Genomic DNA, 72,089 nt, shown 5'->3' on the forward strand with positions numbered 1-72,089 from the left:
TGAGATACAAAGTTTATACATACATATATATTTTTGCACAAACACACCATGTATACCCACATGAAAAGCACAGATACTCAAGTTTATTTTTCACATCACTCAATTCCTTGTGTTTTGCTTAGCGGAACTGTTCACAAGATGAGTATTAAATCTCCCACTATGTTTCTGTCATTTTTAAGTTTTCTTTGCGGTTCTAATAGATTTTCCATTATTTATTCAGCTAGTATTTTGTGTTGCCTATTCATATTTTTGGATATTATATTATCTTCATCGTTCCTTCTGTAATGACGACATCCATCTTTTTCCTCTTAATACCATTCACACGTTTCACATTGACTGATATTGTCACGGCCATTTTTATGTGCATTTACGTGGTATCTGTGTTTCAAGCACTTTATTTTCCACTTTTACTTAACATTCCTTCTTTATTTTATTTTTATTTTATTTTATTTTATTTTATTTTGTAAGTTCCGGGGTCCATGTGCAGGATGTGCAAGTTTGTTACGCAGGTAAACATGTGCCATGGTGGTTTGCTGCACCCATCAACCCATCACCCAAGTATTAAGCCCGGCATGCACTAGCTCTTTTCCTAGTTCTCGCCCCCACTGCGCTCCCCCAACAGGCTCCAGTGTGTGTTGTTCTCCTCCCTGTGTCCATGTGTTCTCATTGTTCAGCTCCCACTTACAAGTGAGAACATAGCTTTCCTTTTAGATGAGGTTTGTTTTTTTTTTTTTTTTTTTTGGTTTTTGTTTTTGTTTTGAGACAGTCTTGCTCTTCGCCCAGGCTAAAGTGCTGTGGCCCACTCTCGGCTCACTGCAACTTCTGCCTCCCAGGTTCAAGCAATTCTCTGCCTCAACCTCCCGAGTAGCTGGGATTACAGGCGCCCACCACCATGCCCGGCTAATTTTTGTATTTTTAGTAGAGACGGGGTTTCACCATCTTGGCCAGCGTGGTCTTGAACTCCTGAACTCATGATCCACCTGCCTCAGCCTCCCAAAGTGGTGGGATTACAGGCATGAGCCACCCACCGCGCCTGGCCAAGGTTTGTTTTTTAACCCAAATTGCTGTCCCTGCTTCTGCCAGAAGACTTCAGAGTGTCCCATGGAGTGTACTGACTATGGCACTTGTTTGACTGCCTCCCTGTTTAGATGTACTATTCATTTAATTTATTGTTGCCTCTTTTTCTGTTTTCTTACATGTGTTAATTTGATCAAATTACTTGTCCTTTTCTTTCTTTTTTTTTTTGAGATGGAGTCTTCCTCTGTCACCCAGACTGGAGTGCAGTGGTACAACATCGGCTCACTGCAACCTCTGCCTCCTGGGTTCAAGTGATTCTCCTGCCTCAGCCACCTGAGTAGCTGGGACTACAAGTGCCTACCACCATGTCTGGCTAATTTTTGTATTTTTAGTAGAGACGAGTTTTCACCATGTTGGCCAGGATGGTCCCAATCTCCTGACCTCGTGATCTACCTTCCATGGCCTCCCAAAGTGTTGGGATTACAGGTATGAGCCACTGCACCTGGCCATCCTTCTCATTTTTAACCTTAGCTTAATTTGGAAATTCTTCTGTAATTCTTAATTCTACTCATGGTTCCTTCTCTTTCTCAACATTTATTCTTCTACTATAAAGATCTCAATAGCTCCTCTTTGAAGATCCTCTGTTGCCCATGGTTTTCCCTTTCCTCAGTAAGAAGAGCATTTAAACGCCTTTATTACTTATCGTATCCCCTAAACATTTGGGTTTGGCTGATATAGTTTACTCTTTTTAATTCCAGACTATTATTAAGTTTTGCCATGCTGGTGACCACCATATTACACCCTGGCCTAACCACACACAACAATACAGCTCAGCCCATAGAAAGCTACTGAGGAAGCTACACATCCACAGATCTCACAGAGACTCCAATTGCACACCATGTGCGCATGCATATACACACATGTACATGCATCCATATACCACAGTCTGGTTCTCCACAACCTGATTTTGGATCTTGTTCAGGTGCATGATCCAAGTTCCCAAGGCAGGTTCTGTTGTAGTTTAATGTCCCCACACTGCAAAATCTACTTCAGAACTGCCAGCTGCCAGCTACCAGTGGTCCTCAGTTCAGATTCTTCTCTCTGCAGCCCCATAGAGTTTATTACCTGGGAACTTCCTATGAGCAACCTTATTACATCACCTAAAATCCAATTTTTTTAGGACACAAGTAATGATATCAAATCCCAAACATCCTGATGGGGCATGCCACCATATCTATTGTATCTTGGAAGGAACATGGCATTTATTTTAGATCTTAGGCACTATTATCCACGGTGATCTGAGATTGTTCACTAATTGTGTACATATATTAAAAAACACGTATACAAGCAGGAAAGATGTGAACATCAATGAACCAACCACAGAAGCAGCAGAATTCGGAACTCAGTGACAACTGGGGTGCAGAGCCCCTAACAAATAGGGGGTATCCCACCAGCATCTTTTCTCACCTGAAGTCACTATGCAAGGCATTGAATCATAATTTTTTACTTGCTTGGTAAAGTCAAATAAAAATTCAGCCAACAGCTGTGTGTGGATTCCTCTGAGTTTCCATCCAAGAGTGGAACTCTGTCTGTGGGTGGCTGAGCAGCTCTGCGATTCTGTTGTAAGTCTCTGGAGTCCTCTTGGCTCCATTGGCACATGGGGGCCTCGCTGGCTGATCCAAGGAGCAGCACGTGCTCAGAGAGGGGAAGGGACAGTGCAGCTCAAGCCTGAGGTGAGTATTGTCCTAGAGGGGAAAATGTGCTTACCAACTTTCTATGAGCATTCAGCAAAGTAGGCTATTTTGACAAATGTGCATTACATGCTTTGCACAGACACATGGCATAGTGACAATGTGACATACACTGATGTCTTAAGGAACAAAAAAATGTTAAAGCTGCTACCCAAGGAGAAATGAAACCAGTTACCAGATAACTTAAACAAAAACACCTGCAAGGGAGAGAGGGCAAATGAGGGAGGCCCAGGTGCCTGCCCCTGAGGAGCTCACGTGCTAGCAGAGAAAACGCTGCAGGAAGCCATCACACTACCATGAGGTGAGCACAAGGGGAGTCCCAGGAGAGAGCAGCAGAGCAATCCCCTCCCTCTGGAAGGGAGCCGGGTGGAGTCACGGGAGCTGATGGAGGCTGCGGATGGATGGGAGATGCCACACAGCTTGGAAGACAGTGTTTCAGGCCAGCCACAGGGCACAAACAGTGTTTACATTACGGAGTATAGCTTGGATGGGATAGACCAGCAGTCTTCAAACATTTGTGCTCAGGTCCCCACCAAAAGGATTTAGGAAACCTCCCTCCTCAATGAGTACACTTCCCAGGTGACTTCCAGCACTTTTCATTATAGGCTTAAGTAACTGCAAAGGATGTCATTCTCACCATACTGTAAATGTTTCTTTTAAGCTGTTACATCACTTATTACATTCAATGGAGTCTAAATACTATACAATTTGATATCTACACCATGATCCATTTTTAAAATACAATGTCTTCCAAAAGTCATAAATCTTAGATTATTTTTGTTTTGTCCTTGAACTTACTGGGAGTAACTTTCTTTTGTTTAGGAAAGCACTTTATTGGGCCTCTTGCTTAAGCAGAGATGCGCAGACCTAAAAGAGATGAAACATTGAGACAGGCAGTTTAATTGCTGTGCAACAGAGATTCTCAGACTCCCGGGCCTCGGAAGCCCCTGGAGGGCGGTCCCCGACCCACACCCCGGTTCTGACCGCCGGTCTGCTGCTGTCCTATGCATGTGCAGGCGATCCTCCAGCTGCTTGTCTGCTGACCACACTGTGAAAATCGCTGCTCCAGAAAATCGAGTAAAGAGGTATTTTTCTTGGACAGATTTCTTTGTTTAAAAGAATGTTCTGTTTTCCTCTGGCCCAATGAGAATAAAAGGGAGACACCAAGGATCCTAGCTGCAGAAGATATAACAGAAAAGACTCTGCTCTGGAGACCCAGGTTCCTCTCAAGGTGGGGTCAGGGAGGAGAAGGAAAGAGAAAGCACCTTGTGGATAAAAAGGACTGGTCCTAAAGTGGAAAGTCGTAGAGCAGTGACTGTTCTGTGAATTGTTAAATTGCCAGCACCCAAACTTTTAGCGGATGTTGAGTGAGCCTGCAGTGCAGTGTGGCCATGAGCCGGTCTCTGTGCCTGGAGACTGTCATTACCTCCCTGAGTCCTCTGTGCTAGGAGACTAAAGGGAAGGCTCACGTGCACGCCAGCAAAGAGGCATGGGAACAGCCTCCAGCCTCAGGGACCAGGCATGGTCCAAGGCAAAGACAAGATGCCAGGGGCAGCAGCTCCCACACTCCGAGGCTGGCAGCAGCCACCAGACACTGGTTATGAAATTGTAGCAGCACCTGGGGGAAGGAGCTAAACTCCCACAGCATCACAGAAAGCAAACTCGAGTTATTTCATTTCTATGTCAAAGGGAACACGAGGGAAATGCGGGACATGAACAAACCATGTCTGGTATGAGACAGCCTCCCAGGGTGACGCTGAGAGTGTCGTTTCACCTCTCGGGGGTCTCAGTTTCCTTCTCTGCACATCAAAGTGTTTAAACCCATGGACCTCAAGGTGCCTTCTAGTTCTAAGAGCCTGGGATTTGCTAGAGGTTTTTGATTAAAAGAAATCACAATCGGTCCTGTGCATATGGACGGAAACAAAGCTAAATGCTTTCCTTCTCCTTTTCCAGGGAGGCTCTAAAACCAAAAGGAATTGGCGGAATGGTCAGTCCCAAACTGGAGAATTTACTCTCAGTTCTTTTTGTTTCTAAAGGTTTTGGAAACTTATTCTTTTTCCATTTAAATGATCACAAATAGCTGTACTATCTCCCCGATGGAGACAGGCAGTGCAAGGGAAGCATCTTAGACGACTTGGCCAAGTGTGAAAGGAGCATTCTGGGGTTCTGGGCTGTTGAAGTTTGAAAACCCTACTCTACACATATCTTCCAAGAGCACAAAGCACCCTCTCCCCAGCTATAAACTACCGCAGCGCTGCCATGAGGTTAAGCCTGGTGGATTGCACGGGCATTCCTGTCGCAGAGTCATTCTGTTCCTGCGTAACCAGAGCCACTGCTCAGTGACACAGGGGCCCAGTCCCTGGGAAACCTGGGCCCTGCATAAGCACTAATCGGAGCCTGGGACCACAGCTGAGACCCCAAACACGGTGCTGGGGGGCCCAGGCTGATGGCACCTGCCAGGTGGCAAACACACTGCCATCTCTGCAAACTCCTCTCTGAGCCAGCTTTTATGGACTGTGTGCATCTGTGCTGTCAAAGAAAACATTTCAACAAATTGTGTTTAAAGACCTAATTGGCTTTTATTAATGATTCAAGAGTTGGGTGGCACCCCATCTATGAAAGGGGCATTGATAGCTGGGCAGAGGAGGTAGGCTTTATAGGCAGAAGAGGCTGAAGAAGCAGAAAGAGGGAACAAAAAGCAGATGGGTTGTTTCAGAATTACTTTCCTTATAGAGTCACTGACTTAGGTTGACTGGGCCCCTTAGGACTGGTTGCTCTGAATCTCCCAGTTTTTTGGGGGAAACAGGCCCATTTCTAGGCTCAGTTTGGTTTTATGGCACCTGGCACAAGTGACTCCATTCTGGTTTCGTCTGATCTGTTGTGGCCAGGTGCAGAAGCTCAGTCCAAACAATGGCCTCCACACATTGTATTTAATAGTGCAGAAATCTACCATTTGCCTCTCCAGATCCCCTGTCCAGCCTCTCCCTCCAGCTCTGTAGCCCAAGAGGCTGAGCACAAGGGATATATCAGTAACTTCCTTGCCCCGGCTTCTGGTTGGATTAAACCCAAGAGTCGAACAGGAGAGAGGGGAGACAGGGTATTCTCCCAGCTCTCCCCTGCAGGTCACCACAGGCTGGATACATGCCTCAGACCCAGGGCAGCTGAGAGGCATGGCTGTGCCCAGATTCTGTGCTCTGCGGTATGGCTTGCTCTACTCTGCTTACATCTTTGTAAATGACCCTTTTATTAAACTTGTCTCAAATAATCCAGTCTGAGTGGACCATCCATTGCAGGACATTGACTGTCTCTGTGTCTAACCAAAGCTCCAATCTGGGAGGGATGTGGGAATACTAGAAAAGTTCAGGAAGAGAAAACAATAAGTGATTATTGGGATGAAAATATAGAAGTCAGAAGAACTAAGGGTTACTTGAAGCAGAGAAGGCAGAGAGAAAGTGCTTGCTGTTGGGCAGACAGCAGGCACAGGCAAGCAGAGGCAGCCTCAGCCTTTTATCCCCTCAGAGCAGCTGCTGGGCAAGAAGGCAAGTCAGCCTTTCTGGGGACAGTTTCTTCATTGGTGAGGCAAGGAGGGCTATACAGAGATAGGAGATTTCCAGTGTGGCTTTCAGCTCTCCCCAGGCTCTGACATTGACTCCGTGACCTGGTCTCACCCACTCTTTGTTTTATAGCTTCTCCAGCCCCAGTGGTGGTGATCTGCACACAGTGGGGCTAAGGCACAAACCCTATTTCATAAATAGCCACCACCCACCTCCCTAAATTAATAAACTAATAAACACAATTCTTAAAACAGCCTTCAGGTTTAGGTTGTGGCTGGTGTCACCACCTCTCCTTCAATGAGTAACTTGCACTCTCAAAGTCGCCCCCTGCTCTGCCCCTACCCAGCAGTCAGGGAACTCCTGCGATTACAAGACAACGATCAAACAACTAAAGCAGTCATCACCAAGCATTTATATGTGCTAGGCACTGCCTTTACTCTCTCTGTCCACATTGACAAAGCACTTACCTACTTTTAACATACTCCTCTAGTTAAAAATTAAGTTCTCTTATCTGGTATACAAGATATTTTTATGATCCAAATTGTGCTGGCTTAACTCCTGCCATGTCCTCAGCACTCCCCACCCTCTATCCTTGTATTTAGTTTAACGGTCTCCTGTGTAGCACTCACTATATGCCAGGTGTTGTTCTAAATGCTTTATAAGTTAACTCATTTAAACAGCACTAACTAGTAATGTACTGGTTAGGATAGGGCAAACTAAGTTTGCAGTAACAAACTGATCCTAAAGTATCAATAGCTTACCACACAAAGGTTTATTTTTCATGATGTGTGCAATGTGGATCCAAGAGGGCTCTGCTCCACATTGTTACTCAGGGACCCAGCCTGAGAGAAGCCCCCGTAGTTTTATCACATGAAACACATGGCCTCCAAGGTACCCACACAAGGAAAAACAAAAGTGACAGGTGAGTCACACAGGCACTTCACCAGCTCAGCTTGGAGTTGACACTCCACACACAGTCCATTAAGGCCAGAACTAGTCACATGATCATTCGTAACCCAACTATAAGAAAAACTGAGAAATGTGGACCGGGCACGGTGGCTCACACCTGTAATCCCAGCACTTTGGGAGGCCGAGGAGGGCGGATCACGAGGTCAGGAGATTGAGACCATCCTGGCTAACACGGTGAAACCCCATCTCTACTAAAAACACAAAAAATTAGCCTGGCGTGGTGGTGGGCACCTGTAGTCCCAGCTACTCGGGAGGCTGAGGCACGAGAATGGCGTGAACCCGGGAGGCGGAGCTTGCAGTGAGCCAAGATCAAGGCACTGCACTCCAGCCTGGGCAACAGAGCAAGACTCCATCTCAAAGAAAAAAGAAAGAAAAACTGAGAAATTTGGAGGATCACATGTGATGTTTGGTGAGCACAGTGTCTCTGCCACAGCTAGGAGGTATTAATATTCTTTTAGTGAGAAGGAAACTAAAAAGCAAAGGCCTGGAAAGGTGAGGTAACTGGTTCAAAATCAGCTGCAGATCCGAAATCCACACCCGGGCAGTCTGGCTCCACAGTCCATATTGTGAACCACCATGACTGGCACGTCCTTTCCCTCACCCTTCCCCGTTCACTCTCCACTCCTCCTAGATCCTGCCGCACGCACTTTCATAATTGCTTTCCTGCACCTCCTGCGATCCTCTTCCCAACCATATCTGCTTAGCAAAATTCGATTTACCCCTCACAATGCAACTTAAACAACATAGGAAGACATCCTTAGGCTCACCTAAAGGAGGAATAGGTACTTTTACATCAGAGTTCCCCAAATATTTTAGATAGACTTTGGATCTAGCCCTTATCACTTGTGTGGCACACTTACACCTATGTGGTCCTTCTTCCCAACTAGATACTGAACTCTTCTAGGTCAGAGGCTGTGTCATACACACCTGCATCCCCAGCACCTGCATGGTGCCAGGTGCGTGGTACATACTCATCGAATGAGAGCTGAATAAGTGAGGAAATGAATGGATAAATCTTCATTATCCTTTATGCAATGCATGAGATTGGTGTGAGGATGAAGAGGCAAATGCATTTGGAAATTAACAGAGGGCTGACAGGAAGTCAGGAACAGGGGCCAAGTGCGGTGGCTCACACCTGTAATCTCAGCACTTTGAGAGGCCAAGGCGGCAGATCACTTGAGTTCAGGAGTTCAAGACCAGCCTGGGCAACATGGCAAAACCCTATCACTACAGAAAATACAGTAATTAGCTGGGCATGGTGGCACATCCATGTAGTCCCAGCTACTCGGGAGGCTGAGGCAGGAGGATTGCTGGAGCCTGAGAGGTCGACGCAGTAGTGAGCCAAGTTTGCACTGCTGCATTCCAGCCTGGGTGACACAGTGAGACTGTGTCTCAAAAAGCAAAAGAAGATACTTCTGTTTCCAGCACCTCTTCTTTCTTGCCGTGCCGATAGCGCTCATGCAAGCATGGTTAACGTCCCTAAAACCCACCGGACTTTCTGTAAGAAGTGTGGCAAGCACCAACCCCACAAAGTGACACAGTACAAGACGGGCAAGGATTCTCTGTATGCCCAGGGAAAGTGGGGTTATGACAGGAAGCAGAGTGGCTACGGTGGGCAGACTAAGCCGATTTTCCGGAAAAAGGCTAAAACTACAAAGAATACTGTGCTAAGGCTTGAGTGCGTTGAGCCCAACTGCAGATCCAAGAGAATGCTGGCTATCAAAAGATGCAAGCATTTTTAACTGGGAGGAGATAAGAAGAGAAAGGGTCAAGTGATCCTATTCTAAGTGTCATCTTTTATTATGAAGACAATAAAATCTCAAGGAGAGTCTTACTGAGCACCAGCTCTGTGCCAATCGTTACTGTGGGGCTTTTTGTGCAAGTGGAGGTGTTCTACAAATGGATTTCAAAATATTTCCTTGAAGACTGAAAAGTGGGCCCAAATGGGAAATGTAGACTGGAAATGTGCTTCCTTTGACTTTATGGGTGGGAGCTACATTTGAGTCCTTGGCTGGTCCTCTTTAGGCTGGGTGGCATGGCTTTAGTGAGCCCTGTCAGCCATGCTCATATGTCAAATACACCCTCCTAATTCACTGGGGTAGCTCAGATATTGGAACAGTTACACAACTGTTTATATATCAGACTAAAATAAGATTGCCTCGTACTTCCGTGAGAAAATATGCAATCAAGAGGCAGGCCCTCATCTCCCCTCCACCAGGCTACGGCCTCCCTACAGCTGTGCCTGCTGTCTCGCCATTCTGGCCAAGGTCACCCTCTCCTCTAGTGCTCAGGATCCGCCCCCTGCCTGCTCAGGAATGTGTGTCCATCTCTGCTGCACTGTGACCTGCTGACCAAGCCCACGCTTTCTGCTGGATACTCTCATCCACAAACAAGTTACCTACCCACGAGGTCTTTTCCAAAAAGACAGGCCCCACTTACTCCCTATCCACTCCCCCTCCACACCTTCTCACGTCAAAATACTCCCCCTCCGCACCTTCTCACATCAAAACTTCTGAAAGCCCTCGCCATGTCTTCATCTCACTTCTATGTAGAATAATTAAAAAGCCGAATCCTTAGGAAGAGAGGAGAAGGGTGGCTGCCAGGGCCTGGGGTGGGGTCCTGGGGCAATGTTGGTCAAAGGCCATGAAGTTTCAGGGGTACAGGAGGAGTAAGTTCTGCAGGCCCGAGGTACAGCATGGTGACTGTAGCTAATCATGTGTTGTATGCTTGAAATGTGCAAAGAGAAGGGCAGGGGATGGTGGCTCACGCCTGTAATCCCAGCACTTTGGGAGGCCGAGGCGGATGGATTGCCTAAGCTCAGGAGTTCGAGATCAGCCTGGGCAACACAGTGAAACCCCATCTCTACTAAAACACAAAAACTTAGCCGGGCATGGCGGCGTGCGCCTGTAGTCCCAGCTACTTGAGAGGCTGAGGCAGGAGAATTGCTTGTACCTGGGAGGCAGAGGTTGCAGTGAGCCAAGATGGCGCCACTGCACTCCAGCCTGGGCAACAGAGGGAGAGCCCATCTCAAAAACAAAACAAAACAAAACAAAAGAAAAAGAAAAAAAAAGGAAATGTGCAAAGAGAGCAGATCTGAAGTGTTCTCACCACACACACAGAAAGGCAACTGCAGGCAGATGGGTATGTTCAGCAGATTGGCTGCAGTCAGCAGTCCACTGTAAGTATACACACAAAACATCGTATACACCTTAAATATATACAATATTTATTTAAAATTTAAATATAAATGTTTCATAAGAGCTTGTCCATGCTTGCCGTCTCCTCTCCTCACTTCCCATTTCCTCCTCAAGCAGCTCCCACCAGGCACCCACCTCTACCACTGTCCCGTCTCCCCTCTGGCCCCTATAACCCGTGGAGAGGATCCTTTAAAGCCTGAATCAGGTCATGTCATCCTAGTCTTGACTCCTCATCGTTCTTACAGGAAAGTCTTAAGTGCTATCATGGCCTCTGTAGAGCCACTGAACTTCTCAGATCCCCATCTATAAATGGGGTCTGTAAGGTGACTTCACACATGTGCTGAGAAGATTAAATGTCGAGATATGTACAGCACTGAGAACATTCATCATGGCTGGCACATAGGAAACCCACTGTGGATTCTTACCATTGCTTCCACTGCAGATTTCAGCAAAGACATTTGTGAGTTACCTTCCAACCCCAGCATTTTCTATGTCAGAATGGGGCAGTCCTGCAAACACAAAAGACAGATCCCTGGCCCTGTCTCTTCTTCCTGTCCCCTTCTGTTTCCCCATTGCATCTCCTTTCCCCTTGCTCTGCCTCCCAAGCCTCCCCCACCCTCTCACTCTTTCTCTCTCTCTGCCTCTTTAGCTTTTCCATGAGAGGGACAAGCACTGGGGAGGAAGTTGTATTTGTGAAAGTGACCGAGTTGTATACGATTGTGTGAGAAGAGAAAAAAGGGTGCATACAGAAGCCCTTTGAATGCTCCCTAAAATTCCCCCTTTTCCATCGTATCTCTTGGGATGAGAGAGAGACTGGGCTGGTGACGGAATGGTGGCGCAGTTGTAACATGGTCATCAGAGTTCATCTACCAGCATCTCCACTTACAAGTTTGCTTTCCAATGATCACCAGCTGAATGGGTTTCCCTACAGCAAAGATATTTCTTTTAAAATACCACTATTTCAAGAGTGTTTGGACAGGGTTATAACAAAAACCATAGGTATTGGTATATGGTTTTAGATTTCCCTGAGCACTGTTACGAACCTGGTCTGAATTCTCACAACAGCCCGCTTTACACCAGGCAATGGAGTCCTAGAGGCCTGGCACTCAGAACTCTGACCCCATGTCTTCTGGTTCTAAACCCTTTGTCATTTCTACTCTGCTCCTTCCAAGAGATTTTTGCCCCCTTTTCTCTAAAAATTGGAGAGAGATGAGCCCCCAAAATGGAAGAACTAAAATAGCAATAGCTACTCTCTTTGCAGGGCTTAGCCAAACCCCTAGGCAACCTTCCCCCTGCTGGAAGTCTCTCTCTGTCCCTCCCAATCAGAGTGGCCCAGGTCCCACCCAGGGGACTGGCCCAGGCTCGCCTCCTCCAGACAGTGTTCCCATCGTCTGCAGCCTGCCTGATGTCCCACTCCCCGGGGCTGGCCACCGGTTTTCCCAATCAGCCTAATCAGATCCACAGATCTCTGACAAAGGGCCTCTGCTTCTGCAAGTACAAGGGCTAAGGACGAGTTGTCTCTACTTTTCCAGATAATACAGTAGCTTTCTGGAGGCAATGCCTTGCTTTTCTCTGTTATCTCAACTACATGACTCAGGAGGGGAAAGAGGCCTGTGGAACGCCGGATTTCAGCTGCAGGGCATGTTGCGGAGGCACACACCTACTCAGAAACAGTCAAAGTCTGGGATGATCCTGGGTCCATGACTTCCTGGGGACAACACGCTTTGCCTCAGTGACAGGCCAGGAAAAGCCACTTTATAAAATTGTGTTTACCCGCCTGGCAAATTCAACTCAGGCCTCTCTCTTTGGTCTTTTCCAGACCACCCACGTGTGAACACTTTTTAGCTTGGGGCGGAAGCTCACATTTCAGAAAAAGCCACTGGTTTGGCCCCAGCCCCCAAAACCCAGGACCATCTGGAAACTTGGCCCAATTCCACACTTCAGCATTCCTGTTGCTGTGACTGACACCAACAGTAGCCCTTCCCTGCAGGCCCTGGCAGGCAGAAAACACACAGCATTGCACCCTAAAACGGAAGAATTTTGCTTTGAATGATGGCTCTTATCTATGGCGGTTTCTGTGAAGTTTTTGGACAGAGAAGCATTGGCAGAACACAGGGTTTTTTTCTTGTCTGGACCCATGCGTCATATGTGCACTTGAGCACGCAGTTCCCTCATTCTCATTGTTTAGTCTTGTGAAATAGGGATAATGGGGCTATTCCCTTCTTCTTAATGAGACTAATGAGCCAAATGTTTGCAAGATATATCAAGAAGTTTGCTAGAAGTTTTAAAACAAATTCTTCCAAAACCATTTTCTCAAAAACCTGATTTATTTAATTCCTTAGTTCTTTTTGGAACTAAATGCAACTCTAAAGTGGCATTTAAAAAGAGCAAGATGACAATTCCATAATCTGCTAGAAGCATTGTCATAAACATTGGAAGTAACCTTGACTAGCTGAGCTCATGGAAATTATGTCTTCATCTGCCTGTGTCTTTCCATTTCTCTAACTTCACATTACCAGAAATGCACAGTTCATGTGGGATGACATTTATTCAAGGTAATGATAACAATCTAGCTGTCTCTCCGGTGATGCATGTGTTCCGGCCCTTGCCGGCCCAAGGTCCACTTGCTTGCTTTTCTCTCCGAGCTCATTCCTTCTCATTCATTTTGCCCAGAAAGTTCCTGCTTCAGAGCTGAAGGTAAGTACATTTTCCACTAATTCCTCAGCTTGTTAAGTGCTTTTGGACCATGAATAGAGCAGCTAGGAACAAATCTGAGAAGAGGTACTATTCAGAATTCCTCCAAATAGCTCATCTTTTTAATTATGGGCTTTCATCCTTCCTAAGGGAGTTTGTTATTTTTCTAATTAAACTACTACAATGAAGGCTATTACCTTTTTGTCTAGCTAAAACAGTCTTCCCTATTAATGAATTTATTGGCTTCTCTAGTACTCTTCAAATTGTCATTGAGCTCTATTCAAGGACTACAGCCAGTTTTTTCCTAATAGAATTAGGGGTGAAACAAATCATGCTTCTATTATCACTTCTGGAGTTAGCCCCTTCACCTGATCAGCTTTTCTAGGTGTAAGAGTGCGGGGGTTTTAGCGCCACAAAGACGTGGGCATGCGGCAGCTTCCTGAACCTCAGGCATTGGTGTCTAAGCAACTCCACCATCCACACGTGTGACGTTACAGTTCAGGGAGATGCACGCACACTTTCTGTGCCTTTCTCAACCACTAGCTCAGTCGTCCTCCACCTTCCTAGGCAGCAACATGGGGCGCAGGATAAACAATAACTAAAAGCATACTGATTATCACATACTCCTGCAAAGTGTTTGCACCCAGAAAGCATGCAGTCACTGCCATCATGAGGGGCTCACACCTTCCTTTGGCTGGCTCTGTCGGGGGGCACGTGTTACCTAGAAAAGAGGCCCAGGCTTTCGATTAAACAGCTCTTCTTCATATTTCAGTTTGTCTAAGCTGCCTTCAGATAACTGTCCTCATTCTTCACTTACACACACACACTCATACACACACACATACACACATACATGTGCACACTTGTAAACATACATACATACATGCATGCAAAAAGTCCGAAAGGGATAGGAATGGGAAAGGGGTACAAAGGGGTCCAGAGAGTACAGCCTTGAGCAGATCAGAAGGAGGAGTGCTCCTCACATGCCCTCCCCACCCCATCCCCGGAGTGGGAGTGAAGCGGTGGTCACAGGCTCTGCTCACACATTCATGCCTGGATCAAGCTGTACCGAACCCATATGTGCTGGGCCTTGTTGCAAGCCTAAGTCAGAGTGGAGCCTCCTGGAGCCCCGGCGCTGAGGACAGCGCACACTGAGACAACACTTCACACTAGCTCCCAGACAGGACACACACCCACAAAGAGCTGTGGGAGCAGGGAGATGGGAGCCCTCACCCTGCCTTTGGGACACCGCTTAGGCCGTGGCAGGGGCGGAGGAGGGCATGAACCAGGGTAATGGGGTAGATAGCTCCAAAGCCAACCTGACTTCTCAGTGGATCCTGAATCTCTGGCAGAGGAGGTTTTTGCTCAGCAGCAAATTGCCCTCTCACTGCCTCAGAGCAACTTAAGACATCTTAAAAAAAAAAAAAATCCTATTCTTTACCTTGTTAATGATCCCAGGTATGTTTCCTATGGAATCCTTAGTGTCTAATACATTTTAATGAGAGCTTTCTTGTCTGTGTAAGCCACATTCCTTGCCTTCATTACGCAAATATAATTGCTGTGGACCAGGTTGTCTGCAGGGCTCAGCCTCAGACATGGTCAGGGCAGGTCTTATCCTAAGGAACTCAGATCCATCTGCAGGGTTTTCATGTGAATAATGCCGTTGTAGAAATAAGAACAAACGGCTACAGGTGCATAGACGGGCAGCGACCCTGGGCTCCCTTGGGATGCGGGGGCAATGGAGGAGAGTCTGTACTTGGGCAAGGACACAGTGCTGAGTGTGAGAAGTGAGGAAGGACGTGTCCAGGCTCAGGGAGAGAGAACGTGTGAACAGACAGGCAAGTGCTGGTGCAGACCCACCCAGTGGGCCCTAAAGTGTGGTGGAGTCCTAAAGTCTTAATTTCTCTGTTCTCTGACTTTGAGCTGCCAGGGTACAAAATTTGGAAGATGGTTTTAAAGTAAGTTCTCAACTCAAAATATGTGTGTGCCAATCTCTGTGCTAGCAGCATGGGTAACACACAGAGCCTGACTTGGTGGGAAAACAACATGTGCAAACTATAGAGACTAAGTCAACCTAGTAGGTGTCCCAGCATCAAAACCTGGGGGCGGCAAGCATTTGTGTGAGCAGCACAGACATGGCAGGGAAAGGTCCGAGTGGGTCACACTGGCAGGAAGGCACCATGGAGGAAGCCTGCCATGAGCAGTGAAGCTCAGAGGACGGGAGATGTGAGCGGGTGGAAGGTGGTGGTCCAGGTGAGGCTGTGCAGGGAGGTGAGCATCACACTGATTTCCAACCAGAACACTCCAGCCTGGGCTTCATGCCTCCCTAGCTGTGAGCTCCTGCAAAAGCTTCCATTCTCGGGACTTTCCTTTGCTCATCCTAAGATGTGATCACATTGTCATTCATGCCTAATTTCCAGTCTTGTGTATATTAAAAAAGAAATTATACTGTAAGCAGCAGTGCTCTGTGAAGTGTCGGAAAAGCTGTAAACCTGCCCAGCGGCCTGCAAGATGATCACACCAAGAGACGCTTCTGCCTGTGCCTGGCATGGGGAAAAAGAATAAAGCCACCCCCAAAATAAGGCTCCCTTGAAGGCCTCTCATAATTGAGCCTATGCGGAATTCAAAACAAGATGTGCGCTGGATTCAGATGAGCCATTGCCTACCATAGCGAGCTCTGCTGGCTGCAGCCAGTCTTCACAGTGATAAGCGTAACTTATAACTCTGTAAGATCAACATCAGTAAGTTCAAGGAAAACTGACTTCAGCTGGAGACAGTGACTGGGCCCTAGCAAAGCAGTTGGGACAGTCCAGGAGCAGAAAACAAAGTAGAAATTCATCTGTCCTTGAATTTTTCCTATTTCAACAGAGTATTGATTAATTGATTAATAATAATCTACAAGTTTTATTATGGTGCTATGTTGTTATTTTGTTTTATTTAGCACCAAAACAGCCTCAGAGTCCTGAGCCCCTCAGTTCCCAGCTCCTCCCACAGCTCTTGGCCCAACCTGACCCGGTCCTCCTACCCATACCTGTTTCAGAGCTAGGCTTGTCCTGCTTCCAAACACTCAGCCTCTCGGGCTCTTTGGAATAACCAAGCGAGCACAGACCTTGGAATGAGGCAGATTCGCAGCTGGGTGACCTTAAGCAAGGAACCCAACCTCCCTGAGCCTCACTTTTCTTATCTATAATATAGGCAGGGGAGCAGGAAATAGGAACACCTACCCTTTATGTGTAACTGGAGCATTAAGAGAGAATACCTTTCACTCTGCCCTGTCTCCAACCTTTAACATTGCAAGAGAAACCATGGCAAAATCAAATTGCCCTTAAAGTGCAGAATTGTAAGGATGTACTGAGGTATCCTGGAATCTGCTGTTTTACCTGGTTGAGTATTAAGTAAAATTGCTGAACATGCATTGTGGGCCCAACACAGTACAGAATGAATTACCTAAAGCACTCCTAAGTGAAGCCAATTCTTTTCCATGCCCTCCAAACCATGGAGCAGTTCTGACCCCAATTTGCAAGTGACCAAAGGCTCACCTGTCCTCTTTCTCAGCTGTGCATGTCTTACCTCCTCAGCTAGATGTTCATAGGCAGTACGGTGTTTCCTGTAGCTTTTGGATTTCCAATGACATATAACCTAAAATTGGATCCTAGAGGTGCTAAAAACTGCCAATTCTTTAAGTGATTACTTGGATTAAAGCCCCCAAAAGATCTTAAATCTTTCTTCCTGCTGCCCTCCTCATATGCCCCAATCTCCTTTTTCCCAATTAACATCCCCCAGACCCTAGGATGGAGACCCTGCCATAGATGGCGCAAAGCCAGTGTCTCCAGAGCAAGGTCCAGAAGCCAAAGCTACCCGCTGCACTCATGGTGGCCCTGGGGTCTGATTGGGTTGGACTCGGCCACTTTTTAAAGGTGGGGCGAATAGGAGCTAGGTAAGGCAGAGAAGTCTTCCAGGCACTCGTCCAAAGATACCCAGCAAATTTTAAAGCCTTCATCTGGGAGAAAAAGCAGATCTTTACTGACATCCTTTTATTTCATGGCATTTGTTTGGCTAACTAAACCAGTTATAAACTAGTTTATGCTTTTTCAAAAGGGGAAATTTTGAGCCATTTCAGAGATGAGAATGAAAATGGGACTGTGCAGGGAAGAATTTAGTACTCATTTTTAAGGTTAAACAAGGACTTGATGGAGTTTCTTTATCTAATAAAAAGGGAGCTCCAGGAGAGGCTGCAGGCTGCCTGGGTTGCTCCCTGACACTCTGGCCCCTGCTCTCGGCTGCCCGGCCCTCAGTTCCTCTCCTGTCCCTGTGTCCTTTGGCCCCTAGTCCCTGCTACTGTCACTGGCCTCCTTGCTCTAGCAATCACCCCAGCTCTGGGGTTTTGCTGCTTCACACTCTCACCTAAGGCAACTGCACCTGCCTGTGTTCCCTGCTGAGCCACGCTGACTGCTTTTTATAAATCATAAATCATGGGATTAAGTGAGCCAATGTCAACCTGGTCTCAGGTGTAAAAGATAAGAATTCAAAAAGGAAGCATTTTCTGGGGATGATGGTTTCACCCATGATGGGGTGGTGACTGGTGTTGGTTTTGTAGGAGAGACACTGGGACACAGGGGCATCCGCCAGCTCCCCCACTGTGGCTGGCATGATTTGGGGCAAACACTGTTGTGATGAGAAGCAGATGGATTGAGAGATTCCAAGCTGCCTCTCCGTCCTCCAGATGCCTGGTGCCCTGAAGGGAGCCCTAGTGCTGAGCATAACTGGAGCAGCCTCAGCCCAGCCAGGACTAGACCAGGGACCAGCAGCCCCTGGTCAGGGAACCTTCTGGCAGCAGCTGTCTCTCCTCCAGGCAGGCTGCAGGAAGCTGTACAAGCTCCCCGTCAGGCACTTTGTAGTATATGTTTTAAATACCAAAATCAGAAAACTTGCAAAACAGCAAGAAACACACTTTTTTAATCTTCTCCACTTGATCAACAGAGTCAACACAATCCCTGTCAAAAGTCCAGAAAGCTATTTTGAAGATGTCAATAAACTTATTCCAGAATTTCTGTGGAAAAGCAGATGAGCTTGAAGAGCCAACAAAACAGTGAAAAAGAACAACAAAGTCAGAGGACTGTCACTCCTTACTTCACAGTAAGTCTGAGTAACTCTCAGACTTACTCTAAAGCCAGTAATCAAGACAGCGTGCTCTTAGCAAAAGAACAGACAAACAGATCAATGAAACAGTAAGGACCACACAAATACAGGCCCACACAAATATAGCCAGCTGATTTCAACAAAGGCACAAAAGCAATTCAATGGGAAAAGGGTAGACTTTTCAACAAACAGTGCTGGAACAATTGGACGTTCATATGAGGAAAAAATTATTTTAAACATAGATCTTATTCCTTACAGAAAAAACTTAACTCCAAATGATCAAAGACCTAAATGAAAATTACAAAACTTACAACTTCTAAAAGAAAACATAGAAGAAAATCTCCATGACACTGGATTTGGTGTTTTTAGATATAACATGAAAAGCATCATCCATGAAAGAAAAAATAAATAATAGACTTTATTAAAATTTAAGTGGCACCCCAGTAGCAACAAGTACATTGAGCACTCTGATCTTGGTTTCTAATACCATTCTACACTGGATGAAATCAGGGATCCCTGGGGGAAGTGGCTTATTCTATGACTATGTCAGGAAATAACAAGTTGAGCCTGGAACATCTTGCAGTGCCAGAGAGTAAATAAGTGTTCCAGAAAGCCACAGTGATGCAGGTCTGGCACAGGACACAGGTGCCAACTGAGAGAGCTCCCAGTGGCCAAAGTTGGAACAATTTAAGCAATGAAACAAATCAAATAGCATTGGATTATAATCTAAAGTATAAAATAGTTGTCCATGCATTCATACTGATAGAAACATAGGATTGAATAAATAAATAAATAGGGAAGGATAGACTAATCTCCCATGCAGAAGAACTCCAAATGGATTATGTAGACACTCCACCCTCAAAGAGGTGGGGCAGAACTCTCTGCTCTGTATGTGAGGGCTATGCATTCTGACTTCCTTCCAAAGAATCCATTATGGAAACAGTGTGCAGGAAACACTGACTGCAGTGGGGAAACCTGGCAAGCATGAACTCAGCCAGGTGACCATGGTTAGCACCAGTCATGAGTCACCTTGACAGCGTGTCCCTTGATGTGATGTAATGAGAATGATAGTTTACATCTTGTGGTCTTCCTCCCGCAAGGTCCATAACCCCAGTCTAATCATGAGAAAAATATCACACAATTGTGGCAATTCTACAAAATGTTTGAGCAGTACTCCTTAAAAATTTCAAGGTCATCAAAAGCAAGGGAAGTCTGAGAAACTGTCACAGCCAAGAGAAGCCTAAGGAGACATGATGTCTAAAGGTAATAATACCATGTCCTGGATGAGACCCAGAAACACAAAAGGACATTAGGTTAAAATTAAGGACATTTGAATAAAGTATGGACTTTAGTTAATAACAGTGTGTCAATATTGGTCCACTAGTTGCAATAAATGCACCATACTCAGGTAAGATGTTAACATGATGTAAGATGTTAAACTGGGTGTGAGGTTTGTGGGGACTCTGTACTATCTTTGCAACTTTTCCATAAATTTAAAACTGTTCTAAAATAAAATGTTTATTTAAAAAATAGCTCATAGCTCTACCACCCAGTGATAACCACCATTAAAATTTGATGTCATGGATTTTTCTATGCCTTTGCTTGAAATACACATACACACACACACACACACACACACACACACACACACACACACACACACAAAGAAGCTCCTGCACCGTTGAACTGCAATTTTATAAACTGGTATATGTATGTAGTTTTAATAGCTGTATGTAATTTCAGGGTACATGTGATAATTTGATACATTCATATAATTTGTAAAGATCAAATCAGTGTACTTAGGATATCTATCACCCTAAAGTCTCTTCTTTACGCTAGAATCATTGAAATTCTTCTCTTCTAGCCATTTTGGAATGTACAATAGATTATTGTAAACTATAGTCACCCTACTGATTTATTAAACACTAGCTCTTATTTCTTCTATCAAACCATGTATTTGTACCCATTAGTCAATTTCTCTTCATCTCCCTCTCCCCTCTACCCTTCCTGGGCTCTTGTAACCACCACTATCTGTCTTCATGAGATTTACTTTTTTAGCTCCCACATGTGAGTGAGAACATGGGACATTTGTCTTTCTGTGCTTGCTTTATTTCACTTAACATAATGGCCTCCAGTTCCACTCATGTTTCTGCAAATGACAAGATTTCATTCTTCTTTATGGTTGAATAATATTTCATTATGTTTATATACCACATTTTATTCATTCATTCACTGATGGACACTTAGGTCGAGTCCATATTTTGGCTTTCGTGAATAATGCTGCAATAAACATGGTAGTACAGATATCTCTTTGATGTACTGATATCTTTTCTTTTCAACGTATACCCCAGTAGTGGGATTGCTGGATCATATGGTAGCTCTATTTTTAGTTTTTTGAGTCACCTCCAAACTGTTCTCCACAGTGGCTATAGTAGTTGACCTTCCCACCAACAGTGTACGGGGGTTCCTCTTTCCACATCCTCACCAGCATCTGATATCGCCCGTTTTTGGATATAAGCCATTTTAACTGGGGTGAGATTATATCTCATTGTAGCTTTGATTTTCATTTCTCTGATGATTAGTGATGCTTTGAAATTTTTCATATACCTGTTTGGCCATTTGTATGTCTTATTTTGAGCAATGTCTGTGCAGATATTTTGCCCATTTTTAAATTGGATTATTTGTTGGTTTTCTTTTGCTGCTAAGTTGTTTGAGCTCCTTATGTAATCTGGTTATTAATCTCTTGCTGGATGGAGAGTTTGCAAATATTTTCTCCCATTCTGTGAGTTGTCTCTTCACTTTGTTGATTGTTTTCCTTGCTGTGCAGAAGCTTTCTATCTTGGTATAGTTCCACCTGCCTGTTTTTGCTTTTGTTGCTTATACTTTTGAGATCTTACTCCAAAAATCTTTGCAGAGACCAGTGTCTTGAAGCATTTCCACAATGTTTTCTTCAAGTAGTTTCATAGTTTCGGGTCTTAGATTTAAGTCTTTAATCCATCTTGATTTGATTTTTGTGTCTGGTGAGAGATAGAGGCCTAGTTTCATTCCTCTGCATATGGATATCCAGTTTTCCCAGCACCATTTACTGAAAAAACTGTCCTTTCCCCATTGTATGTTCTTGGCACCTTTGTCGAAGGTGAGTCGACTGTAAATGCATGGATTTATATCTGGGTTATTTATTCTCTTCCATTGATCTGTGTAACTGTTTTTATTCTGATGCCGTGCTGATGTTGTTACTATGTGTTTGTAGTAAATTTGGAAGTCAGGTACTGTGATTCCTCCAACTTTGCTCTTTTTGCTCCAGACTGCTTTGTCTATTCAGGGTCTTTTGCGAGTCCACATAAATTTTAGATTTTTTTCTATCTTTACAAAGAATGTCATTGGTATTTTGATTGGAATTGCATTGAATATGTAAATTGCTTTGGGTAGTATGGAAATTTTAACAATATTAATTATTCCAACCCATGAGCATAGCGTATTGTTCCGTTTTATGGTGTCCTCTTCAACTTCTTTCATCAGTGTTTTATAGTTTTCATAGAGATCTTTCACTTCTTTGGTTGATTTCTAAGTATTTAATTTTATCTGAGGCTATTGTAAATGGGATTACTTTTTCATTTCTTTTTTAGATTGTTCACTGTTGTTGTATATAAGTGTTACTAATTTTTGTATGTTGATTTTGTATTCTGCAACTTTACTGAATTTGTTTGTCAGCTCTCACAGTTTTCTGGTGGAGTCTAAGTTTTTCTAAGTATAGCATCATGTCATCTGCAAACAAGGCTAATTTGACTTCTTCTTTTCTTTTTTTTCTTTATTTCTTCTAAGAAAAAAAAATGGGATACATGTGCAGAACGTGCAGGTTTGTTACATAGGTATACATGTACCATGGTGGCTTGCTGCACCTATTGACCCGCCCTCTAAGTTCCCTCCCCTCACCTCCCACCCCCCAACAGGCCCTGGTGTGTGTTGTTCACCTCTCTGTGCCCATGTATTTTCATTGTTCAACTCCCACTTATGAGTGAGAACATGCAGTGTTTGGTTTTCTTTTCCTGTGTTAATTTGCTGAGGATGATGGCTTCCAGCTTTATCCATGTCCCTGCAAAGGACACGATCTCATTCCTTTTTATGGCTGCATAGTATTCCATGATGTATGTGTACCACATTTTCTTTATCCAGTCTATCACTGATGGACATTTGGATTGGTACCATGTCTTTGCTCTTGTAAATAGTGCTGCAATAAACATACGTGTGCATGTATCTTTATAGTAGAATGATTTATATATTTTTTTCTTTTTTCTTTTTTTTTTTTTTTTTGAGATGGGGTCTTACTCTGTCACCAGACTGGAGTGCAATGGCACAATCTCAGCTCACTGCAACCTCCACCTCTAAGATCTGGAACAAGACAAGGATTCAAGCAATTCTCCTGCCGCAGCTCTCTGAGTAGCTGGGACTACAGGTGTGAGTCATGATGCCCAGCTAATTTTTGTATTTTTAGTAGAGATGGGGTTTCACCATGTTGGCCAGGATGGTCTCGATCTCTTGGCATCGTGACCCACCCACCTCGGCCTTCCAAAGTGCTAGGATTACAGGCGTGAACCATCACACCTGTCCAGAATAATTTATATTTCTCTGGGTATATACCCAGTAATGGGATTGCTGGGTCAAATGGTATTTCCAGTTCTAGATCCTTGAGGAATCACCATACTGTCTTTCACAATGGTTGAACTAATTTACACTCCCACCAACAGTGTAAAAGTGTTCCTATTTCTCCACAGCCTTGCCAGCATCTATTGTTTCCTGACTTTTTAATAATCGCCATTCTGACTGGCATGAGATGGTATTTCTTTGTGGTTTTGATTTGCATTTCTCTGATGATCAGTGATCTTGAGCTTCTTTTTTTTAGAGGGAGTCTCGCTCTGTTGCCAGGCTGGAGTGTAGTGGTGCGATCACGGCTCAGTGCAACCTCTGCCTCCCGGATTCAAGCGATTCTTCTGCCTCAGCCACCTGAGTAGCTGGAACCACAGGCATATGCCACGAAGCCCAGCTAATTTTTGTATTTTTAGTAGAGACGGGGTTTCACCATGTTGGCCAGGATGGTAGCTTTTTTTCATTTGTTTGTTGGCCGCATAAATGTCTTCTTTTGAGAAGTGTCTGTTCATATACTTTGCCCACTTTTTGATGGGGTTGTTTTTTCTTGTAAATGTGTTTAAGTTCCTTGTAAATTCTGGATATTAGATCTTTGTCAGATAGATAGATTGCAAAAAATTTATCCTATTCTGTAGGTTGCCTGTTCACTCTGATGATAGTTTCTTTTGCTGTGCAGAACCTCTTTAGTGTAATTAGATCCCATTTGTCAACTGTGGCTTTTGTTGCAATTTCTTTTGGCATTTTTGTCATGAAGTCATTGCCCATGCCTATGTCCTGAATGGTATTGCCTAGGTTTTCTTCTAGTGTTTTTAAGGTTTTGGGTTTTACATTTAAGTATTTAATTCGTCTTGTGTAAGGTATAAGGAAGGCACCTGGTTTCAGTTTTTTTGCATATGGCTAGCCAGTTTTCTCCCAGCACCATTTAATGGATAGGAGATCCTTTCCCCTTGCTTGTTTTTGTCGGGTTTGTCAAAGATCAGATGGTTGTAGATGTGTGGTGTTATTTCTGAGGTCTCTGTTCTGCTCCATTGGTCTATAAGTCTGTTTTGGTACCAGTACCATGGTACCGTTTTGGTTACTGTTTTGGTTACTGTACCTGTTTTGGTTACTGTAGCCTTGTAGTATAGTTTGAAGTCAGGTAGCATGATACTTCCAGCTTTTTTCCTTTTTTTCTCCTGTCTAATTGCCCTTGCCAGGACTTCCAGGATTATATTGAACAAAAGTGGTAAAAGTAGGCATTGTTGTCTTGTTCTAGATCTTAGAGGAAAGGCTTTCCATTTCTCCCCATTCAGTATGATGCTAGCTGTGAATTTGCCACGTATGGCCTTTATTATGACTTTTTTTTTTTTTTTTTTTTGAGACGGAGTCTTGCTCTGTCACCCAGGCTGGAGTGCAGTGGCGCTATCTCAGCTCACTGCAAGCTCTGCTTCCTGGGTTCACGCCATTCTCCTGCCTCAGCCTCCGGAGTAGCTGGGACTAGAGGCACCCGCCACCTCGCCTGGCTAGTTTTTTTTTTTTTTTTTGTATTTTTAGTAGAGAAGGGATTTCACCATGTTAGCCAGGATGGTCTCGATCTCCTGACCTTGTGATCTGCCCATCTCTTCCTCCCAGACTGCTGGGATTACAGGCATGAGCCACCGTGCCTGGCCTATTATGATTTTTAAAACGTTTTGAGTGGGTTTATTTCATTGGAAGAAGAAACAGGGTGACTCAAAATACAAGCAGACATCTGTGGAAATGAAAAAAAAAATCTACAATTCTTAAAAACCTAAACTCTCTTTTACGGATGTTATCATATAGAGATCTAAGAAACAGCACAGCTTTAAACATACCTTTAATAGAGATATTAAAACTGCATTTTCATCCTCCTTTTTGTTGTTTTTTAAAATTTTCCTTTAAGGCTGCATTTTTTTTATTTTAAAAAATGTAGAATTAAGTTATTATTCACTATAGTCACCCTGTTGTACTATCAAATAGTAGGTATTATTAATTATTTCTAACTATTTGTGTACCATTAACCATCCCCACCTCCCTCCAGAACCACCCCACACATACACTAACTTTCCAGCCTCTGGCAACCATCTTTCTACTCTCTATGCCCATGAGTTCAATTGTTTTGATTTTTAGATCCCATAAATAAGTGAGAACATGTGATGTTTGTCTTTCTGTTCCTGGCTTATTTCACTTCCATCCATGTTGTTGCAAATGACAGGATCTCATTATTTTTATGGCTGTAAAGTACTCCATTTTGTATATGTACCATATTTTCTTTATCCATTCATCTGTTGATGAACACTTAGGTTGCTTCCAAATCTTAGCTATCATAAACAGTGCTGCAACAACATAGGAGTGGAGATATCTTTTCAATATGCTGATTTCCTTCCCTTTGGGTATATACCCAACAGTAGGATTTCTGGATCATATGGTAACTCTATTTTTAATTTTTTGAGGAACCTCCAAACTGTTCTCCATAATGGTCACACTGATTTTCATTCTCACCAACAGTGTATGAGGGTTCCCTTTTCTCCACATCCTTACCAGCATTTGTTATTGCCTGTCTTTTGGATATAAACCATTTTAACTGGGGTAAGATGGTATCTCATTGTAGTTTTGCATTGCCTTACTCTAATGATCAATGATGTTGAGCACCTTTTCATATGCCTGTTTGCCATGTGTATGTCCTCTTTAGAGATACATCTATTCAAATCTTCTGCCCATTTTAAAAATCAGATTATTAGACTTTATCTTGTAGAGTTGTTTGAGCTCCTTATATATTCTGGTTATTAATCCCTTGTCAGATAGGTAGTTTGCAAATATTTTCTCTCATTCTATGGGCTGTCTCTTCACTTTGTTGGTTGTTTCCTTTGCTGTGCAGAAGATTTTTAACTTGATGTGATCCCATTTGTCCATTTTTGTTTGGGTACCTGTGCTTGTCGGGTATTACTCAAGAAATTTTTGCCCAGACCAATGTCCTGGAGATTTCCCCCAATGTTTTATTGTATTAGTTTCATAGTTCGAGGTCTTATATTTAAGTCTTTAATCCATTTTTATTTGATTTTTGTGTATGGCATGAGATAGGGGTCTAGTTTTATTCTTCTGCATATGAATATCCAGTTTTATAAGCACCATTTATTAAAGAGATTGTCTATCCCCCATTGCATGTTCTTGGCACCTTTGTCAAAAATGAGTTCACCATAGGTGTCTGGATCTATTTCTGGGTTCTGTATTCTGTTTCATTGGTCTATGTGTCTGTTTTTATACCAGTACCATGCTGTTTTGGTTACTACAGCTCTCTAGTATAATGTGAAGTCAGGTAATGTGATTCCTCCAGTTCTGTTATTTTTGCTTAGGGTAGCTTTGACTATTCTGAGTCTCTTGTGGTTCCATATAAATTTTAGGATTTTATTTCTATTTTTGTGAAGATTGTCCTTAATATTTTGATAGGGATTGCATGGCTGTGGGTATGTTGTGTATAACTTTTATTATGTTGAGGTATGTTCCTTCTCTACCCAGTTTTTTTGATGGTTTTATTATAAAGAGATGTTGGATTTTACCAAACGCTTTTTCAGCATCATTGAAATTATCATATGGTTTTTGTCCTTCATTCATTGATATGATATATCACATTGTATTTTGCATTGGTTTGCATATGTTGAGCCATCCTTGCATCCTAGGGAAAAAATCCCACTTGGTCATGATGAATGATCTTTCCAATATATTGTTGAATTTGGTTTGCCAGTATTTGGCAGTGGGGCAGTCGGTGGGGGGGATGGATTTCTTCGTCAGAGATATTGGCCTATAGTTTTCTTTTTTTGATGTGTCTTTGTCTGTTTTTGGTGTCAGGGTAATACTGGTATTGTAGAATGAGTTTGGAAGTGTTCCTTCCTCCTCTATTTTTCAAAACAGTTTGAGTAGGATTGGTATTAGTTCTTCTTTAAATGTTCAGTAGAATTCAGCAGTGAAGCCATTGGGTCAGGGGCTTTTCTTTACTGGGAGATTTTTATTATGGCTTCAATCTTGCTATTTGTTATTGGTCTGTTCAGGTTTTGGATTTCTTCCTGGTTCAATCTTGTTAGGTTATATGTATCTGGGAATTTGTCAATTTCTTCTAGATGTTCCAATTTATAGGCATATAGTTACTCATAGTAGCCACTAATGATTTTCTGTGCATCAGTTGTAATGTCTCTTTTTTCATTACCTATTTTATTTATTTATATCTTCTCTCTTTTTTTCTTAGTCTGGCTAAAGATTTGTCGGTTTTGTTTAACTTTTCAAAAAATCGACTATTTGTTTCTTTGATCCTTTGTATTGTTTTCTTCATTTCAATTTCATTTATTTCTGCTCTAATCTTTATTATTTCTTTTCTCTTACTACTTTTTGGTTTGGTTTGCTCTTGCTTTTCTAGTTTTTTGAGGTGCATCATTAAATTGTTTATTTGGAACATTCCCTCTTTTTTGATGTGGGAACTTATAGCTATAAATTTCCCTCTTAGTAGTGCTTTTGCTGTAACCCATAGGTTTGGGTATGTTGTGTTTGCATTATCGTTTGTTTCAAAAAATTTTTCAATTTATTTAATTTCTTCATTCATTGGTCATTCAGGAGCATATTGTTTAATTTCAATGTATTTGTATAGTTTCCATAATTCCTCCTGTTATTAACTTCTAGTTTTATTCCATTGTGGTCAGAGAAGATACTTAACATTATTTCAATTTTTTTGAATGTTTTAAGACTTGTTTTGTGACCTAACATGTGGTCTGTCCTTGAGAATGATCCATGTGCTGAGAAAACGAATGTATATTCTGTAGCTATTGGATGAAATGTTTTGTAAATATCTATTAGGTTCATTTGGTATATACTGCAGATTAAATCTGATGTTTCTTTGTTGAGTTTCTGCCTTGAAGATCTGTCCAGTGCTGAAAGTGGTGTGTTGAAGTCTCCAGCTATTATTGTATTGGGGCCTGTCCCTCTCTTTAGTGCTAATAAATTTGCTTTATATAGCTAGGTGCTACAGTCTTAGGTGCATATATTTAAAATTGTTGTATCCTGTTGCTAAATTGACACCTTTGTCATTATGTAGTGACCTTCTTTGTCTCTTACAGTTTTGTCTTGAAATTTATTTTGTCTGATGTAAGTATAGCTATTCCCACTCTTTTTTGGTTTCCATTGGCATGGAATATCTTTTTCCCTCCCTTTATTTTCAGTCCATGTGTGTCTTTATAGGTGAAGTGTGTTTCTTGTAGGCAGCAGATCAGTGGGTCTTGTTTTTCATCCATTCAGCCATTCTGTGTCTTCTGATTGGAGAGTTTAGTCCATTTACATTCAATATTATTATTGATAAGTAAGGACTTACTCCTGCCATTTTGTTATTTGCTTTCTGGTGTTCTCTTCCTTCTTTTTTTCCTTCTTGTCTTCTTTTAGTAAAAGTGATGATTTTCTGCTGATATGATTTAGTTCCCTGCTTTTGGTTTTTTGTGTATCCATTGTATGTTTTTTGGTTTGAGGTTACCAAGAGGCTTGCAAATACTATCTTATAACCCATTATTTTAATCTGATAACAACTTAACATTGTTTGCATAAACAAACAAGCAAAACAAAAACTAACAAAAACTCTACACCTTAACTTCATCCCCCACTTTTTAACTTTCTGTTGTTTCTATTCATATTTTTGTACTGTCCATGTCTTGAAAATTTGTTGTAGTTATTATATTTTATTGATTGCTTAGTCTCTGTACTTAGGATAAGAGTAGTTCACACAGCACAGTTACAGTGTTATGATATTCTGTGCTTTTCTGTGTACTTAATGTTATTAGTGAGTTTTGTACCTTCAGATGATTACTTATTGCTCATTAACATCCTTTTCTTTCTGATTGAAGTACTCCCTTTAGCATTTCTTGTAGGACAGTTCTAGTGTTGATGAACTCTTAGCTTTTGTTTGTCTGGAAAGGTTGTTATTTCTCCTTCATGTTTGAAGGGTATATTCACTGAATATACTATTCTCAGGTAAAAGTTTTTCCCTTCAGCACTTTAAATATACCATGCCACTCTCTCCTGGCCTGTAAAATTTCTGCTGAAAAGTTTGGGCCAGGTGTATTGAAACTCCACTGTTGTTTCTTTTCTCTTGCTGCTTTTAGGATCCTCTCTTTATCCTTGATCTATGAGAGTATGATTATTAAATGCCTTGAGGTAGTCACATTTGGGTTAAATATGCTTGATGTTCTATTACCTTTTACTTCCATATTGGTATCTTTCTCTAGGTTTGGGGAGTTCTCTGTTATTATCCCTTCAAATAAATTGTCTACCCCTATCTCTTTCTCTATCTCCTCTTTAAGACCAATAACTCTTAGATTTGCTCTTTTGAGGCTATTTTCTACATCCTATAGGCAGGCTTCATTTTTTTTATTCTTTTTTCTTTTGTCTCTTCTGACTGTGTATTTTCAAATAGCCTGTCTTCATGCTCATTAATTCTTTCTTCTGCTTCATCAATTCTGCTATTAAAAGTCTCTGACGCCTTCATCAGTATGCCACTTGCATTTTTCAGCTCCAGAATTTCTGCGTGATTCTTTTTATTTCAATCTCTTTATTAAATTTATCTGATAGGATTCTGAATTCCTTCTCTGTTGTCTTGAATTTCTTTGAGTTTCTTCAATACAAGCATTTTGAATTCTCTGTCTGAAAGGTCATATATATCTCTTTTTCTCCAGAATTGGTGCCTTATTTAGTTATTTGGCAAGGTCATATTTTCCTGGATGTTGGTGATGCTAGTTGATGTTCATCAGTGTCTAGGTACTGAAGAGTCAGGTATTTACTGTAGTCTTCACTGGCTGGGCTTGTTTGTACCAGTCCTTGGGAAGGCTTTCCAGATATTTAAAAGAACTTGGGAGTTGTGATCTAAGCTGTATCTGCTTTAGGGGGCACTCCAAGCCCAGTAACACTGTGGTTCTTGCAGACTCATAGAGGTACCACCTTGATGGTCTTGGACAAGATCCAGGAGAATTATCTGGATTACCAAGTAGAGACTCTTGTTCTTGTCCCTTACTTTCTCCCAAACATACAGAGTCTCTCTCTCTCTTCTGAGCCACCTAAATCTGGGGGTGGAGTGACGCAAGCACCTCGTCACTACCACTGTGACTGGGCTGGGTCAGACCCAAAGCCAGCACGGCACTCAGTCTCACCCCAGGCCTGCTGTAACCACTCCCTGGCTACTGCCTGTGTTCACTCAAGGCCCTGGGGCTCTACAATCAGCAGGTGGAAAAGCCAGCCAGGCCTGTGTCTTTCCTTTCAGGGCAGGAAGTTCCCCCAGGTCCTGGTTAGGTCCAGAGGTGCTATCCAGGTGTCAGGGACCAGAGTGACAAACCTTAGAAGTCTACCTAGTGTTCTATTGTCTGTGGCTGAGCTGGCACTCAAACCACAAGACAGTCTTTCCCACTCACCCGTCTCTTTCCGAAAGGCAGAGGAGCCTTACCCTGTAGCCAACATCACCAAAGGCCACAGGGAACACTGCCAGCCTACCACCGATGTTTCCTTGTTTGCAAGCGCTCTTCAGTCAGGTTGTGGTGAATGCTGCCTGCTCTGGGAATCACCCTTCAGGGCAGTGGGCTCACCTCTGGCCCAGGGCTGGTCCAGAAATGCTGTCCATTTGTCAACCCCTAGAATCGGGGACCCCAAGAGCTGGCTTGGTACTCTATTCCACTGTGGCTATGCTGGTACCTAAGGTGCAAGACAAAGTCCCCTTTACTTTTCCCTCAGCTTTTCTCAAGCAGAAGGAATCTCACCCCATAGCTACCACAGCTGGGAATGTGCTGAGTCTCACCTGAAGCCAGCAAGTCTCAGGCTCACCCAAGGCCTTCAACGTAGTACCTGGGTATTGCTGCTTGTTGCTCAGGGCCTAAAGGCTCTTCAGGTAGCAGGTGATGAATGCTGCCAGAACTGGTTCCTTCCCTTCAAGGCAGCAAGTTCCCTTCTGGCCCAGGGTGTGTCTAGAAATGTTGTCCAGGATTTAGGGCCTGGAATGGAAGCCTCACAACTCTGACCAGTGCCCTATCTTGCTGTGGTTGAGCTGATATCCAAGATGCAAGACAAAGTCCTCCCTACTCTTCCTTCTCCTCTCCTCTCCTCAAGCAGAAGGAAGGGGTGTCTTTTGGAGCCATGAGCTGTGCAGCTTAGAGTTAGAGGAGAGGTGATGCCAGCACTCCCTTAGCCACCCCAGCTGGTATCTCAGTAGGTTGTGCGCCCCCCAAGTCCGCTGTCTATGGGCCTAGTTCAGCATTAGGACTCGCCTAAGAGTTACAGTCCTTGTGGTCTAGACTGCCTTTTCAAGTTTACTTAGAGACTGACAGCACTGTAGCTTTCTGTGGCAAGGTTTGCGGGAACTCAAGTTCCGACCATTGGGGTCAGCGATTCCCCCTGGCTAGGGCTGGTCTAAAGGCTTGCTCCGTGGCTGGATGTCAGCCGAGTGTAGTCTGGTTATCTTTTCTATTCTAATAAGACACCACTGAGTTCAATGTTTCACAATTGCTGTGCTCTCCCTCCCCCAGCATCCAGAGATGCTCTCCACACCACGCTACCACTGGGGGGTGTAGGGGGGGTGGTGTCTGCAATTTGAGACTGTTTTCTCTACCTCTTCAGTGCTTCTTTCAGCAATATGAAGTTAAAACCAGGTACCATGAGGGCTCGCCTGATTTCTGGCTCTTATGAAGGTGTTTTACCTATGTAGATAGTTGTTGAATTGGTGTCCTTGCAGGGGGACAATCAGTGGAGCCTTCTATTCTGGCATTCTGTTCTGCCTCTGCCTTTATTATTTCAAGGTATGTTGAGCTGTGATTTTAATTGTCATGTAGCATTCTATTGTATGGACTTGCCGAGTATATTTAACTAATCTTTAATCACCAGTTTATTATGTTGTTTTTAGTTTTTCACTGCTTGATATAACAAGTCAGTGAATACCATTGTATATGCATCTTTGTAAACATCATTGATTATTTGTTCAAGGCCACTGAGTCATAAATCAGTCATGTTTTTAGGTCTTAAAGGCAGAGAGTGTGTTCCTTGCTCCAGATATTAAGTGATAACACATTTCATAGCTACAAGGTCTAAAGTAATATTAGATACCTATATTTAATAAAAATTGCTACCTGGATTTTGAATAATTTATATTTATTTAAATTTAAATAAATCACAGATGCTTATTTTATTTCTAACTGTTTTTTATCTTCTTTTCTTCAATTTTCCTTTCTCTGAACTGTCATTGTTCACGTTAGGTTCCAATCTTAGAAGAAAACTATTTGCTTAGTCATTGTACTTCTATTTTCTTTCTACAACTTTTACCCAAAGCAGAGAATAGTTACCTCTCACACTTTTCAGCCAATTCTCATATATTTTTCCTGGTTGAGGAAGCTTTATGCCAGGGTCAGGGAGGGAATGGCTGCTTCCAGGTGACACATCACCTTTCTTAACTCCCTGTGCTACTTTTTTGATTTGCACCAAATGGAACCCCAGAAATCTGACATTAGTAAAAATTTTCATCCCTTTACATTGATAATCTTGGCCTTATACTTTTTAATCATGATATATACTAACTCTTATTTATTAGAACAACATCGTGCTTTTTATCCTGTGTGCCTCATAGATTTCACATTTTGACATAGACCTTATGTAACCAATATGAGTTGCTCCACAAAGTAGTGGTAAAATAGTCATATCTCTTAATATTCAAATTAAATATTCAAATACCAATCTAATATGTGAGAAAAAAAGAGCCAGTATCTTCCTCTGGGCTGCCTCTGTCCCGCTGAATGTTCTAAAACCTAGAGACTTATGGAGTCCAAATCTGAGCAAGACCAGTCTGGTATCTGATCTACTACTGTCCTTGCTTCTCGCTGCCTCATGGTGTTGCTGTTGGGGATGGCTCCTCCACCTTCTCACAGAATTTGCCAGTGCCAATGGTAGTTCAGCTCCTAGTCCCCTGCACTTTCAGTCCCACATGCAGCCTTCCCAGGGTGCTAACCACCCCTGGAGCTCCGGGCCAAAACCAGGTCTGACGTCACCTCCCCACCCTTCCTGGAGGTAGACTGTATCCACTCCCCTTCCGGAGAGTAAACATTCTCAAAAGTTGAGCTTTTTTTTCTTTTTCAACATTCAGAAACTAAGAGGTCTGATTTCAGCTGCTTTCTACAGGCAGAGGGTCCTCGCCTGCCCCTTCCTGCTGAATAAAAACCTCTCCTGACTCTCTTGCACAAAGGTCCCATCATTTCCTGCCCACACCACCTGGAGACTTCTGACCCTGCAAGTACTGCTCTTGTAAATAAAGCTGTTTTCAGGGACTCTGCAGAACCTGACACTTCCCCCTGTCTAGGAGGAGAGTGAAGGCTGTCCATTTTTCTGGTACTACTTTGAAAGAAGAGGAAGGCAACATTTTGATCTCTAGAAGAAACACTTATTTTCCCATAAAATTTTAACTCAAGTATTATCCACTGAAATGTAAGCTCTGACATATGATGAAATGAAACCACTAACTCTGTTTCTTGTGTGCTTTATATCTCCCCCAAACATATTTGTTTAGAAGCAGAGGCTGTGAATTATTCAGATTACCCTGGGTTATTCAAGTTGCTGATTGTCACATCCCAAGGCATCCATAAATTACTACCGTGCACCTCAGTTACCCGGGAAGATATAAAGAAGAGGGTGTCAAATTTGCCAACCTTGCAGGGCACTGCCCGGCTGCTCAGGAGACAAGACATCTACACTTAAAGTAGACTTTTCCCAAGAGCAGAGAGTGTCACCTGCCACACGCAAGCCAAGAACAAAACACGCTGTGGTGTTGTGATGGCACAGACAGGTCGCGTGGGTTGATATGGAGCCAGAGACCTTCAAGACATTTGATCTTGTTTGGGCTTAAACAAATATATGATTTAGACAGAGGAAAGATTCGAAAAGTTCAGAGGGAGAGCAGTACTAAAAAATGTGACAGGCAAAAATGAGCAAGGCATCTTAGAGACAATAAGAGGCCTGGGCCAGCTGGAATGCATGTTCTACACAGGAGAATGCTAGAAAATACAGTGAGAAAACAGCATGGAAACAGATTGTACAGAGCTGTAAGTGCCAAGTTTTATTTTAATGGAATTTTATACTTTAGGCAATGAAAACTAATTGAAGAATAATTTCCTTTATTGAACCCACACTGTGTTCCAGGATCTGGGCTGGTAATTTACATACGTTATCACATAGAATCCAGACCACAGCCTGTGAAATCTATGCACTGAGTGTTGTTATCTTCATTTATTTACATGTGTGTGAAGACAACCATCGTTAGGGAGGTCTACCTCTTTGATGCTGTTTCTGGATTTCAATGATTACTTCTCTTAGACCAAAGCAAAAATTAACTTCCACGAAAAGCTCTCATATGTTTGGGATAAATTGGATATGAGACTCTCTAGTAATACCCAAAAGATCGCCTGTCTCACAGCTATGTTGTGGGAAAAAATAGAAAAGAAAATTAAAGAACAAAAGGTCACCTGTCACTAATCAAACTTTAGTTTGATATTGATATATCCTCTCTCTCTCTCTCTCACACACACACACACACACACAAACACACATGCTTCTATTTCTCATTTCTCTTCCAAAACTATTGAAAAATTCCAGGAAATATCAGAATCTTTTTAAGGAGAAAGATGAGTGAGCAGAGGTGAGACACAGAGATTTATTATCACTCAAATATAAACTTCCAGAAGCCAGTGCCTCCTCATGAAGAGGTGTTGGGATCCAATGTAATATTGCTTAGGCCATCCCTCTGGTGAACACCCTCAAATCTATTCTTAGAACAGATTCAGCTCCTTTCCAGAACAGAGTATCACTCCTGTGCAATACAGTTAAATGCAATCACAGACCTGCATATCTGCAGACTCAGCCTCTCCACGTCAGTGATTCACCTTCACCCTCTGCATTGTACTATATAATTTGAGAAAAATCCATATCCATTGAGTGCTGTCTACAACATTCAAAATCTTCTCTTTTGTTATTGATTTCAATTGAGCTTCCCTCTAGCCAGCAAGCAACACAAACCCCAAAGTAACTAACAGTGACTGGGGAGGCACAGGCGACAGCTGGGCCGGCTGAGATCTCCATTACTTCAACAGAGAAGTGAAAGCTTGGTGATTAATATAAAGACTTTTTTTCATGTGGAGGGTAAGACAAGCAAAAAATAAATCCCTTAGTGAAAGAATTCTTAGCAGCACACCTGATGAGCTTGGGCACCTTCAAGACCCTTCTACTTCACAGCTTGTATGAATACTCATAAGCACTCAAAGCAAACACATCAACCAGCTTCAAAGCAGAAGATCTGCACTTCAGATGAGTCTAAAAAACCAAAAGGCACAGTGGTAAAAAATTACTCTCTGACTTTCACTATCAATACTCATACTCTTCCATATTAGCCATCTCGCCACCCCACGCCACAGTGGATAACAAGACAAATGCTTGATTCAGGACTACTTGTGAATCATGCAGACATATAAGCTTCCGGATGTCGTTCAGAATTCAACCAAATAAGAAATTGGGTGGAAGCCATCACAAAGAATTTCACAGCAATCAATTGTATGCATGTCTAAAAAGAGGATATTCAGTGGGGGCTCCTGAAGGAGAAAATAGTTCACTGCACATAAACTGAAGATTGAGATCTGTTATGAAAGGGCACCAAAACAAGCACAACAATCTTTGCAAATTGTTCATTTGGGGCAAGGCATGGTGACTCATGCCTGTAATCCCAGCACACTGGGAAGCTGAGGCGAGACAATCATTTGAGCCCGGGAGGTTGAGGCTGCAGTGAGCCATGACCACACCACTGTATTCCAGCCTGGGCAACAGATATGTGTGTGTGTGTGGTGTGTGTGTGTGTGTGTGTGTGTGTAACAGATTATGTCTATCTCCATCTCTATTTCTGTATCTCTCTTTCAAAATAAGGTTGATAGCTCTCTTTTTTTCTTTATTGTCATGGTTAATTTTATCTCAACTTGACTGAACCATGGGGTGTCAAGACATTTGGCCAAACATTATTCTGACCCTGTCTGAAGAAAAAAAAAAAAAGTTCATTTATTGTCACTTTTATTACAAGTCCTTCAAAGTGTTCTATGCTGTTCAAGCCAAGCATCTAGGAGTGAAGGGGTGCCCTGGCAGAAAAGGAAGGCACATGAGCCAAGGTGAGCTGGGCTCATTGGCCACCCATGCTCCAACCACCACCAGACCCTGCCCAGAGGCCTGTGCTGAGCAGGGATGGGTGCCGGTGGGGAGGGACTGGTAGGCCCTCAAGGGAAAGGGGCAGCCAGTCCTACAGGCTTATTGAGGGCCCACATCTTCCAACCCGCCCCCCACCATGCTTCATCCTCTGTTTTCTAAGTTTGAGTCAAAGCCAGTAATCTCTAGCAAAAGTCACAATAACTCTTCCCCTTTTAGAGGGTGGCTTTCAACATTCAGACCACCTTCATCCTGACCTGCCACCAGAGGAATATCCAACATCCTTAAAAGCTGCCACAGGGGCTCTGAACCATCAGCGAGAGGGAGTCATCCATTCCCTAGCCCCCAGCACGACCCTGCATGACGGTGAAGGGCCCCTGAACTGACCCCAGACTCCGGGCCTCTCAGGACACAGGCCACCACTGGCCCTTTTAAATTATGCAAAACCCGCCTGGCCCTGTGTGTTTGTTTATACTTGACTACTGCATCCTGTTTCCCATTTTTTATCTCTTCTTTATTAGATCATCTTTAGCTTATTTTGCTGCTTAGTTTTTCCAGTCTTTTTCTTCTCTGTTTGAATTCAGGACCAAGAAATAGAAGCACTAATCAGTAATAAAGACAGGTCATGCACAAAGAGAAAATGCCACTCCCTCCCTCTGTCAAATGTTGAGGTGGGACGGGTCAGATGTGTTCCTGGGCACTGAAACAGAAGTAGGAGGCCAAGACCCGAAGGGCCAAAATGCTGTGAGCCTGCAGGAATGGCAGTGTGCTTGCCCCAACTGGGATGTCAAAGCCACCAAAAGGAGAGCTCACAGACTCCACAGCAAGAATATAGACAAAAGTAAGATGCTGAAACACCCCCTAGATGTGTATTGGCAATAATCCAAAAGCTCGACAGCACTTTGCACTGAAGAGGCTAGGGAAGGGGCAGACACTCAGGCATTGCTGGTGAGGATGTCAACCGGGATAGCCCCTATGGAAGGCAGCCTGACAACATCTATCACAACCACCCATGCATACACATTTGCCCTCAACAATTCCATTTTTGTAAAATTATCCTCCTCATGTAGGTTCACACTAAACTATATAAGTAGATGATTATGCATTATAGCATTATTTACACAGCAAAATATTGGAAACCAAATAACTATCAATACAGAATAGATTAAATAACTTGGGATACATCCATACAATGGAATACCATGCAGTGGAAGAAGGAAAGAAAGAAGAGGGGGGAGGAAGTGATCCATCTACTTTTTGGAAAGCCTCCAAGATAAGAGTAAGGTACAGACATGATATACAGTATCTCTTTGAATACACAGGAAGCGGAGGCATGCTGGCCGTGGACGTGAACCAATCAGATCTCCTGCCATTAGAAAAGAGTTGACGGCCCAGTTTTCCAAATCCCTCCCCCACCAATATTCACGGGCAGCTTTGGCTTGAAGCCTCCCCATGGCCAGATGAAATGTTCTCAGAACTGTGCTGCAGTCTGAGACTCGCCCTACTCAATCCTCTTCCTCCTTGTGTGCCCAGGAGTCATGCCTGCCTCCAGTCTGCAGGCTCCTCTTCATCCTTGACAGGCATTGCTAATCCCATCTCAGCACCTGCTTCCCAGAAAACCTAACAACTGAGAGAAGACATGGATATTCATGTTTGCTGGTGTATGCATAAAGAAGTTCCAGGAGACCGGACTTCTGAAGGTGGCGATGGGGCCGTTGGATAAAGCATGGGGAGGGAGCCTTTGTACTATTCATACATATCCACACATACAGACACACAGACATAAGTGTATTGGGCCGTACAACTTATGCAAAGAGTGACATAAAAATCTTAAATGCATCTAGTGAAAACAAAGAAAAAAGGCAGCACAGAAGCTGGGACGCGGAGAGGAGCTCCTGATTCACTCAGAGCTGGTCCGAGAACCTCACCCCGACACAGATCAGCCTCAGCCGCGTGACAGCTCCCACCACCAGAACCCAGAGCTCAGGAGCACAGTCTAGAGGACTGCCCTCTAGAAAAGCCTGAAAGCCTCTGGTAAACAATACTCAGCCACTCAGTCCTCCTTCCCCAGCTCTTCTCCAGAAGAGCAATCCGAGAAAACACCCAGCAGCACAGAGGAAAGCGGCACAGTGTTGCTAACTTACCTTCGGCAAGATCCACGGAACCCCAAAAACACAGCCCATGGGCCCCAGGACGCCTGCAGCCCTGCTGCTCAAAGCCTTTCTGTAGCATAACGCCCTTCCTAATCCACAAGTGGGGTCTACAGGTCTTTCTGTTCTCTAAATTTCAGAGAGATTTTTCTCTAAATGAAATTTAGAGACCAGAAAGATTTAAAACCATCCTGATTTGGTCAGATACAGAGGTTTAAGATTGTTAAGTTATTTTATGTTCATTTTTTTACTAAAGCCATTAAAACTTCCTTATCAAATGAATATTCATGGAAGCGCTAAGATTAATCATTTTTGGAGCCAAACAGATCTTGATTTAAATCCCAGCTGTGCAACGCAAAGCCTGTGGGACTTTAGACCAGTCTCTTGGTCTCTGGGCCTCAACTCCTCAGGGGTGAGTCAGATCAGGGGTGAGTCAGAGAGAATAGGACTCCCTTGTATTGTCATCAAGAGGATTAAAATGAGACCCACCATGCACAGCACAGGACACAGGACCAGCTGGCACATAATGAGAATTTAACACATAATAGAGCCTAATCCTTACCCTTGGAGCCTTTAAAAAATATTAAAATTATATATTTTTTTTTGGTCAAAGATGATGATCAATATAAAAATCTCACTTTAGGCCCATGCTCCCTGGACTTTCCAAAGAGCATCTAACAGAGTGAGCCATATTTGGGGCCACATTTGAGTTATCTGGGGCCATGTTCTTGTGCCCTGTAATGCTGTTAACTCGATGATTTGTGTGCCCCTCCCAGCCAAAAAACAAAAGTCAGTTTTGCTTTTCCTTGCAGTCCCTTGAACAGTTATAACTACCCCAATTGTCTGCTCTGCCTGCCGAGACCTACGCCTTCAGGCAAACGAATCAACCAAGTTTCTTTCTGGGTACAGATTATAAAGCTATAAGAAACTTGTCTCTTTTCTCCTTTCTCATCCACCACCCCATCTCCGCCTCCTGGGGAGCACTGCAGAGTTAGAGCCTTCTAAGACCTCGTTTACTGCAAGCTCAAGGTGATGGAGCTTGGTCTTCGGGCCAGGAGTTAACTCCAGAGGTTCCAATAACATAAGAAAGAATGAGATTTAAAGATCACTCTGCCAGGTGGGATGGTTCATATCTGTAATCCCCAGTGCCTTGGTAAGCTAAAGTGGGAGGATGCCTTGAGCCCAGGAGCTTGAAACAGGTTTCAATAGGGTATGGACAGAGGAAAGCAGCATGGAATTGAAGGGTGGACATTTATTGCCCAGCAAACCACAAACCCTGGAAGGAGGTGAAAGGGCTCTAGACCTGTGTTGTTTGCAGTGAAGAAATCAAGACACAAAAAAGCAAATGGGAGAGGACAGCAGACGGCTTTGAATGGATGAGAGCCAGACATGTGGCAGGTGCAGACCCCTATCCAAGTTCTTTAAGCCAAAGACATTGTTGAAATATTTGGATCATTGACGCCACCTCACAGCAGGTCCTTGTGAAGTTTAAATGGAGTGAGTTTTGCTTCTTCTAATTGTCATTTAGTGTGTTCTACAGGCAATCTCTAAGCAGGAACAACAGGAGCATAGCAATGCAGCAGAATTTATAAATCCTACTTGGCACTGAGAAAGGCCAAGTCGAGAGGAAAATGACTGGTGTCAATTTTATTGCAGTTTGTGTTGGAGTAGGGGGTGCTCTGTCTGGTCTCTTGCATCTGTTATTACCCTTGCCACTTGTGAAAGGAGTGTGACATGGTGGTCACAAGACGGGCTCTGCTGTATCCTCTCCAGACTGTGGCTTTGGGCTGTTGCCCAACGTCTCTGGGGTAGCTTCTTCTGGGGGTTGAGTGAGTGAATGCATGTGGAGTATTAGGTGGTGCCCATGGCATGCTGAGCACTCATGAAGGCCACCAATTCGTGTCACTGTCCCTTCAACCAAGAATGGGGCCGCACACCACCTGCAGCCGCCACCACCAGCTTGGCAGCATCCACAAACGTGCAGTAGCAATGCTTGATTGGTGGCCTTTTGAAGGGACCCCATGGGCACACTGTGTATCTGTCCAAATTCAGGGCTCCCCATGGATTTATAGGATTGGCAGCTGCAGGTCAGCAATGCACAGCAACTGAAGCTGGGCTCCCAAACCACCTGTTTCTAAAAAAATATTACAACCACTTTCAACATGTCTTTTTTTTTATGAATTTTACCATCAAATGCATCTGAAATTGGAAATATATACTAATTCTGATTACATTTAATGGACTCATGAGATGGGAGTATCTGTGCCGGCAGAGTCTCCATACATGGCCCATGCTGGCCACAGGTGTTGGGCCCTGTATTAACCAGGATTCTGAAGAGGAAAAGAAACAGCAGGAGATGGGTAGAGACATAAAGAGATTTATTATAAGGAATTGGCACACACAGTTATGGGGCTGCGCAGTCCCAAGCTCTACACTCAGCAAGCTGGAGACCCAGGAGAATAGATGATGTGTTCTGGTCTGAAAGCCAGCAGACGTGAGACCTAAAAGGAGCTCACACTTCTGTGCTAGTCCAAAGGCAGGAAGAGGCCAGTGTCTCCATCAGGCAGTCAGGCAGGAGGAGCCCCCTAGTCCTCGAGGAGCTGGTCTGTTCTCCTCAGGCTTTCTGCTGATTGGACAAGGCCCACCCCCATCCCAGAGGGCCCCTGTTTTACTCAGTAACCTGTTCAAATGTGCATCTCACCCAGAAACACCCTCAGACACACCTGGAACACTGTCTCACCACATACATGGCACCCTGAAACTCAGTCAGGCTGATACATGTACACCAACCACCACAGGCCCCCTCCCATCACCCATGCTTCCCCAGCAGGTGGGACACAGCACACAGGCCCCCTCCCATCCCTGAGGCTTCCCCAGCAGGTGGGACACAGCACACAGGCCCCCTCCCATCCCTGAGGCTTCCCCAGCAGGTGGGACACAGCACACAGGCCCCCTCCCATCCCTGAGGCTTCCCCAGCAGGTGGGACACAGCACACAGGCTTCCCCTCCCATCCCCGAGGCTTCCCCAGCAGGTGGGACACAGCACACAGGCTTCCCCGGGCCTGGGCAGGAGGCACGAAGGTGACTCATCCCTGTCTGCCCGGGACTGAGGTGGTTCCTGGGATGCAGAACTTCCGGCTTTTAAACCCTGCCCATGTTTCAGGCAAACAGGGTAAATTGGCCATTCCAGGCAGAACCCTCGCAGCAGCTACGCCCTGTCAACCGCCTCCTTCCGCATCCACCGAACCCACAAACCTCCTTCTGAACACTTGACCTCTGACCCAATCCTTTCCAAGGTAATTAGTTCCTTTCCAGACAAGTCCCTAGAGTGAGGCCGTGATGGGCTCCCCGTGGACTTCAGATCATAGGCTGTGCTCCCAAATTTGTCCTCCCTAGGAAGTGTCTTCCTCGCCACGTGGTGCTGGCTTTCCCCACTGTTGCACTGCCGCAGTCCGCCTTCACCCCAGAGACACAGAAAATAAGAAGTCTCCAGAAATGCCAGTCCCAGGAGCTCCACCTTTGAAACAGAAGTGCTGACGCTCATTGCACAGTCATCTTTGGGAATGATACATCAGCACCTTTACCGTTATCCCACAGGCTGTGGGGTCAGGCAGTGACCCAGGGAGACGAGCAGTGAGAAGGAATGGACCTAAACATCTCCCGAGTCCACCGAGCCCAGCCACCGCCTCCCAGTCAGAGAAGGCAGCTGTGGGCTCTCCTGCTCCCACATGGACCTTTCCTTGCTTTACCTCTTTTTTCATCAAGGGCACCGCTGCTGTTCATCTGTTCATCCCACACTCACGTGTGTTCACGAGAAGGATGGGAGGGAAAGTGGGGCGGCAAAGAATAATCTTTGCTATCATCTCTCGGCTCAAAATTCCGCTAAAGCTGTTTATCACAAAGTGCTTAAGATGAGGGCCCAGTATATTATTTTACCTAAATTACAATACTTTATATATGTTTTTATAAATGCAAGGGGTACAAAAGTGCCATTTTGTTACATGGATATACTGTGTAGTGGTGAAGCCTGGGCTTTTAGTGTATCTGTCATCAGAATAACATACATGTTACCCATAGGGTAATTTCTCATCACCCACCCCCTCCCACCCTTCCGAGTCTCCAATGTCCATTCCACACTCTACATCCACGTGTATGCATTATTTAGCTCCCACATATAAGTGAGAACATGTAGTATTTGACTTCCTGTTTCTGAGTTATTTCACTTTGATAATGGCCTCCACTTCCATCCATGTTGCTGCAAAAGACATGACCTTATTTTTTTTATAGCTGGGGAGTACTCCATTGTGTATATGTACCACATTTTCTTTATCCATTCACCCATTGATGAACGCTTTAGTTGATTCCATATCTTTGCTATTGTCACTAGTGCTGCAATAAACATACGTGTGCAGGCTCTTTCTAATATACTGATTTCTTTATATTTTATGGAGGGAATAGAGTTTCTTTAAGTGAGTGTGGCTGGTTTTTATTTTCTAGTGTACTTTGCAACTAATATTTCTGTATACTCTCTTTTAGGTGATTGGGAGATTTTAACTTAGATCTCCAGCAAGTGCTACAAGGAAGAAAAGATCCTGAAGAATCAATCAAGTTTTCCGTGAAGTCAAGTCCAAGTAACATCCCTGCCTTAACCACAAGCAGGAGAAATGAAGCACATTATCAACTCGTATGAAAACATCAACAACACAGCAAGAAATAATTCCGACTGTCCTCATGTGGTTTTGCCGGAGGAGATATTTTTCACAATTTCCATCGTTGGAGTTTTGGAGAATCTGATCGTCCTGCTGGCTGTGTTCAAGAATAAGAATCTCCAGGCACCCATGTACTTTTTCATCTGTAGCTTGGCCATATCTGATATGCTGGGCAGCCTATATAAGATCTTGGAAAATATCCTGATCATATTGAGAAACATGGGCTATCTCAAGCCACGTGGCAGTTTCGAAACCACAGCCGATGACATCATCGACTCCCTGTTTGTCCTCTCCCTGCTTGGCTCCATCTTCAGCCTGTCTGTGATTGCTGCCGACCGCTACATCACCATCTTCCACGCACTGCGGTACCACAGCATCGTGACCATGCGCCGCACTGTGGTGGTGCTTACGGTCATCTGGACGTTCTGCACGGGGACTGGCATCACCATGGTGATCTTCTCCCATCATGTGCCCACAGTGATCACCTTCACGTCGCTGTTCCCGCTGATGCTGGTCTTCATCCTGTGCCTCTATGTGCACATGTTCCTGCTGGCTCGATCCCACACCAGGAAGATCTCCACCCTCCCCAGAGCCAACATGAAAGGGGCCATCACACTGACCATCCTGCTCGGGGTCTTCATCTTCTGCTGGGCCCCCTTTGTGCTTCATGTCCTCTTGATGACATTCTGCCCAAGTAACCCCTACTGCGCCTGCTACATGTCTCTCTTCCAGGTGAACGGCATGTTGATCATGTGCAATGCCGTCATTGACCCCTTCATATATGCCTTCCGGAGCCCAGAGCTCAGGGACGCATTCAAAAAGATGATCTTCTGCAGCAGGTACTGGTAGAATGGCTGATCCCTGGTTTTAGAATGCATGGGAATAACGTTGCCAAGTGCCAGAATAATGTAACATTCCAACAAATGCCAGTGCTCCTCACTGGCCTTCTTTCCCTAATGGATGCAAGGATGATCCCACCAGCTAGTGTTTCTAATAGCTAGGTTCTATGTGAACAGTCTTATTGTAGGGGCGACCTCTTAACTTTGTGACTGGACAGATAAAACGATGTAGTAAAAGAAGGATAGAATACAAAGTATTAGGTTGGTACAAAAGTAATTAAGGTTTTTGCCATTACTTTCAATGACCAAAAATTGCAATTACTTTTGCACCAATCTAGTAAAAACAGCAATAAAAACTCAAGGGCTTTGGGCTAAGGCAAAGACTTGCTTTCCTGTGGACATCTAAGAAGCCAGTTCTGAGGTGGCCTTTCCAGGTGGAGGCCATTGCAGCCGATTTCCAGAAGTTAAGTACCTGGGCATGCGACTCCAGGCAGAAGATGTAGGGTCTTTGTAAGCCAATAATAAATTGGAAGGAATGCATTGCTGCAGCTGAATTTGTCTGTCTCCCACAGCCATGTGGAATCTCCGCCCTCCTCTTTCTCCCTGTTAGTCTGATGTATTGATGCCACCTCAGTTTCAGAAAGTAGGCTGAGTATAAACTACAAAAGTCGAATAACGAGCTTCGAGTTTCCAATAATAAATGGACCTTCTCTGTTAGTCTTCTTTGCTCACTCAGTATCCCACTGGCCTTAAAACCCTTTCCTGTTACATTTCCTCATGCTTTATGAGCATACATTTCAAAGGAAGAAATGAAAATTTGATCCATTTAGTTCCCATGTGGGAATACATAAAGGCCAGATGAAAATTGTCACTATTTGAAGAAGCTGTAACCAAACTATGTGTGTTTGTTACAATGTAGAAGTACAAGAAAAGAGCCCCAATATGTATTTTAAGAAATAAAGAGAGAGAGAGACAGAGACAGAGAGAGAGAGAGAGAGAGAGAAAGAGTGTGTGTGTGTGTGTGTGTGTGTGTGTGTGTGTGTGTGTATTTTCCCCATGCTTTTGGACTGTGGGGAAAACCAAAACCAAAGCAAGACTTCAAGCAATGGTGCTGTTATTAGAGCCCCAAGTCAAAGACCTGAGGGAGGCAAACACCACTTCATTCTGCAGATGAATGTGAAAGCAGACCCAGTCACTGGGAAATGTCATCCTCCCATCAGCCAAGATGCCAGCAATGGGAGAGTGGCAACCCCAGTAGGAATAAAAGAAACATAATTTGCAAGTTCATTCATTTTTAATAGCTAAAAATCAGCTTAAAGGAGAAGCACATCCTGATTGTAAGTCCCCACTAAGTTGGAGGGTGACTTGAATGAGGTGAAAGGTGAAAGGGACGGAGGAGAGCAGTGGGGCTTGAGAGGCCACCAGGCTCGGGATCTGCAGGATGGATGGTATCTTCCAGAACAGGCAATGCTTTGCCCTCAGGAGAGTTTCCCAGAGCTGCTGAGGGGAGAAGACAGCCACACACAGGACAGACCATTTGGTGATGGGTTTGATATTAGAAGTGGCAGGGACAGGAACTTCAGAAGCAAAGGAGGCAAGGCAGCTGGAGTCAAGTGAGGACAGTGGCAGGCGTGCTTTCACATGGCCTGTCCCACAGATGGAGGTGAAAGGTGCACCTTCTTGTCCTCTGTTCTGTAGAAATCCTTCCCTGTTTGATCCTTCCTCTGCCAAATGAACTATGTTACTCTAATACTAACCTGTATTAATTAATATATGAGATATATATAAGTTAATTTTCCATGAAATCTAAAGCACAACCCTAGAACTAATTTTTAAAAGTGTTATTTCTACCATTGAAAAAGTAATGTATAACATATTTTATGTGATTAAAGTGCGTATTCTCAATAAGAGGTAACCTTTTTTTGATGCTGCAATGCTCTGTGATACCACAGAGGTAAGCAATGCCACTTAACCTGTATCATAAATAGTCCCAAACTGCTCTTCCTATAAAATTCTGCCTTTGTCAACAGCTTTGCTGTCTCCTAATCACTCTCAAGCTCTCTGCTGTGCACGTGACTGTTGTCAGAAGGAAAATCACCAAGAAACTTCACCTCTCACTGCTTTTGATTTGTTGCATTTAATCTAAGAAACAAAATGAAGATGGCTAGTCTAATGATGGATGAAACAAAAATGAAGTCTGAGTGCTAATTCAGAGAACTTGCAATTCCAGACATTTTCAATTCTAGGTCTTCTGCTATATTCCAATCATAACAGAAGCTTCAGGGCTCATATTTATTGAGAAAACTCAGGTTTTTCTACCTCTAACTTCATATAGAATTCCAAATGAAAGCACCACCAAACTGCACATATTTGTTTAAGGAAGATCAACAAGGTTCAGACTTTTCCCATGAGGCCTTAATTCTTTTATCAAATTACCCAATTTTTAAACTGCTGTGTGGATACTGTGAGTGTTCAGCTTTATCGATGACCTAGCCTTGGACCAGATAGCTGAAAATGTTCAGGATGTGTACTCAAGCTGATAGTAATTCTGAGCCCTGTCTAATAAAAAAGGAAGGATGTTTCCTCTTCCTCTCCTCATTTTCCCATCAGGTCATGGACAGACAAGAGAAGTTCAGCAAACACCGCAGCTGCCCCTGCAGCCACACGTGTGTTGAGCTATGGTGAGAAGAGCATGGGTTAGGAGTCCCTGAGAAGCACGAGCAAACCAGTCAGTGAATTCTGAAACGTGGTCAGAGTTGCTGATGTTTATGTGGCTATAGCAAGATATCTAGTAATAATAATACAAATAATAACAGCAATAATAATAGTACCTATTACGGAGCAGTTGCTACAAGCCAGGTATTGTTCAAAGAGCTCTACATGCATTAATCCTCACGACTACCCTAAGGGCAGGTGTATTATTGGCCTCATGTTTTTAGGTGAAAAAGCTGAAGTTCAGAGATAGTAACTTCTGCGGCAGGCAGACTCTAAGGTGGTGTTCAGAACCCCTCCCCCTGAAGTATGGATAGGACCGTGACTTGCTTCTAACCCATGGAATGTGGCAAATGTGGTGGGAGTTTGCTCTCATGATTACAGTCCATTATCTAAAACCCTGTCTTGGCCAGGCATGGGAGCTCACATTTGTAATCTCAGCGCTTTGGGAGGCCAAAGTGGGAGCATTGCTTGAGCCTAGGAGTTCAAGACCAGACTGGGCAACATAGGGAGACCTCATCTCTACAAAAAATAAAAAATAAGTTAGCTGGTTATGGTGGCATGTGCTCTAGACTACTCAGAGACCCTGTTACTAAAAGAAAAAAAAACATAATCTTGCTAGCAGACGTGTTAGAGAGCCTCTGCTTTCTGACTTGATGAAATAAGTGAATATGCTGGGAAACCCCACATGGCAAAGAACTGCTGGGGCCTCTAGGAACTGCTGGGGTCGTCTGGGAACTGCTGGGGCCTGTAGGAACTGCTGGGGCCTCTAGGAACTGCTGGGGGTCTCTGGGAACTGCTGGGGCCTCTAGGAACTGCTGGGGCCCCTAGGGACTGCAGGAGACCTCTAGGTACTACAGAAGTGATGCAGGATTTTTCTCAACCACTTTGTCGGATTTGCAATGGGGGTTCCACATTTACTCGGCCCACAGCGCTCAACCCCTTGTGGAAGGGAGCACGTGATTAAGTGAGTGCAGGATCCAGCCAGCTGCTTTGGGTGCCAGCAGGAGCAAGCTCTATGCAGACCCTGCGGTAGTGCCCAGGTGGGGGTGCCTGTGATCCCCAAAGCCCCTGAGGGCATGTTATAATGCTCTCACACCGTGGACAGCGGTGTGTTATCAGTTCAGTGGGCCCCTTGCCTCACTGTGTGGGGTGGCTGCCCTCTGCCAGTGAGGGCAAAGGACCAGTGTGACAGTCTTTCTTTGGGTACCCACACTTGGGGGGTCCCGATCTCTTGGCTGGCATCCAAGAAGAATGGGGTTGCCCAGACACTTGAAGGATGGTGAAGACAGAGAGTTTTATTAAGCGATGGAAATGGCTCTCAGTGGACAGGGAAGCTGGAGAAGGGATGGGACAGGCAGGTAATCTTCCCCTGAAGTCCAGCAGTCCCTCTGAAGTCAAGTCACCTCTCTCCAATCAAGCTTCTCTCTCTCTACCTACTGAGTCTGCGGTGGCAAAGGGTGAGGGGCAAGGCAGGTAGTTTTGGAAAAGGCAACATTCAATTGGTAAAAAGACATTATTCAGAAAGAACCAATCGGGAGAGAGCAGCCAAATGGGGATACAAGTTCTCACTTTGGGTCCTGGGTTTCAGGCTTTTTGGCTCAAAGGTGGGATTTTGCCAGAGACCCACCCCTGTCTGCCTAGAATTTCTCTGCCTCCTGCCTCTATCAGAAGTGCCTCTAGGAAGTGCAGGGGGACCTCTTGGAACTGCAGGGCAGTCGGGGGGCCTCTAGGAACTGCTGGGTCCTCCAGGAACTGCAGAGGGGCCCCTAGGGACTGCAGAGACCTCCAGGAACTGCAGAGGGGCCCCTAGGGACTGTAGGAGGCCTCTGGGGACTGCAGAGGGGTTCTAGAAATTGCAGAGGGGCCTCTAGGGACTGTAGGGGTCTCTACGAACTGCAGGGGCCTCTAGGACATGTGCAGGGCCCCTAAAAGCTGAGGGGGACATCTGGGAGCTGCAAGGGGATCTCTATTTCCTGTGCAAGAATGCGAAGTTCTCAATCCTGCAGATCCTGGGCCTCAAATGAGAATGGAGTCCAGTCCACACCTCGATTTTAATCCTGAGATCCAGCAGAGGATCCAGCGAAGCCATGTCCAGTTTTATGACCCACTAAACTCTGAGATAATAAATGTGTGTTGTTTTAAGCAGCTAAGCTTGTGGAACTGTGTTATGCAACAAGGAGACTAATAAATTTACCCAACTCAGGTTAGTGAGCGCCAGAGTCCGTAGTCCGCTCCAAGTCACTGTCTGGCCCAGAGCTCATGCCCTGGGATGCTGATGCCCTGGGATGCTGGGAAGCTCCACATGCAAACAAAGGGCCATGTCTGGGGTAGCGCCCATTTGCTCAGCTTTGTTCCAGGCCTGGGCAGGCAGCCCAAGAACACCTGAAGCCATTGTCCCTTCTCCGTCACTGCTTCTCCCTCCCTGCACACTCAGCTCCAAGATTGGATGGTAATCTAGAGAGAATTCACCATTGTCCCTACCCAACAATCAGAGCCCTGGCTGGGAGATTTTGCCTGGGGGGAGAAGAAACCCATTAAACAAATATCTCCTAATTTTTGTCCCAAAGAAACTGATTGCATCTTCAACAGAGTGCAGAGAAATCTAAGTACTCTCAAGAACAGCGAAGTTTCGAAGTCACTGAAAAATGTTTTAAAATAATAAATATATTAAGAAGAAGAACAATGGAAGTTGTAGCAAAAGGTAACTGGGAGAATGACAACTTCCTGCAGCCCTGTAGGCTGAGAGAGCCCAGGGGAGAGGCGGGGCCAGCCTTCCTGAAGTTTGGAATTACTCTCAGTCATTGACCTTGGGAAAAATCCTTCAAAGGAGGAGAATGTGAGTAGATTCCCCTCTGGAGCAATTTATGCCCCGGGGCATTGTTGAGAACAATAGAGAAATCAGTCAACAATTACTGGTGCTTAAGAGCTGAGTGTACTCAGGGACCGAGACAGTCAGACAGCCCTGTCAAAACCACTGTCATCCCAGAGTGACAGTGGGCAAACCCAAGTCTGCACCCCCTGAGAACATTAGAGACAGAACACTCCTGGGTGGGATGGAGGAAGAGACTGCTCTAAAATAATCCAGACACAGTGCAGTGGTTTACATCTGTAATCCCAGCACTTTAGGAGGCAGAGATGGGAGAATCCCTTGAGGCCAGCAGTTCGAGACCAACATAGGCAGCATAGTGAGACCCCCCCCCACCTCCCCCGATCTTTACAAAAAAACTAAATTAGCTGGGTGTGGTGGCACGTGCCTGTAGTCCTAGCTACTCAGGAGGCTGAGGCAGGAGGATCACTTGGGCCTATGAATTTAAGGCTACAATGAACTGTGGTCAAGCCACTACACTCCAGCCTGGGTGACAGAGTAAGACCTTGTCTCAAAAAAAAAAAAAAAAAAAAAATTCAGACAGACACTAAACAAATAAACAAATAGCAATAACAAGCCCCCGAAAGGGAGAGGCATAGGGCCAGTACTCAGAGTTGCTACAATTTATTATCTAAAATATCTAGTTCAAAAGCATGTATTATCTAAAACACCTAGTTCCCAGCAAAACATTATAAGACATGCTAAAAAAACAGGAATGACCCACAGCATGGGGGTCAGGGAGCTGCAACACAGACTGCCTGTGAGAGCAACCAGATGTCAGATTTAACAGACAAAGATGTTAAAACAGCTATTGTAATGTAAAGAAGTCAAGTATAAAAACAATATCGCATCAAATAGAGAGTATCAATAAAGAGATAGAAATCATAGAAAAGTACCAAGTGTAATTTCCAGAAATTAAAGTACAGTCACTGGACAATTAAAAGAGGATGCAGGAGCAGTACCACAGAAACGGTTGCATGAAAAAGACAAATAACCACATTAAAAAATGGACCGAGCATCTGAAATGGCATGCTCCAAAAAAGATACACAAATGAGCACTTGAAAAGATGCTCAGCATCATCAGACTCAGGGAAATGCAACCAAAACCACAATGAGAGTCTACTTTGCCCTGACGAGGTTGGCCAGAACCAGAACATCAGACAATAGCAAATGCTGGGGAGAAGGTGGGAAAATCAGAACCCTCATACACGGCTGGTGGAAATGGAAAATGTTGAAGTCTCTTTGGAAAACTGACTGGTGGTTCCTGAGATGGTTACAGAGCCACTGTGTGACCCAACAATGCCTCTCCAGAATTGAAACATACGTCTACATAAAAATGTGTACATAAATGTTTACAGCAACACTATTTATAATGGCCAAAAGGTGGAAACAATCCAAATGTTACCAGATAGATAGTCTTGAGGGTGAGTTGTCCAGGTTCTTGTCGTGTTGAACAAAAAATTGAACAAAATGCACAAAGCAATGAAAGAATGAAACAACAAAATCCCAGACTATTGAAGTGAAAGTGTTCTCCACAGGGTGGGAGCGGCTGGAGCAAGTGGCACAAGAGCCCCAATTGCGATGCTCTTTAGGGTTTTTATTAAGCTAAAAGAGTTTGGTAACAGAGGTCTCCAGTGGGTTACACCCTATGTAAATGAAGGATTTGCCCGAGGCCAGTTAGAAGCTGAAGCAAAGAGGCTGAAGTGAGTTGGCATCTTATGCAAATGAAGGATTAGCTCACACCCAATCAGAGGTACTTCCCAATTGTGGCAGTGGAGGGGAAGGGTCTGTAGGAGGAATGGCCTATGGTCCCTTGTCTCTTGGGTATGAAGAGGTGGGATTTCCTTTTGAGCCAGTTCCAGGAAGTCAGCGTGAATTGGCCTTAGGTTCCCTATCTCCAGACCCTGTTCTCCTGCCTCACAAATGCCCATCACCTCACAAATGGAAAAGCACAATGTAGTATATCCATACAATGAAATAATATTCAGCTGTGGAAAGAAGTGCTGACACACTCTGCAACGTGGGTGAACTTTTGAAAACATTTTGCTAAGTCAAAGAATCCAGGCACAAAAGACCGTGTATTATGCAATTCCATTTACTTGAAATATCCAGAATCGGCAAATCTATAGAGACAGAAAGTAGATTAGTAGTTGCATAGGGCTAGGGTTTGGGGAACGGAGAAATAGGCAATGATAGCTAAAGGACAGAGGATATCTTTTTCAGGGGGTAAAAATGTTCTAAAATTCACTGTGGTAATGGATGCACATATCTGTAAATATACTAAAAACCATTGAATGTACACCTTAAATGGGTGAATTGTATGGTGTGTGAAAAAATAAAGCTGTTTTTTAAAGACCTTACAAAGAGACTACTTATGTTCAATTTGTGATTCTTTTCTTTAAACAGGCCAGCATACAGTATGTGTGTGTGATCCCTAGTGGTGGAAGAAAGTTAATTTGCTCCTATGTTAAGACTCTTCTCCCAAACAAAGCTCGCATAGGTTTTTCTGTGAGGCCCAATTTCCAATGGTATCGGCTCCACTAAGCATGAGTTCTCTGCAGAGCATCTTGCCTTCCAAATACTAAAACATGGAAAAATGCCACTGAATCATTCTCTCTCTGGGATACAGAAGTAGCAAGAAAACTTTAATAAATGAAGAGCACTTTTTACAATTATCGTGGAAGAGTCCTGGGCAAGTTCCATTAGGGTCACAGGATGAAGATGCAATATGGGGGTTGCTGGGGGGATCTTCCAAGTAGAGAAGTGGCAGAACCTGCAACAGCTCTCAAACCCTCATTGCCCAACAGCTCAGGCCTGACAAAGACGGTCTGCCCACACGTGGCCAGCATTCTGCTGGGAGAAGGGCTGGTCCTCACCATGCTCTACATAGTTACAGGATTGCAGGCAGAAAAATCTCTGTAGCAACAGAAGTTCCCTGGCACAGAGGCATCCTTGTGAGCAGGGGGAGTATTCTGAGCTCAGCGCTGTTGTCTGTCGGCTCCTGGGCTAAAGCAACAAGGTTCCCCACAGGGTTACCACGAGCAGGGAAGAAATGGCTAGATCTGTCTCCCATCACAGAGGAAACTCTGGGAGCAAATATTCTTTCTTCAAGATTCAAGTTAACCATCTCTCTTAGGAGAAGACATGGATGTTGCCTGGGCCTTTCTTTTCAAATTGTTGAACAGTTACTCTCTCAGTGCAGGTTAAAAAGGCAGCTCAAGAGCACAGTGTGGACAAGTGTCCAAGTGTTGACAGTTGATTAGTGCAGGGCCCTGGCATCAGCTTCCGCAGCCCCACCCCTGGGGTCTTGCTGGACCACGTGTGGGCTGAGAAGGTCTCTCCCGTTGGGGCTGTGGGCCCCCTGGCCAGTCAGCATGGAGTCTCTTTCCTCCTGGACTCCGTCCTGGTGGCCACCTGACCTTCTAAGAAGGGGAGAGGGAGTTGGGCATGAGAAATGCAGCTCCTCTTGTTTGGAGACAGGCCCAGCACGTCTTGTACTGCACTGCTTCTTAGGAGAAGAAAGAAGTACAGAGTAGGCTGTCAGGGTTTGGCTGCCAGCCGCCTGAGACCCTTGGGCGAAGGCTCAGCACCTCGGTTTCCTCACACATGAAATGGAGATAACCATAGAACCTTCCTCTTTTGTTTACTTTGAGGATTAATCCTTTTAGAGCCCTTGGCAAACATCGCACACTCAGTAAGTGTTGACATCCTCAAATAAGGGCCCAAATTGAACACACTCTGTGGATGAAAACATTTTTCATCCTGTTGGCAAACAATCTCAAAGCTTCACCTCCATCTCCAAGACCCAAGTGTCACTACCCGCTCACCATCTGCAGACCCTCCTCCACAAGGAGGAGTACAGCCAGGGCTCCTGGCTATCTTGCTTTTGCCCTAGAGTTTAAGAGTGTGACTCTCAGCATTCAGACTACTTTCAAGACAAATGTCATGTGCAGTTTGTTTGTTTTAATTTTATTTTTTAATAGTAACATATCACATGATATTTTAAAAAGCACTGTGGAGTCTTTCTCACTGCTGTTCCCATGTTCCCATCAACAACTACCCAACCTTCCCACCTCCCACGGGTAATGATATTTATTTGTTGCTTGTGTGTCCTTCCAGACTCTGTGTATGCATATATAAGAAAATGTAGATTATATATATATATTCTTGTCGTACCCTTTTTTACACAAATAACATTTTTTCACCTTGTTTTTTTCACTTCTCAACATATCTTGGAGACCTTTCTGCATTAGTATATAGAGAACTTTCTCATTCTTTTGTACAGCGTCATACTAGCCTCTTGTGGAGATGTGCCATAAGTTATTTAACCTCAGAGAGGTGAACTGGGTGGGTAACACCAGAATTCCACCATAGTTATATCTATACATTGTTTCTAATCTATATATGTGCAAATATTTATTCTGCATTTATAATTAATTACTCCTGCCTCTTGCCGTATTCTGTAAAGAAAGACTGCCAGACCTAATAGGGTACTTCCTACATGGCTGGCACTAGTCTAAGCCCTGTCATACAGAAACTCATTTGATCATTCTAACAACCCTAGACATGGTACTGTCTCCATTTAGAGATGAGGATATGAAGGCAGAGAGAAGTTAAGTAACTTGTCTAAGTCATTTAACTGCCAAGTGGCAGACCTAGGATTTGGAGCTAGGCAGTCTAGCTGCAAGTCTATGTTCTTTTTTTAATTTGTATTTTAAAAATTTTTTGTAGAGATAGGGTCTCACTATATTGCCAAGGCTGGTCTTGAACTCCTGGCCTCAAGGGATCCTCCCACTTTGGTCTCCCAAAGTGCTGGGATTATGGGTGGAAGCTACTGTGCCAGACCAGAGTCCATGTTCTTAATTACTATGTATATATGTCACCTCTATATGTCAAAACTATTAACAGACTCTATTGAGTCCATCCTATTTTGATGGATTGTTTTCTTTTAACCTAATCTTCTTGATTTTACATAATCCTGAATCAGAAAAATCCATTAATTCTCTGGTCCAGGTGGACCCAAAAAACATTTGCAGTCACACTTGCAAAAAAAAATTAATTGGAAGACCATTAGACTGAGGCAGACCCAGAGTTTTAGGTTCCTCTGTAAGCAAACCGAAGCCCAACATAAGGAGTAAAATGAAACTAGAGACTTTGGCAACTGGAAACCACCAACTGACCTCTAACTAGGGGCTGTCACTACCTAGTCAAAGCTGTGTTCCTTGTATTGCTTCCACAAACACCTCTCACCGTCTCTCTCTCCACCCCGCAGTGGAGTGATACCCACTTACCACCCAGTGCTGTGTGATTCATGAATCGATGTCTGCTCAGATAAACTCTATAAAATCCAATATGCCTAAGTGTATCTTTTAACACCATCACGATATCTAGATTGGCAGACAAGGCAAGTGCAAGCCTGGAAGGCACCATGAGCAAGGTCTTTCCTACATAAGAGAGATGCTCTGCACACAGTCACTTATTACAATGTCTGCTTTCTTAAATGTTTAATGACAGAAAAATATTCATAATATCTTAAGTGACAAAAGAATCAATAATATAAATACATTTGTATGAAAAATATCTTCCTGTACTCAAACCTGTAAGCATCCATGCCCACACTGGCACCCACTTTCATTCCCATGCCTCTCCCCATGCTGATCTCCAGACCTATGTCTATATCTGTTTATATCACAGAAACCAGCTAGGTGCTTGCCTAACCAGCTCCCTTTCCTTCCTGGGCACACTGTATTTTCCAGGCTCCCTTGTGGTTGGATGCAGCCATGTGTCCAGTATGGCCAGGAAAAGGTGGTCAGAATACCTATATACTTAGCTCTCTAAACCTCTATTCCCTTCTCAGCTGCCAATGCTGAGGAACCAGAGTGAAATTCCACACCCGGGGTGCGATGGAGCCACCCGAAGGCAGGAGGCTGGGTCCTGAATGGCTGCATGGAGGAGAGGCCCCTCCTGCCCTTTCCAGCCCTCCACACTGGACTGCAGCAGGGGACAGAAATCACGCTTTGTTATGTGACGTCCCCAGGACCTAGGGGCTGTTTGTTAATTAATTGGGCTGTCTTAACTAATAGGCCTAGAATAGGAACACAACAAAATGCTAGTAGCATATATCTGCATTATGGGATTATGAAAGCTTTTATTTTATTTTGTATTTTAATGTTTCTTTCTAAATTTACCACAATAAATTAGTGTTCATTTTTGTAATAAAAGCACCTGTTAATGTTATTAAAACGGTTTTACTTTCTAATCAAAACTTACTTTCTTCATTTGATTGTGTTTGTTCTTAAAATTTCGTCTTAAAATTCAGAGGAAACTCAGTGTCTCATTCTTACATCTGTGTTCTCCCCAGTTGTCTGCCAGAGACTAACCCTTTACTGAAATGATGAGCGGGGCGGGAATGGGACCTGAGGAGGGCTGAGCAGGAAGTCCCCGCCCCACGGGCCATGCTGCGCTGTGCAGTGGCGGTGCAGGGGGGCAGCTTCGGTCTGGGCATCACCGAGCCCACATGCAGCAGGCCCGGCACAAGCTGCACCAGATGCATCCGGGGTGCAGATACGTGCTGCGCGCCTTCCCTCTGTCACCGTGGTCCTTTGTTCTTGGTTGGATTGCACATGGGTTCTGAAGTACACAGCTTGCTTCCTTAGTGAAAGATGAGCTTTGCAAGTTGGCGGATGTTCTTTCGGTTGTGACTCCCCACGGGAGGTAGGTTCCCGTCCCGTGTTCCCTGAGGATCCGGCACACCCACACCTCTCGCTGTCTGGAGCAGAGTGCTCCATGGAGCTCTGAGACGAAGTCCTGAGGATTCTCCTGGAAAGAAAAGTCACCCCAAGATGCTCCTTGGGCTTGAAGGATAGTGGAAGGAAGGAGAAGGGAGAGGTGAAGATGCTGTGACTATAGACAGGTGTCTGTCGCTTAGGTAGTCCCTGACACACCCTCTCCATAGCTGTGCCCTGGCCGCAAGGCGAGGAGTGAAACAAAAGGGCAAACAAAAACCTTTCTTCCCTCTAATTCCCTCCTCTTCCTTTTCCTCTCCCTTTTCCTCTCCATGGAACACCGACCGATTCCTTTAGAGGAAAGCAGCGGGACCCAGGTGGCGCCTCCCTCAGGATTCCGCTCTGGGGAGAGGAGGTGACTGCAGGCTGTGCCCAGATGGTCATCAGCCGGCGTGGTGCCCAGACTTCGGTGGGGACCGGCAGCAGAACCACTCCCAGCAGCGCGGGCATGTCCTGCAGAGGAGCCTGAGGGAAACACAGATGCCAGCACCAGGCCCTGAGAGTCCAGCAGGCCCTGGGGCCACTCTGAGCAGCTGAGGGTACGAGCTAACTGTACCCAAAGAGCCCACAGCCAGCCAGGGAAGTTCTATTCTCTGGTTATTATGGTGATTTAAAGACTTCTGGATTGGCTTGATCTGGAAAACACAGTTTAAGTGTTTGAACATTCTCAGCCGCCAGTGGCCCACAGATGTTTAACCAGCTGTGAATTTCCTATTTTGGGGGCTGAATTAAGTTGCTAGTGGCAAGCTATTTCTGCAAGCTCTCTGCTTTTCTTCTGACTCCTTTTACATTTTCTTATAATATAAGGCAAAAAGAGTTGAGAATAGAGAGACAGAAGTTCCATAATGCTGATTTATGTTAGGCAATTTACTGGCTCAATCCTAGGCTTTGAAAATAAAAGAAATAGAAAACACTGATTAAAATGAAGGTTTCAAATCACCTGTGCCTTTCTTTCATTCATACTATCCCTTACATTTTTTAAGTGGTAGAAATGTTTCTTATATGTGGAAATTCAATAAATAAGTCAGATAAAGGAGGAGACTTCTGGCTGAAATGGCACAGGTCCTGGCTCCCGGGGCTGACCTGGCTCTGGGAGCCCCCTTCCCTCACATTCCCAGGGCTGACTGGACACAGTTTTAAAACATAACATAGAAGGTTGGCGATTGAACATGCTCCCTTGAGTATACAGGAGGAAAAATAAAACAATAACGAAAACGTGATCAGGGGAAACCTGGTCTCCTTGGGGCCCAAAGGCTGCAATGAAGAAAGCATGGCTAGAAGGACAGTCCTGAGTTCAAAACCCCATTCATTGCCTGCTGGGCCAGAGACCTCACACTTGCAGCAAAACACCTCGAGCTTCAGTTTGTCACCTGTAAAATAAATGCCATTTTCTTATGCTGTAAAACAGTTTCTCATCTATGATTGTAGGGGTTAAATAAAATAAAATAAAATATGAAAGAACCCAACACATAGAAAATTCTCAACTAATAGAAATTTTGACAAGGATTTCAGATACAACTATTCATCAGCAAACCATTTGTTCAAATCCAGTCATTTCAGGCTTTGTATTTAGGATGCTGCTGGCATTAACAGATAAAAAGCCTGTGTTCCAGTGAAAGGCTGTAGGTAAACCCCTGGGATTCCATCTCGAGGATATGTGTCCCCATCAATCTGGTGTGCGGAGTAGGTGGGATGAGCCATCTCCCTTGGGAAGCAGAGCAGCCCAGGGCAGGGAATGGAGGGGCATGTTCTGGAGACATCTGCTGTGGGCCTCACACAGAGTCTAGGCATAAATGCAACATCTGTCCAGGAGAGTCACCGGAGTGGCAAAGCCTTCTAAACAAAAAAGTACTGAAAACAGCATGCCTCCCTGATAACCTCTGCTGAAAATGTCAACCAGAAACTTGTTTCAAATCAGCGATGGTGGTAATAACAACTTTTGGAAGGAATGCCAAGAGATTGCATCACCAGATGTGGCTTGCCATTGTCTGGTAGCAACACTTATAGGTTTGAAAGGGAGGCCTTGAGACCCAGACAGAGGCTGACAGGAAGGGGGCTGCCACTTTCCAGCAGGCGAGGGGAGGCTTAGCCTGCATGTCCAGCTGCCCTGTGCCCACTGAGTGCAGGCAAGGGGAAGCTTAGCACACCCAGCCTCCTTGTGCCCACTGAGTGCAGGGAAACCTCGAGGGAAGCACATGTCCCTCTGCAGTCACTCTGTAGGGCCATGCCAGGAGACCACAGCTGATTCCCAGTGACAGGAGAATGAGCACTGCCAGTAACTGAGTAGGGGACAGACTCAGACACCAGCCTCCTCTGTGGCCCTGACCATCAAAGTCACAGGGACAAGGAGTGGCAGGGACAGAGGCAGCGACTACGACCATGACCAGGACACCCGTTGGTGCCAATTGACAGGTGTAGGCAGACACTCCTCTTCCCTGATCCCTTGATATCCCCTGGCATCTAGGTGCCACCTGGGAAGAAGTGGTGGTGAGGGGCAGGGCTCAGCCACTGGACCAAGTTTATAGCTGACATGACAGAGACATCGACAAATTGACAAAATCTTTCTGCAAAGAACCAGATTAAAATTTTACCTCGGACATAACAAGCATGCAATCCGAAATTAAGTTGTAGTTTTCAAAAAATTACAATTCTATACATCTGCGTAGCATGAAAGCCTGTAACTGAAATATTAGATCCGTGTAGCAGCCTACAAATTATTGGGCTCAACACAGTGAACTGCCTAGAAAAGTCCAAAACAGAGTAATCGGGTGAGATAACTTGGAAGAGGATTTCTACATTAACTCTCCGCCCTCGGGAGACTGCACCGCAAAGAAGAAAAAGGCGGCGGGTGACAGGGGTGCTTGGTTGAGCAGTGACCACGATCAAACTCAGGGGCGTGGATTCCAGCGAGCTCCGTGTCATTGAACAAAATCGCCGCCGCCTCAGTCCTGTGTGGAGCTCCATGGTCTTACAGGTTTTGGCTTCTTCCTTGAACAACGCTCAATGCCAATCCTGGGCCAGCAACATAACATTTCTCTCCCCAACCCTGTTTCTATGCAAGAGGAAGAGGCAGGCGCTAGAGCAGCCCTGCGTGGCGGGCGGGCGGGCGGATGGGCGGGAGGGGGGCGACTGGCCTCGGGGCTCTGGTCCTCTCATCCCCATCGTGGGACTTCGCAGCGTTCAGTTGCTGTCTGCTCTCCAGCTGAAAACTGACGCTAGTCATCCCGAACTCATGGGAGTGTTTGGAGGAAGTTCCCAGGGCCTGGCTGCCAGCACAGAGGTGCAGGGCGGTTTTAAAATCCGCGTCTCAGCGAGGCCGGGGCAGTTCAGGTGAAGGAAGAGCTGATGGGCCGGGTGCCCTGCGCTCGCTCTCTCCGTTATGCGTCCTGCGGCGATGCCTGGTCAGAGCGCCGCATGGAGCAGTCCCTTTGGGAATATGAGAGTGTCCCAGTGTTCCGGGGTGGCGCGGGGCTGCCTGGCATGGCATGCCGCCGGCCCTGGCCGCCCTTCTGGTTCCCCCTCACACTCCACCGCTGCGCTCCTTACCCTGATGGGTTCGGTTGTCTTTTGGATGCATCTCCTTGCGCTTGTTTTCAAAGCTGCCCCTTTCTCCGCCCATCGGGCGGGTGACTGTGTCTCAGCTGCAGAGCGCAGAGCCCACACGGTCTCCGAGGTCCACGCTGAGCATCCTGGACTCCGGCAGATCGCACACAGACTCCGAGGCCCACGCTGAGCATCCTGGACTCCGCTCCGTGCTGCATTCCTGCTTGTGCGGTTGCCCGGGCCTCTGAGAGGGCCCATTGATTCACTGTGGTTTGATGGAAATAAAGAGTCTCCTTTCCTTAGGAAAGCAGGCAGGAGGAACGTGGCCAGCTCAGTCCTTCATCGCTGTCTGCGTCTCTGCTATGGCACCTGTCACTCCCCAGCGGGAGGTAGTAATTCTCAAATAGAATAAAAATGTTGCCCGAGAAAATATTGCATTGCTTTGTACTTACGGTCTTGGTTTACAATCACCTTTGCATTTTGACCTAAACATCCCATTATTTACATGAACCAATAATCTATTTGCTCTACCAAGATTCTCATAGCTTCGAAAATTATAATTTACTATTTCGCTACTACAAGAGGTAATCCAGCACAAACTTACTTGAAAGTACATTTTTAAAACGAAGTTTTTTGCTGGGTGCATAAAATTTGTTTAGTTCACAGCCACACTTAAGATTGGTAGTGAAAATAAGCTGACAGGAAATTAATTTCTGTCTCTACTGATCATGCTGCTTGACATTCAGTAATTAAATCCCACTGTTAACATAATCTCAAAGGACTGCCCCTTCCTCTCTTACCTAAACAGTCATGTTATTTCTGGTCCATCTGTTGCAGCAAAAAGTAAACAAAAAAACAGGTAGTGGGGAAGATGGAAATGCCAGAATACAATATAGAAGATATAATTGCTTCTCTTTGTAAGAAGAACGCATTTTCTAAATTAAGCTGAAATGAATCATAGTCACGGGATCTCTGAATACAAAGTTTGAAGGGCTCTTCACTGGCCCCCTCCTCACTCTCATTGGATGTCTGATTCTTCAGCCTATTCCTGAATGTTTCTTAAAACATGCATGAGGAACTATCAGACTTAACATACGAAAGTGAGACAATGTCCTCAGTGTTTCATGACTGAAAATTCTGGTTTTCTTTATCAAATATCTGCTCAAAATTGGTCTCTGTCTCTCCCTCTTTTTTTTTTTTTTTAAGACAGAGTCTCACTCTGTCACCCAGGCTGGAGTGCAGTGGTGCAATCATAGCTCCCTGCAGCCTCAGACTCCAGGGCTCAATCAATCCTCCCACATCGGCCTCCCAAAGCTCTGGTATTACAGGCTTGAGCCACTGTGCCCAGCTTAAATTTGGTCCTTTTGACCTTCAGTGACCATGACACTCTTGGTTTTCAACTAAAACACTTAGGTTTATAGAATCACAGGGTTATTAGGGACCTTAGAGATTATTTACGAAAAATTCTTAATTTCCAAATAAGCAAGTCTGTTACGTAAACCACCAAAGATTCCATAATGTGTAACTTAAAGGCGGATAACTTCCTTGCCTCTATCCTGAGGCCTGGCTTTTCACGGAACATATTAATGAAAATGCCAAGCCTGTAGGGAGACCCTTAGTATGTGAGTCTAGGAGCTGCCATATTTGTCCTTTGAGAGGTGCTGGGATTTCTCAGAATTTCTCAGAATTGAGGCAGATAAGTAACAACATATGGCTGTCAGTGAGCATCAGGATTATGGCTTAACATTATTTAATAATTTCATTTAACTATTTTCATTTTTGGCTTTGGTATTTTCAACACTTTTAAATTGTATTATAGTTGTATAAAAAAGGATTTTGAAGATGTATTTTAATATGCCATGTATTCTGATTCTAGATAGAACTGTTTGGGGTTTTTTAAATCATTTATTAATTAAATTATATTGAGGTTATGATGCTTTCAGGAAGATTCACGTATTTCAGTGGTTTAAAGTCAAGAAGTCAGATAGATTTGCATTCATGTCCAGTCTCTGCTACCTACTAGTTCCAGTAACCTTTGACGTGTAATTTAACTTCTGTTAGCCTCAAATTCCTTTTCTGTAAATGAGTTAATACACCCAATGTGCTACGTCTGAATAAAATAATGGTGTAAGCACTTAGCACAATACTCAGCACATGGTCCCAATCAATAGACCATCGGTATTTGTGATACCTTCAAGTAAACATAACAAGTACTGCTTAGAGATCAATATTCTACAAAAGCATGTTATATGTTTTGTTATTAATAGCACTCTGGCATATACTACAAAAATGTTTTCTAATTACAAATAAGTAAAATGAAATGATTTTGGCTATTCATATTAGAAAATCATTGTATGAGTTACATTTAGAAATACTATGACTCACTCTTAATTGTGACTACTGAGAGTTTTATAGACCATAAAATATCTATATTAAGTGCCAGTGGTAGAAAACTATAATTTGATTCTTCTTATAGATTACATGATGTTTCATTATTCCCCCAAATACACTTTTCTTATCATTTATTTAGTCATCAAACATTCACCTAGCATCTGCCACTTATCAAGCACCAATGAAAGAGATAAGTACTTGTCCTTGAGGAACTCCAAGTCTAATGAGAGGGATAGAGCTATTCATAGGGATGATGGGAGCAACAAAGAGATGGATCATAACCTTAATTGGAGGGCACTGAGGATTAGGAAAAGCTTCCTGGATAGGAAGGTGCCTGAACTAAATCTTCCAGAAAAGGTAGGTGACAGAGAGTGGAGGGAAGTGCATTTCAGGCAGAAGTGATATAGGAGCAAACACATAGAAATGCGCCATGCAGAAGATAAGCAGTCTGGTGATGGAGATGTAGGCTGCAAGGCAGGAGTGCCAAAAGCTGAAGCTGGAGAGGAGACCGGTCTCCCTAGCCATGTGTCATGTTAAGAGTCTTGTATCTTAATTCTATAAGCACGGGGGATTTTCAAGGGTTTAAAAATATAAATGATATGATTAGATGTGCATTTCCTGAGGATGTCTCTCGCTAATTCAGGGAGGAAGAAACTCAAGTGAAGCAGGGGATGCCAAGTAGAGGGCTCTTGGTGTGTTCTGGTTGAGAGTTAGTAATGTCTTGGACCAGATGGTGGTGGCGGAGCACAGAGAAGTGGACATATTCAAAAGAAAGGGCAGAGTCAGTAGCAATCGGTGCCTGGTGGGTTATGTGGGGGTGGAGGGGAGTGGTGAGGAAGAGAGAAGAGTCCTGGATAATTAGAAAGATGGTGGGGCAGGGATTTTTTCACAGACAGAGGAACAGAGGAGGAAGAGCAAGCCTGGGAAGTCTGTGGATTCATTGAAGCCGACTATATTTGTGGGACTTCAGGGAGAATGCCCATTCCACACCCGTATATTCAAGAATGAATCCAGTGGAAAAGCTTGGGTTGGAGATAAGTAGTTTGATATCTTCAGATATAGGTAGAAATGAAATCAAAGACTTGATGAGATCATGCAAGGGGACTATATAGAGTGAAAAGACAGTCTGAGAACTTAGCCTCAGAAGGGACACAGCATTGCTTCTGCCATATTCTACAGGTTGGAATAGATACAAGCCCAGATGCAAAGGGAGGAACCATTCTTCAGTAAAAACATTAGGTGCAAAGTTTTAATTTCTTTCTCCAAATTAAAGAGAATTTTGCTAATTTCTCTATGCACAATTATTTAATGGTATATGATTTTGAGTACCCTTAAAAATATAAAATATGAATCCACCAGTCAGCTAGTGTTTCCCTGAATATGTACACAAACATGTCTAAATTGAACACAGTTATGATTATAAATTCTGCAACTTACAACTTTTCTATAAGGCAACTTCAGAAAATATTCCTATATTTATTGTCAATTTTCGAGATTAGTTTATTTCTGCTCTTGAGTCACTAGATACTTGTTAGAAAATTGATTTTCCTTTTACCACTCCCCCACAGGAAATGAGTTCTCAAAAGGCATTTTTTTTTCGTTTTTGAGACGGAGTCTCGCTCTGTCGCCCAGGCTGGAGTGCAGTGGCACGATCTCAGCTCACTGCAAGCTCCACCTCCCGGGTTCACGCCATTCTCCTGCCTCAGCCTCCTGAGTAGCTGGGACTACAGGAGCCCACCACCACACCTATCTAATTTTTTTTTTTTGTATTTTTAGTAGAGACGGGGTTTCACCTTGTCAGCCAGGATGGTCCTGATCTCCTGACCTCGTGATCCACCCTCCTCGGCCTCCCAATCAAAAGGCATTTTTTAAAATTATTCAGATTTGTTGGCCGGGCACGGTGGCTCACGCCTGTAATCCCAGCACTTTGGGAGGCCGAGGCGGGCGGATCACGCGGTCAGGAGATCGAGACCATCCTGGCTGACACGGTGAAACCCCGTCTCTACTAAAAATACAAAAAATTAGCCAGGCAAGGTGGCGGGCGCCTGTAGTCCCAGCTACGCGGGAGGCTGAGGCAGGAGAATGGCGTGAACCCCGGGGGGGCGGAGCTTGCAGTGAGCCGAGATAGTGCCACTGCACTCCAGCCTGGGCGACAGAGCGCGACTCCGTCTCAAAAAAAAAAAAAAAAAAAAAAAAATTATTCTGATTTGTTGATGATAAGTGGCTGGAGCTCCACTTTAGGGAAATTACCAAATCTCTGAGCCTTTAAGTCCTGTTTCTTTGCTGGATGAAAGTGACTCTGGTGATGAAAATAAATAAAATGTATACCAAAGTTGAGCAAGAGCAAGTCCCCAGCCTTCTCCAAGAACCATATACTGCCATGACTGCCAAAAGTGCTGGGATGGAAATTCATCCTGATGGCCCTCCATACTTGATCATCTCCCCGGGGCTCAGTAGCCTGGAGGCAGGCGTGTGAACAGCATGAAAGCTTGAAGTCAGAAAGAAGAATGGAAAGGCAGAAAAGAGGGCACATAGACTGTCAAGGCTTTAGTGGTAAAGCCAAGAAGCAGAAGGTCAGGCACGATGAGGTTGCCTGCATTTAGGAACAACTGTGCCATCTGTAGAGAAAGTGTGTGTTCTTGGCACCCAGTGCCCACACAGTAAAAGCTTCAGTGTGTTTTTGCAGATGAGCACCATCATTCTCATGAGAGATCTTGGGAAAAAATGCTGTATTTGTATAAAGTTGGCAAATCTACATAAGAGTCCCAGGCCCTCTTAGAAGTGTTGACCTCCCTAGGAAATAGGTGACTGTGTTCACAGCTTGATCTCAGATGCATCATTCAAACCATACAGCATGAACATTTCTTCAGAAAATTCTTAAGTGAGATTGCTTTCCTTATATATTCTTTCTTTTATTTTACCATGAGGAATTTAACCTTTTTAAAAAGTTAGCAACTATGGTTAAATGTTTCCAAGAGATTTAATTCTTTCCTAAGTCTTGCTAAGATGTAAATATGATCAGTAGGGATATGGCTAGGTTAGAAGTTGGGATTGGTGACTGGTTTGAGAACCACTGGGAAATTCTGAGCAATAGCCATTCAGATTCTAGTGGTCAGGGTTGAGAAAGTAAGTGTTACTTTGATTATAAAAATTCAGTAGAAGTAAACTTTTGCTTTCACAGTATCTTTTCACACAGGTTACTTGAAATGGAAAATTGGGAGGAGTCTATGCTTAAAAATGGTATTTATATTTTTAAAGCCAAGAAACTAAATAAACATTTTGGTTTTGCCATTACAATATTACATTAAGTTTCAACGAACTCTTTAGAAAATTATTTTCCAATAAGATTTATGTTCTTATAAATTCCGGTCTTAATTTCTCCAGCTTTGGGACATCATCTTTCTTTGGGTATTTAATAAGACAGCACTAATCTCCCACCCCACATCCTGTGGGAAATCCAACACATTACAAACTTTCTAAGGGTTTTTGGAGAATTCCCGTTCTTGCGGCCACTGCCGCCCTGAACCCTGGCTTTCCTGGATGCCCCACCTTCCTCCCCAGTACCCTTCCTGGACTTGCTTTTGTACCTGTGGTCACTGCCTCTTACTTCATTCACCAAAGCTGTGAGTGCAAGTCTGTTCCAGATTACTTGGGCCAAATGAGAAGTTTGACACCACAGTATAGAACAAGAAACTATTTAAAATTGAGTATTTGGGATCTCTATTTTCCTTGTCTATCTTTGTCATAAAAGGATATTTCTCATTGTTCCACTTTCTTCTATGAATATAGTTTGCTACAATTTCCTAAATTCCACTCTCACCCTCCCAAGTCTGAAACTTTCCCTTAACTGCCTTTACCCTGGTCTAACCCCCACACCGCTCCACCCACCCCATGCCCCAGGTTGCCACTTGAAGCGTCAAAACAGTTGTGAATTTTATTGCGCAGATCATATCAGCAATCTTTTGCTCAACCTCTTTTTTTGACTAGCTCAAGTTCTCTTTTATTTTAAATGAAATCAAAAACAAAAAGAATAATATGGACAATGTAATGATCTTCTAAATAAAGTTGCTTTATATCCTGTATGGAAAAACTATTTCCCACACAAAGAACCAGCAGAGAGTATTTGAGGATTGCTGGCTAGATGGCCAAACAGCGCTGGTCTGCAGCTCCCAGCGAGATTGATGCAGAAGGTGGGTGATTTCCGCATTTCCAACTGAGGTACCTGGTTCAGCTCACTGGGACAAGTTGGACAATGGGTGCAGCACACCAACGGCGAACCAACAGACGGGCATCACCTCACAAGGGGTCAGAGAATTTTCTCCCCTTCTCAAGGGAAGCCTTGAGGCACTGAGCCTGAGGAACTCTGGCTCAGATACTGTGCTTGTCCCAAGGTCTTCACAACCTGCAAACCAGGAGATTCCCTCTGGTGCCTACCCCATCAAGGCCCTGGGTTGCAAGCACAAAAGTGGGTGGCCATTTGGAAAGACACTGAACTAGCTGCAGTTCTTTTTTTCCATACCCCAGTGGCACCTGGAACGCCAGCGAGACAGAACCATTCACTCCCCTGGAAAGGGGTGCTGAAGCCAGGGAGCCAAGTGGTAGCTCAGTGGGTCCCACCCCCACAGAGCCCAGCAAACTAAGATCCACAGGCTTGAAATTCTCACTGCCAGCACAGCAGCAGTCTGAGATTGACCCCGGATGTTTGAGCTTGTTGGAGGGAGGGGTCTCTGCCATTGCTGAGGCTTGAGTAGGCGATTTTACACTCACAGTGTAAACAAAGCCACTGGGAGGTTTGAACTGGGTGGAGCTCACTGCAGCTCAGCAAGGCTGCTGTGGACAGACTGCCAGATTTCTCTTCTATGGGCAGGGCATCTCTGAAAAAAAGGCAGCAGCCCCAGTCAGGAACTTATAGATAAAACCACCATCTCCCTGGGACAGAGCACCTGGGGAAAGGGGCGGCTGTGGGTGCAGCTTCAGGAGACATAAGACTCCCTGCCTGACAGCTCTGAAGAGAGCAGCGGATTTCCCAACACAGCATTCGAGCTCCGCTAAGGGTGAGACTGCCTCCTCAAGTGGGTCCCTGACCCCCGTGTATCCTGACTTGGAGACACCTCCCAGTAGGGGCCGACAGACACCTCATACAGGAGAGGTCTGGCTGGCATCTGGCAGGTGACCCTCTGGGACAAAGCTTCCAGAGGAAAGATCAGGCAGCAGTCTTTGCTGTTCTGCAGCCTCTGCTGGTGATACCCAGGCAAACAGAGTCGGGACTGGACCTCCAGCAAACTCCAGAAGACCAGCAGACAGGGGCCTATCAGAAGGAAAACTAACGAGCAGAAAGGAATAGCACATCCACTCAAAGATCCCATCTGAAGGTCACCAACATCAAAGACCAAAGGTAGATAAATCCACAAAGATGGGGAGAAACCAGTGCAAAAAGACTAAAATTTCCAAAAACCAGAACGCCTCTTCTCCTACAAAGGATCACAACTCCTCACCAGCAAGGGGACAACACTGGATGCAGAATGAGTTTGATGAATTGACAGAAGTAGGCTTCAGAAGGTGGGTAATAACAAACTCCTCCAAGCTAAAAGAGCATATTCTAACCCAATGCAAGGAAGCTAAGAACCTTGAAAAAAGGTTAGACTAATTGCTAACTAGAAACCACGTAGAGAAGAACATAAATGACCTGATGGAGCTGAAAAACACAGCACAAGAACTTCGTGAAGCATACACAAGTATCAATAATGGAATTGATCAATTGATCAAGTGATTGAAGATTAACTTAATGAAATAAAGAGAAGACAAGATTAGAGAAAAAAGAATAAAAAGGAACAAACAAAGCCTCCAAGAAATATGGGACTATGTGAAAAGACCAAATTTACATCTGATTGGTGTACCTGAAAGTGACGGGGAGAATGGAATCAACTTGGAAAACACTCTTCAAGATATTATCCAGGAGAACATCCCCAACTTAGTAAGACAGGCCAACATTCAAATTCAGGAAATACAGAGAAGATCACAAAGATACTCCTTGAGAAGAGCAATGCGAAGACATATAATCGTCAGATTCACCAAGGTTGAAATGAAGGAAAAAATGTTAAGGGCAGCCTGAGAGAAAGGTCGGGTTACCCACAAAGGGAAATCCATCAGACTAACAGTGGATCTCTCTGCAGAAACACTACAATCCAGAAGAGAGTGGGGGCCAATATTCAACATTCTTAAAAAAAAGAATTTTCAACCCAGAATTTCATATCCAGCCAGACTAAGCTTCATAAGTGAAGGAGAAATAAAATTCTGTACAGACAAGCAAATGCTGAGAGATTTTGTTACCACGAGGCCAGCCTTACAAGAGCTCCTGAAGGAAGCACTAAACATGGAAAGGAACAACCATTACCAGCCACTGCAAAAACATACTAAATCGTAAAGAACATTGACACTATGAAGAAACTGCATCAACTAATGGACAAAACAATGAGTTAGCATCGAGATGACAGGATCGAATTCATATGTAACAATATTAACCTTAAATGTAAGTGAGCTAAATGCCCCAATTAAAAGACACAGACTGGCAAATTGGATAAAGAGTCAACACCCATCAGTGTACTGTATTCAGGAGACCCATCTCACAAGCAAAGACACACATAGGCTCAAAATAAAGGGATGGAGGAATATTTACCAAGCAAATGGAAAGAAAAAAAAGAAAAAAGCAGGAGTTGCAATCCTAATCTCTGATAAAACAGACTTTAAACCAACAAAGATCAAAAGAGACAGAGAAGGACATTACATAATGGTAAAGGGATCAATGAAACAAGAAGAGCTAACTATTCTAAATATATAAGCACCCAATACAGGAGCACTCAGATTCATAAAGCAAATTCTTAGAGACCTTCAAAGGGACTTAGACTCCCACACAATAATAATGGAAGACTTTAACACCCCATTGTGAATATTAGACAGATCAACAAGACAGAAAATTAACAAAGATATTCAGGACTTGAACTCAGCTCTGGACTAAGCGGACGTAATAGACATCTACAGAACTCTCCACCCCAAATCAACAGAATATACATTCTTCTCAGCACCTCATTGCACTTATTCTAAAATTGACCACATAATTGGAAGTAAAACACTCCTCAACAAATGCAAAAGAACAGAAATGATAACAAACAGTCTCTCAGACCACAGTGCAATCGAATTAGAACTCAGGATTAAGAAACTCACTCAAAACCGCACAACTACATGGAAACTGAACAACCTGCTCCGGAAAGACTACTGGGTAAATAACAAAATTAAGGCAGAAATAAAGATGTTCTTTGAAACCAATGAAAATGAAGACACTATGTACCAGAATCTCTGGGACACATTTAAAGCAGTGCGTACAGGGAAATTTATAGCACTAAATGCCCACAAGAGAAAGCAGGAAAGATCTAAAATTGACACCCTAACATCAAAATAAAAAGAACTAGAGAAGCAACAGCAAACAAATTCAAAAGCTAGCAGAAGACAATAAATAACTAAGATCAGAGCAGAAGTAAAGGAAATAGAGACACAAAAAACCTTCAAAAAAATCAATGAATCCAGGAGATGATTTTTTGAAAAGAAAACAAAATAGACCGCAAGCCAGACTAATAAAGAAGAAAAGAGAGAAGAATCGAATAGATGCAATAAAAAATGATGTAGGGGATATCACCACTAATGCCATAGAAATACAAACTACCATCAGAGAATACTATAAACACATCTATGCAAATAAACTAGAAAATCTAGAAGAAATGGATAAATTCCTGGACACATACACCCTCCCAAGTCTAAACCAGGAAGAAGTTGAATCTCTGAATAGACCAATAACAAGCTCTGAAATTGAGCCAGTAATTAATAGCCTACCAAGCAAAAAAAGTCCAGGGCCAGACGGATTCACAACCGAATTCTACCAGAGGTACAAAGAGGAGCTGGTACCATTCCTTCTAAAACTATTTCAAACAATAGAAAAAGAGGGAATCCTCCCTAACTCATTTTATGAGGCCAGCATCATCTTGATACCAAAACCTGGCAGAGACACAACAAAAAAAGAAATTTTCAGGCCAAAATCCCTGATGAACATTGATGCAAAAATTCTCAATAAAATACTGGCAAACCGACTCCAGCAGCACATCAAAAAGCTTATCCACCACTATCAAGTCGGCTTCATCCCTGGGATGCAAAGTTGGTTCAACATACGCAAATCAATAAACTTAATTCATCCATAAACATAACAAATGACAAAAACCACTTGGTTATCTCAACAGATGCAGAAAAGGCCTTTGGCAAAATTCAACAGCCCTTCATGCTAAAAATTCTCAATAAACTAGATATCGAGGGAATGTATCTCAAAATATTAAGAGCTATTTATGACAAACCCACAGCCAATATCATACTGAATGGGCAAAAACTGGAAGCATTCCCTTTGAAAACCAGCAGAAAACAAGGATGCCCTCTCTCACCACTCCTATTCAACATAGTATTGGAAGTTTGGGCCAGGGCAATCAGGCAAGAGAAAGAAATAAAGGGTATTCAAACAGGAAGAGAGGACGTCAAATTGTCTCTGTTTGCAGATGACATGATTGTATATTTAGAAAACCCCTTCATCTCAACCCCAAATCTCCTTAAGCTGATAAGCAACTTCAGCAAAGTCTCAGGATACAAAATCAATGTGCAAAAGTCACAGGCATTCCTATACACCAATAACAGACAAACAGAGAGACAAATCATGAGTGAACTCCCATTCACAATTAGCACAAAATAACCAGGAATACAACTTACAAGGGATGTGAAGGAACTCTTCAAAAAGAACTGCAAACCACTGCTCAAAAAAATAAGAAAGGATGCAAACAAATGGAAAAATATTCCATGCTCATGGATAGAAAGAATCAGTATCGTGAAAATGGCCATACTGCCCAAAGTAATTTAGAGATTCAATGCTATACCCATCAAGCTACCAATGACTTTCTTCACAGAATTGGAAAAAACTACTTTAAAGTTCATGTGGAACCAAAAAAGAAGCCATATAGCCAAGACAATCCTGGGCAAGAAGAACAAAGCTGGAGGCATCACACTACCTGACTTCAAACTATACTACAAGGCTACAGTAACCAAAGCAGCATGGTACTGGTACCAAAACAGATATATAGACCAATGGAACAGAATAGAGACTTTAGAAATAACACCACACATCTACAACCATCTGATCTTTTACAAACCTGACACAAACAAGCAACGGGGAAAAGATTCCCTATTTAATAAATGATGTTGGGAAAACTGGCTATCCATAAGCAGAAAACTGAAACTGGACCCCTTCCTTACACCTGATACAAAAATCAACTCAAGATGGATCAAAGACTTAAACATAAGACCCAGGACCATAAAAATCCTAGAAGAAAACCTGGCCAATACCATTCAGGACACAGGCATGGGCAAAGACTTCATGTCTAAAACACCAAAAGCAATGGCAACAAAAGCCAAAATTGACAAATGTGATCTAATTAAACTAAAGAGCTTCTGCACAGGAAAAGAAACTACCATCAGAGTGAACAGGCAACCTACAGAATGGGAGAAAAGTTTTGCAATCTATCCACTTGACAAAAGGCTAATATCCAGAATCTACAAAGAACTTAAACAAATTTACGAGAAAAAAAACAAACAAATCCATCAAAAAGTGGGCAAAGTATATGAACAGACACTTCTCTTAAATAAATAAGACATTTATGCAGCCAACAGACATATAAAAAAATGCTTATCATCACTGGTCATTAGAGAAACGCAAATCAAAACCACAGTGAGATACCATCTCATGCCAGTTAGAATGGCAATCATTAAAATCTCAGGAAACAACACATGCTGGAGAGGATGTGGAGAAATAGGGT

At 43.9% G+C, this 72,089-nt stretch overlaps 2 protein-coding genes across 3 annotated transcripts; both read left to right on the forward strand.

Moving 5' to 3' along the window:
• The first annotated feature begins 8,750 nt into the window (after positions 1 to 8,750).
• On the forward strand, positions 8,751 to 9,105 carry LOC106634016 (large ribosomal subunit protein eL42-like). The gene has a single exon (XM_014342271.4). It carries the CDS (start codon positions 8,758 to 8,760, stop codon positions 9,031 to 9,033), a length of 276 nt encoding a protein of 91 aa, XP_014197757.1. The 5' UTR covers positions 8,751 to 8,757; the 3' UTR covers positions 9,034 to 9,105.
• A 3,860-nt stretch (positions 9,106 to 12,965) lies between these two features.
• Positions 12,966 to 46,470, forward strand: MC2R (melanocortin 2 receptor). Of its 2 annotated transcripts, none has more exons than XM_057300444.1 (2): positions 12,966 to 13,043; positions 42,879 to 46,470. In XM_057300444.1, exon 2 carries the CDS (start codon positions 43,007 to 43,009, stop codon positions 43,898 to 43,900), a length of 894 nt encoding a protein of 297 aa, XP_057156427.1. In that variant the 5' UTR covers positions 12,966 to 13,043; positions 42,879 to 43,006; the 3' UTR covers positions 43,901 to 46,470. The 2 variants fall into 2 exon arrangements, with proteins under 2 accessions (XP_057156427.1, XP_057156428.1); XM_057300445.1 differs by lacking the exon at positions 12,966 to 13,043 and adding an exon at positions 13,137 to 13,185.
• The last annotated feature ends 25,619 nt before the right edge of the window (positions 46,471 to 72,089 follow it).

The sequence above is a fragment of the Pan paniscus genome, chromosome 17, assembly GCF_029289425.2.
Source record: "Pan paniscus chromosome 17, NHGRI_mPanPan1-v2.0_pri, whole genome shotgun sequence".
Taxonomy (NCBI): Eukaryota; Metazoa; Chordata; class Mammalia; order Primates; family Hominidae; genus Pan; species Pan paniscus.

Bases quoted from the DNA above. Each gene is read 5' to 3' on its own strand.
- LOC106634016 (XM_014342271.4), top strand. From the start codon at position 8,758: ATGGTTAACGTCCCTAAAACCCACCGGACTTTCTGTAAGAAGTGTGGC.
- MC2R (XM_057300444.1), top strand. From the start codon at position 43,007: ATGAAGCACATTATCAACTCGTATGAAAACATCAACAACACAGCAAGA.